The 72,089-nt window shown below is 44.8% G+C and overlaps 1 protein-coding gene and 1 long non-coding RNA gene across 4 annotated transcripts; one reads left to right on the top strand and one right to left on the bottom strand.

The window, feature by feature from the left end:
* The first annotated feature begins 18,268 nt into the window (after positions 1-18,268).
* LRATD2 (LRAT domain containing 2) lies at positions 18,269-23,659 on the top strand. Of its 3 annotated transcripts, none has more exons than XM_051844017.2 (2): positions 18,269-18,407; positions 18,981-23,659. In XM_051844017.2, the coding sequence occupies exon 2, from the start codon at positions 19,078-19,080 to the stop codon at positions 20,002-20,004; it is 927 nt and encodes a 308-aa protein (XP_051699977.2). In that variant the 5' UTR covers positions 18,269-18,407; positions 18,981-19,077; the 3' UTR covers positions 20,005-23,659. The 3 variants fall into 3 exon arrangements, with proteins under 3 accessions (XP_051699977.2, XP_051699978.2, XP_051699979.2); XM_051844018.2 differs by having other exon boundaries at positions 18,341-18,478; XM_051844019.2 differs by lacking the exon at positions 18,269-18,407 and adding an exon at positions 18,477-18,595 and having other exon boundaries at positions 18,981-20,142.
* A 10,437-nt stretch (positions 23,660-34,096) lies between these two features.
* Positions 34,097-67,400, bottom strand: LOC127490618 (uncharacterized). Its single transcript, XR_011389521.1, has 3 exons — positions 67,285-67,400; positions 65,499-65,693; positions 34,097-34,874 (listed from the first exon to the last, which is right to left on the bottom strand). It is a non-coding gene; the product is annotated as an uncharacterized lncRNA (long non-coding RNA).
* Between the last annotated feature and the right edge of the window lie 4,689 nt (positions 67,401-72,089).

Here is a 72,089-nt window from a genome sequence, read left to right as displayed (position 1 = left end):
CATTGGAAGAACAGCAAATGTAATACAAGCAGAACGTCGGAAGGCACTTGTGCATGGGAAGTCACCCCTGTCTTGCTGCCTTCAGAACTTTGTCATTACGTGAAGAATCATGGGTAATCTCCTGGAAATGGGTGGCCCAGTCGGTAGCCATAAGCAATCGCCAGATGTGGGAGTGAGATAGCCATAGATCATGTGACCCCAGTTAAGTCATATGAAGAACAAACACTAGAAAAGCCCAGAAGAACCATCAAGCGGCCCCCATCCCAAAATGCGAACAGCCAATGTCTAGTCACTGCCACTACCTCATTTTCAAATATAAAAACTAAGATCCCTAAGTCCAGTTCAAATCTCCCAATACTGCTACATATTGAGACTTCAGCCAGGTAGGAGACGGAAGAGCCCAGCTGAAATTATTGCCACTCAGCACTCTCCAGCCAGCGGCTGACTTGGCCTCTCTGTTGCAGCTGGAGCAACTGCCCTTCTCTGATGAATCCCCACCCCGTGCAGCCCCACAAATTTTTTCCTCAATCCTCTTCTTTCCTGTGGTCCATAAAATAGCCTTCAACCACATCAATGAATACCTTCCTGGTCCATCACATTCACAAATAGTCATTCGTTCAGACAAGTATAAGATGACATCTGATGCTGCTGATTCTTACATTTTATGTTTATCATTTTGAATATAGAATTAATACTCATGATAAAAGATTAAAAATATTGTAAAGGAAGACTGCTATAGTTTAGATATTAGTTTGGGTGTCCCCAAAGGCCCAGGTTTTGAAGGATTGGTCACTAATGTCTTTTTTAAAATTTCTTAAAATTTATGTAAGGTGAACAAATTTCATGTGTTTCATATATACAGCTCTAAGAACATAATGATATTTCCCACTCTACTCTCCCTCCTACTCATTATCCCATCTCCCTCCTCTTTCCTTTCTTATTTTTTCTTTATATTTACAATGACATACTTTCAGTTTATTTTACAATCACAAGCTTAACCCTCCACTAAACAAAGAATTCAATAAGCAATAAGTAGAAAAACCACTCTTCCCCAAGAGTACAGACAAAGGCTGTAAACAATAATCAGATCTCAAAATGTCACTTTTTATCATATGCATTACGTTTCTTGTACTCTGTATATTAGTTGCCACAGATCAGGGAAAACATATAATATTTGTATTTTGGGAACTGACTTATTTCACTAAGCATTATTGTGTCTAATTGCATGCATTTTGTTGTAAGTGATATAATTTCATTCTTTTTATGGCTGAGTAATACTCCATAGTGTATATATAATAATTTCTTTATGCAGTCATCAGCTGATGGACATTTGGGTTGATTCCATATCTTAGTTATCGTGAATTGAGCTGCAAAACACATGAGGGTACAGATTGCTTTTGTCTTTCATATGCTGATTTCACTTGATCTTAGCCAAAAGGCTGAGAAGTGATCATATGCTGATTTCATTTCATTTGGGTAAATTCACAGGAGTGGGATGGCTGTAGCATATGTTAGAGCTATTTCCAGATTTCTGAGGACTCTCCATGCTGGTCCCTAAGGTTTGATGACAATAGTGGACTAACGCTAATGATTAATGGATTAAGGCTAGAGACTTGATCCAACCAAAGTATCTAGGACTTGGGCCCAATGGGAGGTAATCTCAGAAGGCAGGTCTGAGTGCTGCTGTCCATATATATATCTGAGTCGGGCCCAGCTGCTCACACCACCTTCAAATGGCACACCAATGAGGCCACTCATGCTCAGACTGCGGACTTCCAAAACCATGACCCAAAATAAACTTTTCCTTTGTCAGTAGGCTAGGTCAGGCATTTTAGCCATAACAATGAGAAGGTGACTAACACAAGGAAAAGACACAAAGTTACTCTCTTTCCTTCCTCTGCCACTTAGATCACTATCCATAGGCAATCATACTTATCAGCTTTTTAGATAAACTTTCAGAAGTAGTCCTTCTATGGAAAAATCATGAAAATACATAATATTATATAATACATATATTAATCTTACTTTTTAAATTTTTTTTTCAAGTTCAGAGAAATAGAGTGATAGTTCATCCTCTGATTCACTCCCCAAGTGCCTGCATCAGCCAGGCCTGGACCAGAACAAAGCCAGGAGCCAAAAAATCAATCTGAGTCTCCCATGTGGGTGGCACGGAACTGAGTTTGAGCCATCACCTGCTGCCTCCCAGGGTGCATATTAGCAGCTAACTAGGCTCAGAAGTGGAGCTAGGACTCAAAACCAGGCACTCCAGTGCAAGAGCCCCAAGTGGCATTTTAACTTCCAGGTCAATCAACCACTCTTCTCCCACTCTCTGTTTCCACAAAATTTCATATATTACGTACACCAAAAATATGGAGGCAGGGAGGACAGAAACACATTAGCTATGAGAGTTTAATAACCTGCATCACCCCATATCAGAAGTCTGAGAGTTTCAATGATCTTATTTGCAGTACAAAATGATCTTATCCTGTATCTCTCTGACCACACATAGGTGTCACATGTGTGATGATATCTGTGTGTGTGCACAGGCACACATTATACACAAGTATGGTTGCTTTGCTCTGAACACGAACGTGGCCACACATAGCTTTTGGGATCCATCTGTTCTCTCTCCCATCAACCTGTTCCTAGATTGGACTTCTAGTCCCTGGGCTGAGTTCCTCAGCAAGGCTCTTGTATTTGTGACCAGCTCTCCATTTGCTATCCTCATACTGAAGTCTATAAAGCGACATCTAACTTATGGGCCATTCATATTTTGTTCAAGCCTTGAAAGTCCAGTCTTGATGGCTGTAGATATCTCCCTGCCTTTTGGACTTCCAGACTGTGGGAGCTCATTCCATCCCTCTCTAGTTTACAGACTGGGAAAATGGTGCCTAGGCATGGGTTCAGGGAGGTCCCCCAACATACAGACAATAATATATCCTGGAATCGGGACTCAAGCATTACTTGGCAACGTGGGGTTGGATGGATCTAATAGTCGTGAGTATGAATCCTCGTTCTGCTACATAAACAGCTGTATTTTCTTGTCTGAATTTCTTTCTTTTCCCCTTTTAAAAATAACAAATTGCTTTATCAGTTTATTTTTTAACTATTTATTTATTCTTGTGAAAGGCAGAGTGAGAGAGAGAGTGAGATCTTCTATTCCCTGGTTCACTCCCCCAGTGGCTGGGTCAGGATGTTGCAGCTGGGACCTGACCTGGTTCTCATCTGGGATGCCAGTGTCATAGGCTGCAAATTAGCCCACATGCCACAATACCAGCCTGTCTGAGCTTATTTCTAGAGCCTCAATTCCAATATCTGTAAAGTAAGGATAATAATACATTTTAAAATAGTTAGGGGTACAAAAATGTATGCAATGAATATATTTTATTGGAAAATGATAATTTTCCAAATTTAAATTGCATTTTTGTGTTTCTCAAAAAGGGCCACCCTCAGAGCTCAGGATTTCTTCCTTCTTTCTGTAAACACTATAGCACATATAGAATATGCCCATGCACAGAGGGTAGAGAGACGTTTGAGACAGAGCCTTTGTTCCCTAGAGGGAGGAACTATGGGTGTCAGCTGCAAGCCGGTGCCAATAGCAGCGTGTACTTCCTTCCATGCCGGTGTGATGAGAAACTGAGAGGAAAGAACATTTCACTTCCTGACACTGACAACGTAAGGAGCAGAGCCAGCCCAGGGTGGCTGTGATCGGAGGACCAAGTGAAATGTGTGCTGAGATCAGAACATACATTTCCTGGCTTATTTCTACAAGCACAGGCATCAAACAGAGATGCTGGACATTATCCCAGCATCTCTCCAGAGTTTTCCACATACTAGTGCCAGTTCTGTGGCCACTAGTTTCTGAGCTGCCACACACAGAGAAACACAAGATTCCCCCTCCTCTGCACCCAGGCCTGTCCCTCCACCTTTAACATTTCCGCCCCTGTGTGACCTTTCAATGGAATCTCCAGGACATAGCCCCTGAGAATACATCACCAAACCCACAATTCAGGAACAGGGCAGGGAATCTTTCCTGACTTCTGCAGATAGGGGCTTACATCACAGCATGAAATTTGTTTACCCTTATCTGAGCACACAAGAACAAATTATCCAGCCTTTGTTATAAATCCAGCCGCCGTGTCTGTGGGTAGGTTTCCGTGCAAATCTCCAGCAAACTCTACTTGGCTGACTGTTCCAGTTTTGTTTGATGTCTTTTCCTGGCTGCAAGCTCACAGTATGGTCGCTCTCACTGGAGGACATGCTGGCTTTTATGTGCAGAGACAACGCAAGAAAGGAAACAGCAGGCAGAGTCCCAGCTGCCCCAGCAACCCACCGTCCAGGTAAGTGTGTCCTGTCTCAGCTGGGCAGGGGGTGTTCTCCCTGCTAAAAAGAACCCAGCATGCCAGGTGAGGTCTGCTCTAGACAACCTGGGAAACTAGAAGTTATTGCCTTTCAGGACCTCTTGTAGACTCAGCCCTTTCAGAACAGTTAGTACCAAATAGACAATCCCAAGTTGGGTCCAGACCTGTCCTGGTGGGATCTGAACACCATCAGTAGTCCCAGTGCCAAATCTTGAGGTTCAGGCAAGAGAAAGGGTACCGTCCACAAAGCTAATAAGTAATTTCATCATTAACTAAATGATCAGGCACTTAGGCCTCAAAGACAACAAGCCTAGGAAAAATAAACATCTTTAAAAATGTTATCTATTTACTTGAGAGGCAGGATTACAGAGAGAGGTCTTCCATCTGCTGGTTCACTTCCCAGATGACCGCAATGGCTGGAATTAGGCCAAACCAAAGCCAAGAGCCAGGAACTTCTTCAAGGTCTCTTACATAGGTACAAGTGCCCAAGCACTTGGGCCATCTTCCATTGCTTTTCCAGGCCATCACCAAGGAGCTGGATCAGAAGTGGAGTGGAGCAGCCAGGACACAAATGGGTGCCCTTACGGGATGCTGGCAATGCAGGCAGAGGCTTAACCTACAACACCGCAACACCGGTCCTTAAACAAGGATCACTACAGAGCCCCTACTGTGTGCTAGGCATGTAGATTGCTCTCAATCAGCTTCACCGCTCCGGATGTATTACCCCCAAGATACATTGTCAGAGAGGGGAGTGCTGGAAAGCTGGAACTGAAGTGCAGAGAGAGAGCTCACACAGATATCAAAGAGCGAGCTGGATGGACTCTCACTGCTCTGGAGGCTGGGGAGTCTGAGATCAAGGTGCTGGCACGCTCAGTGTCCGGCGAGTTCATCACTGGTGTCTTCTCATGCAGTCTTCCCATGCCTATCTCACTCCATCATCACATGAAAACTGCCATTCACAAAACCCCTCAAGTCGGGAGACTGCTGATGATCACTGGTGGCTTTGGAACCTCTTGGCCCAGGCTCCCAACCTCTGCCGTGGTCCATTTCCTCATGTGGAGATGCAGCCCACCACGCACAAGAAATGTTGTAAATGTAAATGTCTGCATGTTACCAGAGAAGGCAGGGTTCTTGTCTTCACCCAAGAAGGAATTCAGGCGTGAGACAGAGAGTAGTGGAAAGCAACATAGCAAGGTTTATTAGGGTAGGGACATCCGTAAGAACGGGTGGACACCTCTCCAGACAGAACCTGAGAGAGAGTGCCCAGTCGCTCAGACTGGAGGAGAGCGAGGTTAAATGGTTGAGTGGAGAGAATACACCTGGGCAGGCCAGGTAGGGGCTCAGCAGAGAGGCAAAGGGCTAAGTGTGCAGTCTGGTTGAGGCCAGAGGTTTTTAAGGGGATGGGCCTTGCCTTCCTGCCTCTTCTCCTCCTGGAACAAAGGACTTTTTTGGATGTAAATATGAAAAATTCCTTTCTGAGTTTTCCCCCTGAAGTTATCAGACGGGGGAAGCCTGGCTGGCGTCGCCCCACCTTAGAGGAGCCTTAGAGGAAGGATGCTTATTGGGTAAGAAGGGGCAGGGTGTTTGGAGAGCAGATACTGCGCTGCACCTGGAAGGCTATTGGGATGACTTTGAGATGCGGATGCTGGACCTAGATGTCAACTCCTTAGGCCTCTGTCACATACACATAAGCTCATTTCTGACTTCCTACCTAACACGCAAACTGCTTAGCACAGCATCTGCAACAATCGGCAGCAAGCAATGAAGAGCAATTATGGTTGTAATTAGTGTTATGTGGGGAGGGGGAACTCCAAGAAAGAAATTCACACCAGGCATGCATTGGCCCTGGCAGCATTTTTGAGAACAAGTTCCTGATACTTGGCTGGATATGAGGAAGGCAAGAGGTGCCTCTCTCAACAAAATTAAATAAATGTCCTATTCAACGCAACAGTTGCAGCCCAATTTCTCATAAAAGTCCATAACCACAGTTAAATTTTAATCCTAACCGATAGGCAAAATAATGCCCCACGGCACCAGCAAGATGCCTGATCAAGAAACAAAAAATGTAATTATGTTCATTCTACTTCCTGAAACTGGAAACTCGGACAGATGAGTGAATCACCACAGTTTAGAAAGATTTCAGTAACAAGGGCTGCAACCAGGCAAGGTTACTGAACCTCCAGTTAAACAGAAATCCAGTTAACTGGAGACCTTCGGAGCGGAATATTCCTAGTTAATCACCCTCATGTCCTGTCATTTGCACAATGACTCAGGAAGCCAGAGTCCCTGGGGCCGATGGACAATGGAGGGAAAAGGCCTAGGGTGCTTTGGTAAACACTGATCTGGCCCCTGACAAACTGAGCAGGAATTCCTGAATCCCTGGCTGAGGGAAACTGGTCTGGAAGCACTGGGAATCTTTTTGACCTTGCCAAAGGGGCAGAGCTCTCCACACGAGGCTGGTGTTCAGCGCCTGCAGGGATACAGATGGAGTGATTCGGCACAGCACACTGAAATCCAATTTATTTATCTTTGTTGGCATGCCTCCAGAGCTCTAACGACTGGGACCCTCCCAGCATAATAAATTCATTTGTCAAATTAGTCAGGGTCCCCGGGTTAGCCTGCTGGATCCCCCCACCCCAGTTCTCACCCTGGACTGTCCTCGCAACAGACAGGTTCCTTTTCCCAGTGGGGAGGCTCCTATCAGTCTGGTGCTGTCCTCTGTAGGAGTGGGTTGACTTCTAGGCACCCTGGTGCAGACCCTTGGGTGAGGTGCTGTGGCTGAAGCAGGCCGCACTTAGAGGAGGCAGGAGCAGAAAAAAAAAAAAAAGACTTTGTTATTGGTTGCATTTTGCCTTATCAAGAAGCCTCTTCCTGCTGCTGTTTGTGTCATCAGTGGCGCAAAGTTGCTGGAGCAGGAAAGTACCGTGTGCAGGGGCTTGGAGTCAGGCTTGCCTGCGGCCTGTTGCCCTGCCAGCTCTGGGATGATGTGCTCCGGGTGCTCCAGAAAGAGCCAGTAGGAGATCAGAGACAGAGACAGCGGCAAAGGGAGTGGGAGAGAAGTGACTCACAAGACGATGGAGGATGAGGGTCCCAGGACAGGTTGTCTGTAAGCTGGAGGCCCTGGGGAGCCAATACAGTGGTTTAGTTAACTCCTGACATCTCAGGACCAGGAAGGCCCAGGACAGAATTCTCAGTCTGAGGCCAAAAGCCTGAACCCCCTGGGGTTTTCCAGACTGTTGTTAAGCCCTGGAGTCCCAGGCCTGAGGGCCTGAGGGCTTGGTGTCTGATTGGAGGAGAAGAGGAGCGTCCCAGCTTCCTCCTCCGGGGACAGAGGGAGAAGCGAAACCAGCTTTGCTCTTTTTGTTCTACGCAGGCCCTAGCCAATTGCATGGCCCCCACTGAGGGTAGATCTCTGCCTAGTCCACAGGCTCGAGGCCATCCTCCCCTGGAAGCACCCTCATACCTGCTTCTCTAGGTAGATCTTACTCAAGTCAGGTCCGCTCCAAGAATCAGCCGTCACCAATGGGAACGAGTGCCTCCCAGCTCTCACTGTGCCCAGCTGTGAAATATGTAAGCTTGCAGGGGGGGAGGTTAACCACGTCTCGCAGTGTCTGTCACAGAGTACGTACACTCCCAGAGACAGGTCCTTGTCTTCTGGCTCACAGCTACACACAGAATGGTTTGCAGCCACTGTGATTTGCAAGCGCGAAGTAAATATAGCTTTTAAACTTGCACTTTTGGCTCAGTCTCTAAATCCCTAGCCTGGCATCCCCGATTACTCCTCGTGCCTTTAGGACAAGAGCCCAATTCAATTCACTCATTAATCCACTATTCAAAAATGTTTACTGAACACCTACTAAGCGTCAGGGTGAGGAGATCGTGAACTCCTTCGGGGCAGGGATGGGGTTTTGGTTCCCTTTGATGTCAGCTGAGCAGGAGGCATGGCACAGTGTAGGTCACTCAATAAGGATTCCTGGAAGTATATCATTGGGCTCAGCTGAACTTTAGCATGCTGTGGACTGCATTCAACCTTGGCCACAAGGTAAATCCTCATCCTGAAAAGAACTCCTCCCCACCTTCACTGGGATCATTCATTCAACAGAGTGGCAACTGACCTCCACTGCAACCAACATAAGCAAAATTCTTTCTTAATATGTGTTCTTCTTCCTAGGCTCTTATTGTTTTCTTCTGTTTTTTTCCCCCCTATTTCTCCTCCTTGACCCCTACTTTGTCAGCTTCCTCCAGGCTTCACTTAACACCTTTGTTTTGCAAACCTGAGCTCATAATTGAAACTCAAAATTGGTTTTTGCAAGTATGCTTCTCTTAACTCCCCAAGAATAAGCATATCAGCCTCATCCAAAGCAGGACTCATTTTCTCCACAGGTGTTTAAGTCTCCACTGGTAGAGGACATGACATTGGACAATGAGGGTGCAAAGGTGACATTTGAAGGCCTGGGTCCCTAGAGCCACAGGCAAAGAGGCATCAGTGAGCAAACAATAGCACTATGGTGAGAAGTGTTATGTAGGAGAGAGATGAAGGCTGAATAAGACTGATTGGGTAGCCAGCTAGCTAGTGAAGGCTCTTCCAGACTTCATTAGAAGCATAAAGGATGTGGAATGTGAAGACAAAGGAATTCTGGTGGTTAGTGCCTGAACCAGGTGGGTGGCCTGAGGTTGCCCTTACTCCACACACTGGTGTCTGATTCATGCCAGTACAAATCACTAGCTGTGTGGCCATGGGCAATGTGCTTCCATTCCTTATGCTCCATTTTCTCGTTTGTAAAAGGAGGATAATGATAGCAAAACTTGCCTTCCAGGTGATGATTAGATGAGTGATTACATAGAAAGCTCTTAAGAGTGGAGCAGGCTACAGTAAGACCTCAAACACAGGAGCTGAAACTCTTCCTATCATCATGAGTCCTGTGTCATAGGCTGTATGATTCTCAGGCTCAAACCACAGAAACCCAACTCCATCAGTCTATCAGAAGTGGAGGTTTGCATGACCCCGCCCAGAGTTAGTCGCCAAAAACCATACCTCCAGCTTGCTGACGGGTAGGAAGAAGTTTCATTATGAGGTCAATCTGTATTCTCCACAGGCTTGTTCAAAAAGGCAGCTAAAGGCCACTCAGAAGGTTGCTCAGCTGGCGGAGAGCAGAGCACTTCCATAGTGTTAACAGTGGGTGTCCCAGCTCTGTGACTGTCAGCTTCATAACTCCAGGATACCATGAATCCCTTCTTTCCAGTTTTTTAAAGATTTATTTATTGGAAAGGCAGAGCTACAGAGAGGTAGAGGCAGAGAGAGAGGTCTTCCATCCTCTGGTTCACTCCCCAGATGTACACAATGGCTTGGGCTACACCAATCTGAAGCCAGGAGCCAGGAGCTTCTTCTAGGTCTCCCACGCAGGTGCAGGGGCTCAGGGGCTTGAGCCATCGTCTGCTGCATTCCCAGGCCATAGCAGAGAGCTGGATTGGAGTGGAGTAGCTGGAACTTTGAACCGGTGCCCACATATGGGATGCCGGCACTGCAGGCGGCAGCTTTACGCACTATTCCACAGTGCCAGCCCCTTTTAAATTTTTTAAAAATATTTATTTATTTTTTCTAGTCTCGACTGTCGAGGTTGTGCAGGGGGGTATCTGCTTCACATGGATGATGCTGAAGACAGAGCACCCCTCAAGGCTACTTCTACTCTGTTTCCTTCTCACTGAGGCTGTACTTGGAAGAGATATTCACTCTTTAGGCACAGTTACAGAGTGCAGGTCTGTGTCCCACCCCCAGCCCCCAAATTCACAGTTGAAATTCTACCCTTCAATTGGAGTGTCTCAGGAGCTTTTGGGAGGCAATTAGATCATGAGCATGGTGCCTGCCTGAGTGAAACTCTTGCCCTTCATATAAAAGAGCCAGAGAGCTCTCTCACCTTTCTGCCATGTGGGGATACAATCAGGTGACAGCAGAAAACTTCCAACCCAGAAAAGGGCCCTTGCCAGAACCCAGCCATGCTGGCTCCTGATCCCAGACTCCCAGTCTCCAGAACTGTGAGGAATAAATTTCTGTCCATCATACTTGGTTATAGCAACCTGCACCAAGACAGGTATGTTAATACGTTTGAGTCTTTTTGATGCATTCTGCATATCTTTGCTTTTATTCTTATAGGAAAGACAAGACCACTGCACTCTTGCCCTTGGGAGTCCAAGAGGTTATGTCCTACAAGACAGAGATGCCAGGTGGACTACAAATAACAGAAGAATGTTGTCCAATAGAAATCTAATGCAAACCCAAAATGCAAGCCTGAATGAAATTTATAGTGGGTACATTAGAAAAGTAAAAAGAAACAGGTGATATTAATGTAAATATTGCATTCCATGTAATCCAACAGTTTCCAAATATTGTCATTTCCACATGTGAATGATATAAAAATGCATTAAAATATGTAACTTTTTGGTACTATTTGGAATCTGCATTTATTTTGCATTGTCAGCACATTGCAGTTCAGACTAGTCACATTTCAGATGTTCAGGAACCCATGTGACTAGTGGCTACCTCGTTGGACAACACAGAGCTGTAATTTCTTGATGATCTTAACTGCATAATTTGGACCCAATTTCTTAACCCCTCTGAAAGATAACTATCTAGTCTACAGCCTGGCACATCAGAGGGATTTAACACGTTAGAATTAATTTTCTCATTTGTAAATTGAGAATCCTACACCATTAAGACGGTTGTGGGGATGAAGGGAGGTGACCTATAAAACACCCTTTCATTCCTTCACTGAACCATCCTTTAGGGAACAGAGCATGTGCCACGCAGTGTAGCTGGGACAGCTCAGCGACCAAAACAAAGGTCCCTGGCTTCACAGAGCTTGTAGTGTAACTGGGAGAGATGCCAAACCAAAATAAACTAGTGAATGACACACAGCACACAAAAGTGGTCAGTGTGCAAAGTCATAGGTGATAGAGTAGGAAAGGGGATAAAGAGTAGGTGTGGGTGGGTATGTGGAATTTTAACTAGGGTTGTCAAAGAAGGCTCATCAAAAAAATTTAACACCAGAATCAGGACTTGCAGGAGCACACCATGACGATACCTGAGGGAAATGTATTCCAGGCAGAAGGAACATAAGGGTTAAGGCTTTGCCAGAGAGGCCGGCCTGTCCTGGTGTAGGAACAAAGGGCTATTTCCTAGAGAAGTAAGTGAGGGGATATCAGAGAGGTGATGAGGGACGCAGGTAAGGTGGGGACTTTGTCCTATTGGAGGGAGTTTTGTCTTTCTCTAAGGGAGATGGGGAGCCATAGATTTTTGAGCAGAAGGGTAACCTGGCTCTGCTCATAGTCTCATAAGCTCCTTGGGGCTGCTGTTACAGACTGTAACAGGGTGAGTGATCCATGGGAATCTTCTTAAAAAAAAAAAAAACAATATTTTATTTATGTGAAAGGCAGTATGAGAGAAAAGAGAGAGAGAGAGAGAGAGAGAGAGAGAGAGAGAGAGAAGCATAGAGAAAGAGAGAAAGAGTTCTATTATCTGCTGGTTCATTCCCCCAAATGGCAGCAACTCCAGGTTGAAGCTGGAGCTAGGAACATCATCTGGGTCTCCTACAGAGGTGGCAGGTTTCCAAGGACTTGGACCATGTTTTGTTGCCTTCCCAGGCACATTAGCAAGGAGCTGGATTGGAAGAGGAGCAACTGGGACTTGAACTGGAGCTAATAGGGGATGCTGGCATCACAGATGGCAGTGGCTTGACCTGCTGAAACCACAACGCCAGCCCCCCCATGGGAATCCTTTGACCGTAGGTCTAGAGCTGGCATTGGGAAAGCCAACAGAAACTGACTAACCACACTTTTCTGAGCTACTTGCCCAAAGGCAGGTGGGTAGTGCCCCCCAACCTATCCTGCAGAAAGCCGTGCTGAATAAATGCTGGCGTGCTACGTTCCATCTCAGCTCTTCTTCCTGGAACATGAAGACTGCCCAAGGAAGTCAGGTCTGCTCTGTCAAAGCTTCTCTCACTACTGACAGCCTGGTCTCCTCTCTGCATATCTCATCCTTCTCTTCCCGGACAAGGAGTGTAAAATAAGGTTCTTAGAATTTAGATTAAAAAAAAAAAATCCTACATTTGGATTTGCAGATATGCCAATATTTGGATTTGTAGAGCTGTAATTTAAGCCGGTCTCTCCCTTGGAACCGCCTGGTGAAATGCATCTTTCATGAGGTTTCTGCAGGAGCCCAGCTACCAGCTCAGACTCCAGAGCATAAATCAAACTCTGGTTCAACATCAACAATTCCACGTCAGGGCCCTCCTAAAACAGCAGGCTCCAGGAGGAAAGAGCCCAGTGTCTTCCCACTTGGTGCACCCTCTTCCAGGAGAGGATGAGACGCTTCCTTGCAGATGATTCGGCTGCAGGATTAATGCAGAGAGCTGACAGCTTGAGGGGACTGTGGCTCCAGCCTCCTGCTCAGGGTTCCTCCTCATCATGCTGACCCCCAGGACAGACTAACTCTGGCAGAGGCTGCTTTGAAGAGCCTGTTCTGATGACCTCAGCAAATCAAATACAGAAGCCCAGGAAAAGGATGGCATTTAGTAGCCTCTGTGCTTCCTTCCTTCATGTTAAAGTTGAGGAATAATTCTGCCAAACTGTACAGCTTTTTAGGCAGGCTTCAAAGTCAAGGATGGGGGGAGGGGTAGTGCCGTGGCTCACTTGGTTAATCCTCCACCTGCGGCTTCTGCATCCCATTTGGGCACCGGGTTCTAGTCCCGGTTGCTCCTCTTCCAGTCCAGCTCTCTGCTGTGGCCTGGGAAGGCAGTGGAGGATGACCCTAGTACTTGGGCGCCTGCACCCGCATGGGAGACCAGGAGGAAGCGCCTGGCTCCTGGCTTCGGATTGGCACAATGCCGGCCATGGCGGCCATTTGGGGAGTGAACCATCGGAAGGAAGACCTTTCTCTCTGTCTCTCCCCTTCTCACTGTCTATAACTCTACCTGTCAAATTAAAAAAAAAAAAGTCAAGGAGGGGAGGTTGGGAGGGTTAAGGGGAGAAACTTTAGGCCAGCAGAGATGAGACAGGCCCACTCTTCGCCTGCTGTGGGTGCTCAAATTTTTCACTTTTTTATGCTTATGTTTATAAAGATTTATTTGAAAGAGTTGTAGAGGGAGACAGAGAGATAAAGATAGAGAGATCTTCCATCCACTGGTTCACTCCCCGGGTGGCTGCAATGGTTGTGTGCTAGACCAGGCCAAAGCCAGAAGCATCATCCAAGTTTCCCACATGGGTAGCAGGTGCCCAAACACTTGGACCATCTTTCACTGCTTTCCCAGGCTCATTAGCAGGGAGCTGGATTGGAAGTGGAGCAGCCAGGACTAGACAGCGCGCATATAGAATGCTGGTATCATGGGAGGCAGTTTTATCATCTACACTACAACGCTATCCCCTCCATGATTTTTTTTAAAGGAATAAAGCAGGCCATAACATTTACTGTGTCTTTTCAGCAATAACTCCATGTGGCTGCTGCTGTGGGTTTAACCTGGCCTGGAAATGGGGGTCTATTGGAGAATGATCCCTGGACTAAAATACTTGATGGTCCTTGCTCCCCTGACCCATCCCAGCCACATCTCCAGCTCTGCCTTCATGACAGCCTAGTGACCCAGCTATGGAAGCACCAGGTAGAGCTGCCTACCATTCCGGTTTGTTTAGGCCAGGGGCTTTCTGTGCTAAACCCAGAAAATCTCAGGCAACCCAAGTCAAGTCCATCACTCAGACCCGCTGGGTGCTCATTGTCCATTGGATTTCCCAAAACTCCTTATATGCATGGATTTAAAAAATTTTTGCCCTCAATTTCATTTTCCATGAACTTTTTGAAGTATCCCTGTATATGCTGGTACTACAGTGTGAGAAACAGTCTTCGAGTCAGCCAGATTTGGATTTGTATCCAATCTCTTCTCCTGCAATGGGCATGATCCACATTGACTGTACTGGGCCTTTGTATTCTCATCTGGGAAACAGACATAACAGGACTGGCATGCAGGTTTAATAAGATGATGCCTACAATACCAGTTTATCCTTGACTGTCCATATTAAAGCCATTATCTGGCTCTTACATATAAAACAAGTCTGGTACGCACAAAGCATTCGGGATTTCCAAGGCACTTCCCTGTGCAGTTCTTCCTCCTTCCCATGCTTTCCCCTCTAAATTAACCATGGTCCAATATTAAGTAGAAATTACATAAATGCATAATTCCTAAGTTTTCTATTACGTGCCATTCTGAATCACTTGATAAAATCTTCCCCTGTTCTTCTCAGTCCCAGCCAGGCCATGAGTCATGCTTTGTCCCATGTACCTAAGCTGTATATACCACCTAGCTGGGTTACCAGATCAACTATGTGCTTGGGTAGCTGTCTTGGTTATCAGATCAACTATGCACTTGGGTGCTATCTGAGGTTTCTCTGGGGGTCTTGGAAGAATCCCCTGCTGATCAAGGGGCAAGCCACTGTCCATGAACTCATATGATGACTGGCAAATGAAGAGACTAGTAGCATCAGCCCCTTTTAGAGATTGAGAACAGGGTCCTACATGGAGAAGAGACATCTTGAAGGTCATGCCATTAGCAGACCACCTCCTGAGGTCACAACACCCACAGTGACTAAAAAGTGCAGGCCAATCTAGGAGTTTCCCAACACAAGGGACGTGTGGAGAAACTTGTTTCCCAACAGAATTACTCAGGCTTCTGCTGCCGCAGCCATGAGCCTGGGGCCCAGCCTAGGGAACAGGTGAGTTCCAGATTGCTCGATTAGATAATTCTGCCTGCCTGCATGCCCCTCTTTGGTGTGTGCTTGGAGACAGCCATTCCATTTAAACCCAGATCTCTAAGACACCTGCAGAGTCAGGGCCGATGCCGTCAGGTAGAAAAGTCAATTCTCAATTATTTCCCACTGGTCTAGACAGGAACACTGTGAGAGTGACTAACTGGTATTCAACACCACTTGTTTTTATTGAGTGCCTCTTCCAAGGAGGTGTGTGGGATGTGACACTCGGGTCATTGCTGGGGAGATGCATCTATGACTGGCTGAGAATTCAAATCCAGCTAGCGACATTCTTTATCAAAGAGCTTCCCAGCTGGCGCCGCAGCTCAATAGGCTAATCCTCTGCCTGTGGCGCGGGCACCCCGGGTTCTAATCCCGGTTGCTCCTCTTCCAGTCCAGCTCTCTGCTGTGGCCTGGGAGTGCAGTGGAGGATGGCCCAAGTCCTTGGGCCCTGCACCCCATGAGAGACCAGGAGAAGCACCTGGCTCCTGGCTTCGGATCAGCGCGGTGCGCTGGCCACAGCGCGCCGGCTGCAGTGGCCATTGGAGGGTGAACCAACGGAAAAAGGAAGACATTTCTCTCTGTCTCTCTCTCCTCTCTCTCACTGTCCACTCTGCCTGTCCAAAAAAAAAAAAAAAAAAAAAAAGAGCTTCCCTTGGGAAAGATGTTTGCTCAGGCTTCCTCCTTGCCCATGTGACAGCTGGAACATGTGCCTGACTGCTTTTTTAACTTTCCAAGGTCAATTGAAAAATCTGAATTTTTATTTATGATTTCCCAACTTTTCAAACTGTTGACAACTAACTGAAACAATAATTTGAGATAAGCAAAGCACATCTGGAAACCACTGTGTAACCTCCAACCAAGTGCACTGGGTAATCAGATGGAGACGGAGCCCGACAGGCACTTGTGCAATTATCTACACTAGAGGTTATGGGAAGATAACATCCCTTCCCTGGCTCACTCCCTCACCCAGTCGCTCACTGCCCTATACAACTAGCAAGTAATTCTTGATTTTGGCCCAAGGCTTTCCCTAAGACATCCAATAAGCATGTATCGAGCACTAGCTGAGATATGAAGAGGCCTCAGCACTTGTTCCCTCTCACTCTTGAGAGTTGGTCAGTTCAAGGAATGTCGTTGAGCCACTACTGTGCACCTGAATGGAGCTCCAGACTGATAGAGACACTAGAAAATTGCTGGAGATACTAGATAACTAGGTGCACTTTACCCATTAGATCTCTGATACTGAGTGCTGGTAGCAAACTGTCTTCCTACTGTACCTGTCTGTGGATTCCCTCGGCCCTCACCAAGCTACTCAGTGCCACCTGGGAGCAGTGGGGCACCTGACATGGGCTGACCAGTCATTGTCCCTCTAAGCCTAACTGTTCTCCATGAAACAGGTGGCTACAGAAGCTCTCCTGGTAGTGGCAAGCACCCTGCAGGGAACGGCAGCCCCAGCCCCTGATCCAGGGCGGATCTCTCTGGTCAAATGTGCTGAAGGCCAGTCTGGAAGCTTTCAGTTGAATCTGTACAGCACCTGGAAATCCTGCTTTGGTCTAACCTTTTCTACTGAGGTCTTAGACTTGCTGAAGGGCTCCCTCCATCACAGTGCTGACAATATGGACTGTTTGGCTTAAAGACACATACGCAGATTTATGTCTACTTTCCTCTCCAAAGGAAAAAAAAAAAACATCACAGTAGTGTTAGTGTGTTCTTGTTTCCACTGGTCAGTATACACAATGAATAAATAATGGGGTTACTCGGAAAAACCTAGTCAAATGAAGCAGTGATGGAAAACCCGATGCAGGTCTTGGATTGCATCCTCAACTCCACCACTCACTAGCAAGGGTACTTCTAGTGAGCACTTGTGCTTGATTACTGAAAACGGAGGGCTCAGTCTTCCACCTGTGTCCTAACCCCTTGTTTTAAGAAATGAACAAAAACACTCTGGAGCCTACTTCTTAGGGACAAGAAAGGAAAGCAGGCGGCTTCTCCCCTGGTAGGGGAGATTAACCAGCAATCCTCCTGTCCCTTGTTCCCTGGTCAGCAGGAAGGAAACACATCCTGGGGCCTTCGCTCAATCGTTTAGAATTTAAGGACAATTAGGCAATTCCTCTATTCCCCCAACCCCAAGAAAAGCGGCCACAACTGCTTGCTTTCTCCACTACCTAACCGACTGGTAACTCTCTGGAAACCACGGAGGTTATGAAATTAACTTCGTACTGACTTCCAGCGACAGCCCACACAGACAGCAAAGCTGTAGTAGGGCTCCAGCCAGGCACCAAGTCTTCCTTCTGTTTTTTTTTTTTTTTTGACTGTTTTCTTTCTGCGAATTCTTACATGTTTTTTCGTCCTACACCAAAGTTCCCTGCTCTTTATTCCGCAAACATCTCGGCGCTGAAGCACCTTTCCTGCGACCTTTAGGGCAAGAAATACATCTTAGGAAACAAAAAAAAAGCAAAAGTCCCTAATGACTGTTGCTCCCTCTCCAGGTACTTTGAGAAGAAAAGAAAAGGAAAAGGCTCAAACACCAAACTTTCTTTCCCTCTCTCATCTCTGCACTGGCAGGTGGCGTCTGCCTTCCAACTCCTCGGAACCGCAGCTCGGGGTAAAAAAAAAAAAAAAAGAAAGAAAGAAAGAAAAGAAAAGAAAAAACAGGCTAGCGGGTGCCTTCCGGCGGGCACTCCAAGCTACCTCCGCCGCCAAACCGGTGATTATTTATTTACCAGCGGGATTTAAACGGGCTCCGGCGGGGGGCGTGGCCTGGGCGGGGCTCCAAGGCCCGGGTGGGCGGGGCAGGGGCGGGGATCCCGGCGGCTACGCGCCGAGTAGGAAAGACCGGAGCTGGGGGGAGCGAGCGCCTGTCTCTTTAAACGCCACGGGCTGCGCTCCCGCCCGGGAGCCCGGAGCCGGATCTACAATCCCGTCGGTCGGCGGCCGGAGCGCGAGCTGCCGCGGCTGCGAGAGGAGGCTGCCTTCCTCCTCTCCTCCTCCTCCTCCTCCTCCTCGCGCCACACCTCTCCTGGGAGCTGGGGGCCGCAGCCCCGGCAGGAGGGAGGCGGTGCGGGGCGAGCAGACATTTGCCCCTGCATCTTCGAGTCTCCGCGGGGTGAGACATGCGGCGCTGCCCCCTGCCCAGCCTCGCTGCGGCCCGCGCCGGGAGGAGGAGGAGGGCTGCAGAGCCCGCACCTGCGAACTCGCCCTAGAAGTCTGTGGGTGCGGCGGGGGCCCCTCCCCCCGCCCACGCCCGCCACCTCTCTGCGGGTGAGTGCGCTCAGGTAACCCGAACCTGCGCGGGGGAGGGGCCGGCGAGCCGCGAGGAGGACGCGCCGCAGGTGAGCCCGGGCGGGCGGGCGGCTCACCTGCCGGGCCCGCTCCACGGGGCCCTCGCTCGTTCCCCGTGGGCTTGGCGGCTTCGCGGAGACATCTCGTGGGCTACTCAGGGCCCAGGGGTAGGTGGGAGGGGGAGTTAGGGACGGGGGAATTGGAGCAAAGTTTCTCTTCCCGTCCCCCCTCCTGCTTGGCCTTGGCAGGTAGGGCGCGGGCGGAAGCGGTAGGAGCTGCTGATGCAACGGGCTCTTTGCGCGCGGGCCAGGTGAGGGCTGGGCATAGGGGGCAGCGCTGGCGTCGCCCTGCCACCTGTGACCGTGCCCCGACAGGTGGAGACGCGGGGGGCGCCTCTCTAACCCGAGTCACCCCTGCAATGGCTCCAGCTGCTCGCCTCCCCCCCCCCCGTTTTATTTTATTTATTTATTTTGTGTGTTTTTGTCCCCTCCGCTGTTCCGAACGAAAGCCCTTCCCACACCAGGGCTGCTACGTGGCTTCCTCTCCCAACAGGTGGCCTCATCCCCCTGTCCTGGGACCTGCGCCAATGACCCTGCTGGCGCTTTCGCTTTCTCCCCTCGCGGCGGTGTGAACGCACGTCCGCAGCGCGATGGGCAACCAGGTGGAGAAGCTGACCCACCTGAGTTACAAGGAAGTTCCCACGGCCGACCCCACCGGCGTGGACCGAGACGACGGGCCCCGCATCGGGGTCTCCTACATCTTCTCCAACGACGACGAGGACGTGGAGCCGCAGCCCCCGCCGCAGGGACCCGATGACGCCGGGGACCGGCAGCCGCTGCCCCCGCCGCAGCCCTACGACCCGCGGCTGCACGAGGTGGAGTGCTCCGTGTTCTACCGCGACGAGTGCATCTATGAGAAGAGCTTCGCGCCGGGCTCGACGGCGCTGAGCACCTACACGCCCGAGAATCTGCTCAACAAGTGCAGCCCGGGCGACCTGGTGGAGTTCGTGTCGCAGGCGCAGTACCCGCACTGGGCGGTGTACGTGGGCAACTTCCAGGTGGTGCACCTGCACCGCCTGGAGGTGAGCAACAGCTTCCTGACGGACGCCAGCCAGGGCCGTCGCGGCCGCGTGGTCAACGATCTGTACCGCTACAAGCCGCTGAGCCCCAGCGCTGTGGTGCGCAACGCGCTGGCGCACGTGGGCGCCAAGGAGCGCGAGCTGAGCTGGCGCAACTCGGAGAGCTTTGCCGCCTGGTGCCGCTATGGCAAGCGGGAGTTCAAGATCGGCGGCGAGCTGCGCATCGGCAAGCAGCCCTACCGCTTGCGGATCCAGCTCTCGGCGCAGCGCAGCCACACGCTGGAGTTCCAGAGCCTGGAGGACCTGATCATGGAGAAGCGGCGCAACGACCAGATCGGGCGCGCCGCTGTGCTGCAAGAACTCGCCATGCACCTGCACCCGACCGAGCCCGAGGAGGGCGACGGCGATGCCGCGCGGACTACGCCGCCTCCCGGACGCCCCCCTGCGCGGGGCCCCGAGGAGGAGGAGGAGGAGGACGGAGAGCCGGTGGCGCACTGACCCGCGGAGCTGAGCCAGAGCTGCGGAAGGGAGCTGTTTGCAGCCGCCGCTGTCCCCTTCCTCCTCTCCCTCCCTCCCCCAGTCACCTCTGGGTCCCATCTGGGATTCTGGCCCTTTAATAAACGGAAAGTTGGTGGAGTGCGCAGCCGACTGTGGACGGGGGAGGAGAGGAAGGGGACAGAGGGAGCAGGTAGGAGAATTTTGGCTGGGGCTGGGGGGGCGGGCGCTTCCTTCCTCCTAATCTGATTGTCTTCCTTTGCATCGTGGGGGCAAACTGGATTTGCCTGGCACTTAATCCCTGCTGGATCTGTTTCCAACACAACGCCCTTTTTATGCACGGGGCTGGGTGCGGGGTACCGACGCCTGCGTGCCTGCCTGTTCCTCCTGGCCGCCTGCCCCAGGCGCTCCCGCAGGCCCACTCTCTGAGTGCTGCTGCTCTGCCGCCTCCCGCTGAGCTGTGTGGTATCTGAGAGGCCAGCGCGATTTATTTGATTTATTTTACTTTATGAGATTCCTGGGGAGCAGGGCTGGCGAAACCACCCGCAGGGTCAGGGAGCAGCAAACGAAATCCAAGCAGCCCTCATGAACAGGGACAGAGTTGAACAAGCCGGGCTTGCAGAGACTTTGCTGCGTTCTCCAGCCCCGTGCCCCCAAGTAATTCCTCTTCCGGAGCTGACTCCTAGCTGAGTCGCCTGCTCCACCCGCCCCCTTCCCAGGTTACAAGTAAATCATTGTCAAGGGCCAGCCAGGGGAAGGATTCAATTAAGGTTCTGCTGTGCTGCCTTTGTTTTGCGCCTGCTGTTGTGGGCACTTATAGCTGTGTTATTTGTTATCAAAAGGAGGGAATCGCCCTTTGTGTGTCTGAGCTAATTAAACCTGCTCGGCTGTGTTCGTCTGCCTGCAGGTCACAGATGGGGATGGCTTGTGCCACCTCATAAAACATCCACTAGGGAATTGGCCAGACAGGGCTGCCCTGGCAGGAAGTAGTTAATCTCCCCTAGCCTCTCTGGATATTGAAGGCCAGCCTTTTAAAAACAAGGCTTTGATGCTGATCCTGTGACTTTTTTTTTTTGGCCCCTTCTCCCATACACTCACTTTTGTTCTGCTGGTGGTAAGATCTTTAAAACTGAGGCATGCTGCAGTGGTAAGATAGGCAGGTTGCTAGCCACACTGTGTGCAGCTTAATTCAAGATTGAAAGTCTTGTAGGCTCTGCAGTCTTGCTGCTTGGAGAACACCTCCTTTGGAGCCCATTCTTAATGAAAAGTGTGGCATCCTTCACAGAAGCCGCCTTGTGTAGACAGCAGTCCTGGAACAGGCTGGTGACCCGGGGATCCATTGGTGGCAGGCTTGGGTGTGCTGCAGAGCCACTGTATGCTTTAGTATGAGGCTTTCAAAATGTTTTTAAAATCGTGCCCTTTGGGGCCCTTTGACAGTCTGTGCCCTCCACTGCAGAATGCCTGTGTGCTGTACATGGCTAGTGCTGTCTCAGAACTTAAGGTGGAACATTTTGGGTTTTTTTTCCTCTTGGGAGTCATTCTGTTACCCAGTTCTTAACCACTGGAATAGAATCCTGAGTGGTTCACAACTGAGGCCACTGTGGGGCTGTAGCCTGGGATCGTTAAACCAAGGCAGCTCGACTTGGAGGATTTCCTAGTGTGGTTTTCTGAGACAGGGAAATGAAGGCCATGATTTTTAAAAGCCTAGATCAATGGTAGCGCCCCACCATGAAAACTTCTTACTGAAAAGGTATTCGTTGAGCTCCCCGTTTTCACAGTGACACCCCACCCCCCTCCCATCAGCTGTCGTCACTTTGTCCTTAAAGGTGAGCCGCATTCTAGCCCTGTGTGGGACACTGGAGGAAAGCCAGGGTGTTTTTGGAAATGTAGATCTGGTTTCCATGTTTAATACTCTAACAGCTTTACATTTACTGTCTCTCGGTCATGGAAGAGGAGAACAAGTTCATTGTGGGCGAAGACATTCGATTGAGCGGGTTTTCTTTTGTGCTTAACACAGTTGCGAGAGATGACCACTGTGCACAGTGGCACAGGCCGGCAGCTCTGGGCTTGTCAGCTTTTTGCTACTCCCCTCCCTGTCTCCTCCTGTCCAAATGGGAAGTCTGGTCACACCAGAGTGCAGCAGTGGCTGTGTTGTTAGTAACCAGCTGCTGTTTCTGAAGTTTCAACTTGAAAGAAGTGCTCCTGGAAAATCCACACCAATGATAGCATCTACCTCTGGAGGAGAGGTTTTTGATAACGAGGCTTGAAAAATGTACAGGAGATGGATCTATGGATCTACTCTAGATCCTGCTTTTCAGTGTAACCCTAACGTTTCTGCAGACTACCAGAGATAATGAACTGTCTGATACTTAGGAACAGTGATTCCATTGGAATGTTGGAAGTCTCCTTAGGGGTTCAAGGCCTAAGGGAAGGCCACAGCCAACCAGTAGAGGCTTCTAGGAAGGTAATCCAGTCCACTCTTGCTTCTTTTCCTTAGGATGGCAGTGTTATGGGTAAGTGGTTTTTTTTTTTTTCCTGCCCTGAAAACAGCTACATCTGGCACTTTAGGAAGAAATAAATATATTTAATAATTTTTGTTTCTCCTTAGGAATAAGGCTTTAGAACTATTTTGTACTGTGAATTACGGATGCTCTTTGAAGGAAGGAAATATCGATTCTCATGTTCTGCAGATGCCTGGCTGGGAGAAGCAGGGCATCGCCCGGCACGTATGCTAAGTGAAACCAGACAAATTCTATTTTCTTACCTGAGCAAATATTTTATTGAGACCGCTGATGTAGGTCAGAGGAGCCCACGACTTCAGCTACACGACTTTTGTATTGAAAGGACCCATACTTTTTGTAGCTTTTATTCCACATTTAATTTAAAAATGACTTTGTAGCACTAAAATGCCTAGCAGAAGACTTTAGACCTTGAAGGATATTTTTAGTTTTTATGAAAAATGACACTTCTGTGGTTAAACTTCTCCTGTCTTTGGTGTTTCTGGCCCTGGACACCACCCAACCACATGGAAACATATTTTTGGAAGCAAAACTTTAATTTTATATAACATATACTATGGAGAGCTAAGAAAACTAAATACTACTTATTTTCTATTTTTTGTTCTTAACAAAATGGAATCCACTGTGTTGCAGACTCTTGATACTATGTGCTTGTCTAACCATTTTTTATCGATTAGGATAAGATCTAGTTGTGATCACAGACATCGGATAGATTTCTTTGGAAAGTCACATTCTATTTGTGAACTTTTTTTTTTTAATCAGGATAATAATAAACTTGACTGGGTTATTCAACTTTTCATTATGTTTTGTTCTCGACTGTAATACTTGTGACACAAGGAGATTACATTGGCTAACAGGATAAATTCTGCAAGCATTTTATTTCCCAATGAATTGTATAAACGTTATTTTTATTGAAGGTTGTACGTGAAGTCAATGTTATGTTCTTATCCACTTCTTAAGACGGAAGTTCTGATTTGAAATTGTATCATTTCCTTCAAAATGAAGGGCAGTGCTTAAATAAAAGATGGATGATATCTTTTAAGCCATTTTCTCTTTGCTATGTCTTATTAAAATACAGTCTGTCAAGTCCTTTTGAAAAACACTATAAGGATTTCCAATAAACCATCTATTAGAATTCACTGAATTCTTGTATTTTTTTCCTCTTTTACCTTTCTTTCTGATGTTTTTGGTTCAAATTCAGTCTACTTGTTATGCTACAGTTTCTCTGAGAATAGCAGTGTGTAGCATCTTTGCATTGCTCAGTAAACATTTTGATGAATTTGTTTAGTGATTGAAACCCCAACAGTTACTATGAGAATGAATAGCTCATTGCTTCCAAGTTATGAGAAGTGCCTATGAACACAAATTTTCAGTACACTTTGATTTTCAGAATCAATGCAAAAATTGCTGGAAGCCACACTCATGTTCTGGAATGTTCACCAGGGAGTTTTGGTTTTTAGTAATCTGCAAGGAATCCTAGATTGTTTCAGAGTTGTAGATAAAGGGAGTGTGCTTGGCATGTGATTTTAATTGCTGCAAATGAATGTGGTCACGTGGCATTGTTTACATTATGGCAGTAAAGAAACAGGTAGCTCCTGGGTGGTCACCAGCACTCCCTAGGCGAGTGCCTCAAGCCACTATGGTAATCCCATGAAGTTTGAATACTTTGTCAACGGTCTGCTGTGAGAATTTCAGATAAGAAAGTAGAAGGTTATAGGAAACACAAGCAGCAATGAACCCTTTTCCTGTAGAGTGGAAGTCTCATTTTCATGGTTCTCATTGCACAAGAAAGCAGAAGGAGAAGGCCTGCTACCTAACGTTTATCCCTGGGTTGTTTTGAGTGGAGGCTGCCATTTCTCTCAAGTGGACTAAGCATGCTTAATGTAGGACAATGGCATGCTTGTCTGGAAATGCCTCAAAGGACCTCCAAAAGGAACAGCTCAGAATATGCGCAGAAGGGCTTTTACTTTCTTTTATGGAATTTGCTGGTGAAACTACTTATGAAACAAAATAGAGCAGTTTTATTTGCGGAGTAGATGCAAGAGCGGCTTCTACTCGGGGTGTACAATTAAGGTCTGGAAATAACATGTGAAAGCCTGAAAAGGCAGAGCCCCAGTCTAGCAACTCAAACAAAAGAGGTTAAAACACATAAATGTGACAAGTGGTCCTGCTCCTGAGCTTGTTTCTAAGGGAAAATTTGCTCAGACATACGGCAGATGATAATGAAAGGTGCCTGCAAAGGGATGATGGTTGGTAGGTACTCAAAGTAGACATGTGCAAGTTTAATAGGCATTTGAAAGTGTATCTGATAGGCATGTGGAGTGCAGGCCAGAAACATGAAGGTCTGAGTGATGGTGGAAAGGTTGTAACTAACATCACGGTGACTTAAGTTCTTACCTGGAGGGCGTCTCGGTTCCCAGTGGCTAGCATATACAGATCAAGCAGATCCACAGGTCCTCTGCTCCTGGGACATCTGTTCTAATAGGCAAGACACATGAGTACTTCCCAGAACGCGATGTACAAGCAGGTTTTTAATGGCAGTTGGATCGGTGCAATGAGATAGGTGAGGCAGAGAACGGTCTTTCTCAAGGAAGAGGTGGAGGGGGAGAGTCAGGTGCTTTGGAATGGGCGTTGATGACGTTCATTACGGGGAGGGGGGGAGTTTGGGAGGGGATGAATGAAGGGGGCATCCTCCAGTACCCTTGCTTCTTGGCTCCTGTTCTTCCCCAGTTCTTCCCAGGGCGTTTTCCCATCATTCATCCATCGCCAGTGCTTAACGCAGGACCAGGCAAGAGGCCCCCACTAAAAATAGGAGTGAACGGACTTTGGAGTTGGGTTTTACCAGACTAAAAAGCTGCCAGATTATTTCAAGGTGATCTTGTGACTGACTCCAAGTGCATGAACACAGTAGCTGCAGTGAGCAGCGAGAGCCAATGAGTGACTCTGCCCTCCTCCCTCCCAGAGCTAAAGGTTGTCCTAACACTGTTGATCCCTTAGATGGCCATGGGCAAGCAGCGTTGGCTCTTAAGCATAGGAGTGGCCCTAAAATAGTGGAAACTCTCACAGCCTGCCTGCCACAGCCTAGGAACCATGGTTGGGGAAGAGGCTATTTTGTTCAGTGGCCAGGCACGGCTAGCACAGGTAGGGTCTCTAAGTGGGACAGAGAACATCTGGCCTGTGGGTCACGTAAGGCCTGGGAAATCATTTAGTCTGGTTCTGCCAAGGCAGCCACTGGAGGCCCTGGAAATTCAATAAATCTATAGCATGCAAATTTTTAAGTTGAAAACTTTGTACAGCCTGTGAATGGTGTTAGTATCCTTAGCAAAAAATAAATAAATAAATAAATAAAGTTCCCCACCCGTGCTAATGGTGAGTGTGGCTATATATTACTCAAAACATAAATTCCTGGTTTGGGGAAACTTGTATGATATAGATAACTCCTGGAGTCTGGTTACCTTAATATTCAGTGCATTCTTTTTAGCTTCATGCTTCTCAGTTAAATGCTAACCTACAGGTCTGACCTAGGCGCACACATAGCATCAAAGGGGTTAAGTCTTTTTCTAGTCCACCTGCATTTCTGTTCCTGCCTCAGCTTTTTATTAGGTTGATAGCTTTGAGTGAAGTTATATTGGAAGCTTTTATTTCCTTGGGTAATTCAATTAATGCTCTAAACTTCAATTGTAGTTGTGAAGTTAACATTTATAAAACTGGACTCTACCTACCTTGAATTGTGGTTAAGGACAAATTAAAACCATGCCTGCAGAGGCCATAGCAGCATCTATTATGATTAGGTGAGGAAATTTGTAGCAGTGTATGTATTTAAAAGCTTCACTCAAAGTACTTAGTGTGTGGTGACTTAACCTTGGGACTTTCTCAGCTGCGTATAAGAACCTGGTGAGATTAGAAAACTCCAGGTAATGCTTGTTGTGTAGCAAGTGCTGTAGTGATTGATGTGTTTCTCGAGCTTTGATCTTTAGTGGATGAACTAGTTTGCACATTTTATCGTGTTTTCTCACTCATTCTGCACACATTTTCAGAGAAGGGTTCAGTCACTAGGCGTTGGATAGCCCAAGAGAGACAAGAAGGGATTTTGCAGTAATAACATTAATGATGAGGTCATTTTGCCCACACTGTCCTATTTTCATTAGCCACGGACTTCCTGGACACATAGTATCTTCGATGTGCAGTTGAGGAAACAGGCTTAGGGAAACAAAGTCACTAGTCTAAGATCTCATGGCCTTTAAATGACACACAGCTGTCCATGGCTCAGGCTCCGGTCTCCACTGAAAGGTCCTGACTACTCCCGTCCCTCCGTCCTCTTTATCCCAGGGAGGAAGCCTTGTATCCTCTTCTCAACGTCTGGCTCACCACCTTGTCTGCATAGTGCTTTCCTTTTCACTGGTACTGCAGCGACACTGAGGTCTGACTCCAGACGTATGAGAGGAGAGGACACTCGGTCATAAGGGGTTTTTACATTTTTAAAAAATACATTTCAAATATGTCATTTTTTAAAAAAGATTTAGTTATTTGAAAGAAAGAGAAATTTTCCAGTTGCTGGATAACACACCAGATGGTCTCAATAGCCAGGGCTGGGGCAGGCCAAGGAGCTTCTTCCAGGTCTCCCACATGGGTGACAGGGGCCCAAGCACCTGGGCCATTCTCCACTGCATTTCCCAGGCCATTAGCAAGGAGCTTGATGGAAAGAGGAGCAGCCAGGATATAAGCCTGCACCCCTGTGAGATGCCAGCATAGCAGGCAGTGGCTTTACCCACTACACCTTAATGCTGGTTCCCAATTATGTGTCATTTTATTTTTTATTTCTTTTTTAAAGATTTATTTATTTATTTGAAAGACAGTATTACAGAGAGAGGTCAAGAGACAGAGCGAGCTTCCTTCCACTGGTTCACTCCCCAAATGGCCACAACAGCCAGGACTGTTGACAAAATCTGCCAGTTCAAAAACAACAAAGTTTTGTATGTAGTGTTCATTTTTCACAACAAAGGTACTCCTTGATTACCAGTCAATTATTATTAATTTTATAAATATATACAATTATATAATTATCATACATTTTGTAGGCTTAGGTTACTGGAAACCAGCATTCATTGAAGCACATGTAAAGCAGCTAGTGACATCTATAACTAAGGGTTAAGTCCTGGAGTCTCGTCACAGGCTGCTGCTGTGGGTATTCCACACATGGGGGCCTGGCTTAGTGAAGGGACTGCTCAGGGTCACATCTCCGGTGGCAGCGGCGATGCCAGGCAGCACCCAAGTGCTCTATGAAGTGCTTTCCTCAGGTCACCTCCCCTACACCGAGCGGCAGCCCTGTGGAGCAGGCACTCCTGACAGAAATCACGATGGCTTAGTTACTGACTACCTAGTGGCTCTGCAGGTTGGAGTAAAGCAGGTGTGTGTGGCCTGATCTCTAACTATAGGGAGAAGGAAGTCTCAAAAATGCAATCGGGGTAATGGGAGGAAGCACTGCCACAGGGCTAGACCATATGGAAGATGGGGTGGTTATGAGGGGTCCCAGTCCCTGCTATGGGCTGTTATTCTTAGCATGAGAATGTAAAATATCTTAGCTGGTTAAGCTGTGGACCCTGATGCAGCATCCCATGTGGGTGCCAGTGGGTCGTGTCCTGGCTGCTCTGCTTCTGATACAGTTCCCGGCTAATGGTCTGGGAAAAGCAGCAGAAGATGGTGTGAGTACTTAGTTCCCGGCACCCACGTGCGAGACCCAGATGAAACTCCTAGCTTCTAGCTTCGGCTTGGCCTAGCCCTTGGCCGTTTGATTCCATTTCTTGTCATTTCAGAAAAAGTTTATCCATAAAGCCAAAAGGCATCATGTACTAGTCATTCTCTGTATTTTAGTACTTTAAAAAAAGTGGGCTTTGTTTCTTAGAGCAGTTTTGTGTTCATGGGGAGTTCCCATGTACCTCCCTCCTCCCCAGGGGTGGCCCACCATCTCTATCAGGATCCACTGAGGGACACGGGCTGTGGTCAGGGAGCTGACATCGCCTCTTCGTCAAGCAGGGCCCACAGCATACACTGAGGTTCGTGTGGTGCACTGCATGGGTCTCGACAAGGGTGTCCAACATAACCGCACCCTCAGAATAGTTTTACCCTCATCTTTTCCTCCTTCTTTGTTCCTTTTTCCTCCTAGGCTGACAATTGGGCTGTTTTCTGCTGCTCTTACCAATGCTTAAGATACGCTCCTGTTAGCCCTCTAGTTTCTTTGTCAACCTGCATGACCTTCCCGGCTGGAAGAGCATTCGTTCATTCCTTCCTTGTGTACCTTTTGACACCTCCTCAGGCTCTCAGGTACCTGCCCGCATTCCACTGAGAAGATAAACAGCAGATGCATATCTTGTGACAAAGTGTTGGTTCGTGATGACAGAGGACAGACAGACCCAGCACTCAGCACTCAGCGGGTACAGTAACTCCATGGGGTGGGGATGGGAGGTTCTTGGACAGCTTTCCTGGACAGGTTAAGCAGGTAGGGTGAGGTCTTATCTGAGAAAGATTTTATCATAATTGGGCTCTCCTCTCACCAAGCTCTAAGGTAAAACACAGCTCTGTCATGTGGCTGGTGGAATGGGGGTAGAGGGTGGGGCATTTGAGGAAATATACAACACATTGCTTAGTAATTCCTTTTTTATGGCTTTCAGGAGACTCATGCAGACTTCAGCTGACTGGTTTACATCATCATAAGAGCTGAAGCAATCTTCATTTTACTACTGAAGTGTTGGTGTTAGTACCACAGTCTGCCTGAACTTAGGACTGGCCCAGCAGTTCCAGTGTGGTGAGGACTGAGACCAGCTCTGTCTGTATTATGAAGGGCTGAGGGGCATGGTGGGAGGGCCAGCCCTGGGCTGGCACACCAGCACATCCCGTTGCTATGCCACCAGGGCAAATGATCTCTCCTGGCGCTGGAGATGCGCCGTGTTCGTTTTAAAGCAGGAATACACATGGCCTACAGTGTGGGGTTATAGAGAGAGTGGCAATATACATAAATCACTGGGAACTGGTCCTGGCGGGAGGCTATTACAGGGCTTGGTTGCTGTCATTATCCACTTTTCCCTCTCTTCGTTTTGTGCAGTGTTCTTGTCTCAATACCTAAATCTCATTGGTAAGTTTCAGTTTGGAGCAAAATTCAGCCATATCTTTTTTAAAAATCACATTAAAATTTGTTAATATATAAAGAACATATTTCTTGAGAATTTCATAGGTATGATTCCAAGAATATGATAGTTTCCCTCTTTCCTCTATCCCTACCTCTCTCATCCTCCCTTTCTTTCCTTTTTCTTTTTCTTCTTTTTTTTTTTTTTTTTTTTACTTACTTGACAGGGAGAGTTAGACAGTAAGAGAGAGAAACAGAGAGAAAGGTCTTCTCTCCATTGGTTCACCCCCCACAAATGGCTGCTACAGCCAGCGCTGCGCCAATCCAAAGCCAGGAGCCAGGTGATTCCTCCTGGTCTCCCACGCAGGTGCAGGGGCTCAATCACTTGGGCCATCCTCCACTGCCCTCCCTGGGCCACAGCAGAGAGCTGGACTGGAAGAGGAGCAACTGGGACTAGAACCCGGCACCCATATGGGATTCTGGCGCCGCAGGCAGAGGGTTAGCCAAGCGAGCCATGCACCGGCCCCTCTTTCCATTTTTTAAGAAAATTTGTGGTGATAGCATACTTTCAAATAACTTTCCAATTACAGGGTCAATGGCCTTTTTTTTTTTTTTAAAGATTTATTTATTTGAAAGACAGAGTTACAGAGAGAGGTAGAGACAGAGAGAGAGGTCTTCTATCCGCTGGTTCACTCCCCAGATGGCCGCAACGGCTAGAGCCATGCAGATCCGAAGCAAGGAGCCAGGAGCCAGGAGCCAGGAGCTTCTTCCGGGTCTCCCACATGGGTGCAGGGACCCAAGGACTTGGGCCATCTTCTACTGCCTTCCCAGGCCGTAGCAGAGAGCTGGATGGGAAGAGGAGCAGCCGAGACTAGAACTGGCGCCCATATGGAATGCCGGCGCCGCAGGCCAGGGCTTTCACCCACTGTGCCACAGCGCTGGCCCCATCAATGGCCTTCTTCTTCTTCTTCTTCTTTTTTTTTTTTTTATCAATGGCCTTCTAAGCAAAGAGTGCTGCAAGTGAAAAGTAGGAAGGCCACTGTTGCACAGGAATACAGACAAAGGTTCTAAACAATGATCAAACCACAAGGTGTCAATTTCATTCATACACAAGGTGTCAATTTCATTCATGCACATTGAGGATTTTTTTAATTCTCTCTATTAGCTACCACAAATCAGAGAAGACAGATGATTTTTGTCCTTTTTGGATCTGGCTTATTTAAGCATAATGGTCTCCACTTGCATCTGTTTTGTTGCAAAAGACAGGATTTCATTTTTTTTTAAATCATTGAGTAGTATTCCATAGTATGTATATACCACATTTTCTTTACCAAGTCAGCCAAATTGTTTTTAAGATTTATTTATTTGAGAGACAGAGTTACAGACAAAGAGAGGGAGAGACACAGAGAAAGATCTTCTATCTGTTGGTTCTCTCCCCATCTGGCCCCAAAGGCCAAAGCTGGGCCAATCTGAAGTCAGCATCCAAGAGTTTCTTCCAGGTGTCCCATGCAAGTGCAGGGGCCCAAGCACTTGGGCCATCTTCTACTGCTTTCCCAGGCCATAGCAGAGAGCTGGATTGGAAGTAGAACAGCAGGGACTTGTACTGGGCACCCATATGGGATGCCAATGCTGCAGGGGGTGGCTTACCCACTACTCCACAGTGGCGGCCCCAGCCAAATATTCTTAACCAGAATTAAAGTGGTCAGAGATGAAGCAACATCTGGGTCTGTAATGATTGAAACTATCTGGTTGAGGGTTTTTGAGAAAATATCATAAATACATGTGGACACACCCAAATGACAACCCACGAGGTAAACCTCTGCACTGGTTTCCCCATAAAGGTATGATGTGCCCTTACCTCCTTGGTTAGTACTTCCCTCTCTGCTTGCCCTGCCTATGACATAATTCCATTACTTGTTTGTGTGTCAAAAATAGTAAATGCTTAATGTAAAAGAGGTTCAACTGCCCAAGAGTATAGAGTAAGCATAAAGGGGCCCCTCAGCCGCCTTCTCTTACCTCAGCTTTTCTGTGTATCCATTCTAGACTTTTCTTCTGTGAACATTCCAATACGCTTACCTGGATGTATCTTTCTTTGTGTTTTTAATTGAAATTGTATCAAAGTACTTATAGATTTCTGCCATCTTTTTTTTTTCCTCATCAATAAATCAGTAATTTTATATTAGTATATAAAGTGTCTGAAATATTCTTTTTGAAGACAGTTGTCTATTATATCACAGTGAAGGCACTTTCATTTCTTATTTCTCTAGTCTGTTATTTATGCCCATTTAAGCTATCAGTTTTTCTAATTCCAAATGATACCACACATCATGCTGCACTTGTTCTAGGTGTATATGTAAGCTTTTATGAAGGATATGATAATTAAAGTGAAATTTCTGTTTAAGGACTTTATACCATTTAAATTTTGATAGGAAGAGCCATAAACCCTTGTGTAAAAAATCATGCCAATTTGCAGTCATGCTAATAACATCGTCAAATATTTGAAAATATTTGCCTACTCACTCATAGTTATAAAATAGTGCATTGTTGTCTAACTTTCTCTGTTCTTGTTTTATTTATTTTTTTGTTTTGTATCACCTTGGCTGCTGTCTTTCGTTTTGCCATGAATTTAAATCAGTGGTTCACTGGTTTTCTTCTGTTCCAAATATTTGAATTTTGTCTAATATACTTGAGTATTGGATCAGCCCAGTGATTTCTAGAGGTTCAGTGTTTGAAATTAAACAACTAGTGGAAAGGTAGTGGTTGAAGGTATGCAAGACTATCATTCTAAAAATGTAAATCAGAGTGTTCCAGTTCCTGTTGTATATCTTCTGTTGGCTTCCCATAGCTCAGAATGAAACGCACGCTCCTTTCTGTTGCCTGTTGGCCCCCAGTCTGGCCTCAGCTTACAGCGCGGATTTCACTTCCTACTACTCCCCTTGCAGTGTGCGTTTCTGCTTCACAGTTCTGTGATAATTTTCCTAAACACATTGAGGTCTTTTTGCCTTCGTGTAGGATTCTTCAGACTTCCTGACTCCTGACATATGTAAGAAATACAGACAACATTATGGCCCAACGCCCATGTGTATGTGTCTATAAGAGGGTCACTGCCCACACATATGTGAGAGGGTACTTCAACACATCTGTGGGAAATGTGTATTGTGAAGAAACTATGCATGGATTTCAAGATTTTTGCATCAAATAAACATCTTTGAATTCTATATTCCATGAACTTTTTGCAGTCCTCACGTATGTTATGCGTGTATCTGAAGCAAAAATTTCACCCAAAAATTTCTGAATCTACTGTTGCACTGTAATTCACCTCTTCTTATTTACTCCAGTCTGTCTCACTTGGGGGGGGGGGGCAAAGGAACTATGGGTATCCAAAGGAACTATGGGTATCCAAAGGAACTATGGGTATCTGTGAATTGATCTTACAAAGTTACTAACGTGAGACACAAGGTTTACAAAACAAGAGTCCTGAGGCGTGGCAGGCTCCTTCCCCAGTGGCAGAGGCCCTGGCCCTCCTTCATGCCTTTTCTGCCTCAGCATCAAGATCTCCCTCCCTCACTGTTCCACCCCACCTTCTTATGCTAAGAAACGGTTTTCCAAAATTATAGTTACCTACCCACATTTTTTAAATCCATTTTTTTCCCGACTAGAATAAGGGTAAAGACTTTGTTTACTTTGAGCACCACTGTATACCTAGCATGTAAGATAGTGCTTGGAAACAGTAAGTGCTCATAAATACTTATGAATGAATAAAGAGATGCCTATTTTTAAAAATTTTTTAATTTACCTGAAAGGCAGAGATAGAGGCGGGGGAGGGAGGGAGGGAGAGAGAGAATCAGAGAGATAGAGAAAGAGAGATATATCCTCCATCTGCTGGTTCACTCTTCAAATGGGTACAATGGCTAGGGCTGGACCAGACCAAAGCTCAGAGCCTGGAGCTTTTTCCAGGTCTCCGACATGGTTGCAAAGGGCCCAAGGATTTGAACCAACCTACACCACTTTCCCAGGCACATTAATAGGGAGCTAGATTGGAAGTGGAGCAGCAGGGACTTGAACCAGTGCCCATATGTGATGGCGTTGCAGGCAGCGGCTTTATCCACTCCGTCACAGTGCTAAGCCCAAGAGATGCCTGTTTTTCACACATTGAGATCATATTTCCCCTCTGTCCTACAGCCCAGCTCATTCCATATGCCCTGCTGCCTTTGATCATAGCAAATTTTCTCTATAAATGTTTTAATCAGGAGCTCCCTGGTTCTCTCCTTTTCAATAAGATATCAAAAGGTGACAGTGCAAGTTTTATATCCAGACACAGTACGTGTGGTGGTTAAAAGGAGAGACTGCAGGGCAGGTTGCTTGGCTAGTACTTCCCAGGTCTTTATCCCAGAATGACCTGGAATGCAGCACACAATAAAGAAACGTGCACGTTATTGTTTCAAAAGAAAATGGTATCTGATATTGGAGGGGAACTTTGCATTTAACCTAGATAATTTCCCTTATGTCTAAAATTTACAGTAACCCTATAGCAAAAGCTAAAGACTTGGGGTTGGCTGTTAACTGAGGTCCCTCTTGATGCCAGTTCCTCATGATTCATTCTCGTTTTTCTAATGGCCCTGAAAGACAGCTATTGTCACCATTTTCAGCCTGCTACTCTAGGAGGTGAAACCAATGGAGTGACACAACTACCAAGAAGTGAGATTGTGGTACCGAAGCCAGTTTTCCTGACTTCCAAACAGGTGGTAGAATGGTATGGCAGGCAGAATAAATGGTTCCCCGCAAAGATGTCTACATCCTCATCCCCAGAACCTGTGAATATATTATCTTTCATGGCAGAAGGGACTTTGCAGTTGTGACTGAGTGAAGGATCTTGAGATTGGGGATTATCCTGGTTTATCCTGGTGGGCCCAGTGTAATCTCAAATGTCCTTATAAGAGGAGGCCAGAGGATGAGAGTTCTGCCTTCTTTCACTCAGCATGTTTGCAAGGTTTATGCAAATTGCGGCAGGTTATCAGTACCTCCTTTCTATGGCTAGATAAAACATTTTGCTCATATACTCACCCACTGATGAAAATTTGGATTGTTTCACCTTTGTGCTGTTAGGAACACAATGCTGAGATTGGAAGTTGCTTGTACTGCTGGCTTTGAAGGAGGAGGGAGGAGCCATGAGCTAAGACATGGGGCAGCTTCTAGAAACTGGAAATCCAACGACACCCATTCTCTTCCAGAGCCTGCAGAAGGGAGGTGACACTATCCTTTAGTTCTAGAATTTTTTTTTATTGCCACAAAAGAAAAACCCATAGTCACTGAACAGTCATTTTCTCTCCCCTCTCCTACCTCTAGCCAATGCTAACCAATGTTCTGTCTCTATGGGTCTGGCTATTTTGTACATTTCATGTAAGTGGACTCATATCAAGTATGGAATTTTGTGTCTGAATGTTCTCACTAGTGGAATGTTTTCAAGATTTATCCATATTATAGCATTTCAGTAGTATTTCTTTAGAGTTATAGACAGTGAGAGAGAGAGACAGAGAGAAAGGTCTTCTGTTGTTTCACTCTCCAAATGGCCAACAGCTGGCACCGTGCCAATCCGAAGCCAGGAGTCAGGTGCTTCTTCCTGGTCTCCCATGTGGGTTCAGGAGCCCAAACACTTGGGACATCCTCCACTGCCCTTCCAGGCCACAGCAGGGAGCTGGACTGGAAGAGGAGCAACCAGGACTAGAACCTGGTACCCATATGGGATGCCGGCACCGCAAGGCAGAGGATTAACCAAGTGAGCCACAGCGCCGGCCCTCAGCAGTATTTCATTTCTGTCTTTGGCTTACATTGTACATACGTACTGCATTTTATTTATTCGTTCATCTATTGATGTATAGTTGAGTTATTTCTACCTTTTTGTTATTGGGCTTAATGATGCTATGAACATTAGCATGTAGTTGTCTATTTGAGTCCCGATTTCAGTTCTTTTGGGAATAAAACTATAAGTGAAATTGCTAGGCCATATGGTAATTCTAATGTTTAACTTTTTCTTTAAAGATTTATTTATGTACTTGAAAGGTGGGGCGGGGGGGGAGAGAGAGAGAGAGAGAGAGAGAGAGAAAGAAAGGAAGGAAGGAAGGAAGGAAGGAAGGAAGGAAGGAAGGAAGGAAGGAAGGAATCTTCCATTCTCTGGTTCACTCCTTAAATGGCCACAATAGCCAGGACTGGGCTAGGCCAAACCCAGGAGTCAGGAACTTCATTTGGATCTTTCTCATGGGTGGCAGCAATTCAAGTACCTGGGCCATCTACCCCTGCCTTCCGTGCACATTAGGAGAAAGCTGATCAGAAGCATGGAATGGTCCTGACTCAAACTGGCACTCTAATATGGTATGCAGGAGTCCCAGATGGCAGCTTAACCCACTGCACCACAATGCAGGCCCCTTATCCTGAACTTTTTGAAGAACTGCCAGAGTGTTTTCCAAAGAAGTTACACCATAATGTTTATCATTTTTGATTAAATATTTCTAATATGTAATGCTTGCCATTTTCTTAAACTGAAGACACTATAACATGATTTTAATGTTTTCCTAGCAACCATGAATTATTATTTATTAAGGTCAATGAAAGGAACAATTTTGTCAGTTCTTTTTACTTGGGGTCAGAGGGAATAATGACGACATTAGTGATAATAAGAAAAGTTCACCCTTATGTAACATATAAAAGTGTATAGCCTTGTAGCCGTATTGTGAGCGGTTTCTATAGGTAAACTCATGCAATCCTGCAGCAGACTAAGAAGTAGGTGGAGATATTTATTATTAACTTCCATCCTCCAATTACAGAAATATAAGCACCAAGAGGTCATACGATTTTCTTCACCTATTTCCTAAGATAATTTTTCTCAAAATATGGCTCCTGTACCAGTAATATCTTCCTTTCTGTTTCTTTTTTTGCTCTTCATTTGTTGTTGTTTTGTTTTATAACAACAATATCAACATCACCTGGGAATTTGTTGGAAAATAAACTTTCAGGCCCACCCCAGATCTTTTAAATCACTAGCTCTGAGGCTGCAACCCAGACACTGTTTTCCTAAGCCCTTCAGTGGATCCAGATGTGCTCAAGTTTGGGAGCACTCCCCTAAGAGACTCCCTTAGAGAGGGTAATAAACAGGACACTCAGGAATATTTGACTTTCAGATAAATAACAAATAATGTTTTTAGTGCAAATATGACCCAGATACTACAGCCTATATTTCTGTATGCTAAATCTACTAAACTTATATGGCAGAGTTTCATAATAAGGATTTGGCAGCTATTTAATGTATCTGATCCTTTCCAAATTACTTGAAAATGGTTGAAATAGTTAACCAAGGGTCATCAATGCATAAGGGTTTCTCAGTATAGAAGGAACATTCCTCAATACGATCAAGCAAATGCATAACACCCACAGCCAGCGTCATATGACTGAGGAAAAGTTGGAGGCATTTCCACTAAGATCCAGAACCAGACAAGGATGCCCACTTTCATCATTGCTATTCAATATAGTTCTGGAAGTTTTAGCCAGAACCATTAGGCAAGAAAGAGAAATCTAAGGATATAAATTGGGAAGGAGGAAGTCAAACTATCATTGTTTGCAAATGACATGATTCTGTATAGGAGAGTTTGGTACAGTTGGAGGATATAAATTCAACACACAAAATTGAATAGCCTTTTTTCCACACAGACAATGCTATGGCTGAGAAAGAACTTGTAAGATCAGTACCATTCACAATAGTTACAAAAAGTTTTCAATACTTCAGAGTAAACTTAACCAAGGATGTGAAAGAGCTCTACAATGAAAATTTTAAAACATTAAAGGAAGAGATAGAAAGGACACAAAAAAATGGAAGCATCTCCCATGTTTGTGGAATTAATATCATTAAAATGTCCATATTACCCAAAAGAATTATAGATTCAATGCATACCCAATCAACATACCAAGGACATTATTCTCAGATCTAGATAAAATGATGCTAAAATTCATGAGTAAACACAAGAGATCCCAAATAACTAAAGCAATTTTAAACAACAAAAACAAAACTGGAGGCATCACCATCACAGTTTTTCTATTTATTGTATTATTTCAAGACATACTACAGGGAAGTTATAATCAAAGCAGCCTGGTACTAGGACAAAAGCAGAAATGCAGACCAATGGAACAAAATAGAAACCCCAGAAATTGAATCATCCATCTACAACCAATTTTTGACATACTAACTAAAATCAATTCATGGAGAAAGAACAGTGTTTCCAACAAATGGTTTTGGGAAAATTGGATCTATGGATGCAGAAGTATGAACAAGACTCTTACCTTACACTTACAAAAATCAACTCACTATGAATCAAGGATCTAAATCTATGACTAGATACCCTCAGATTGCTAGAGGAAAACATTGAGAAAACTCATCAAAACATTGCCATAGGAAAAGATTTCTGGTCAAAGACCCCAGAAGCACAGGTAATAAAAACAAAAAAGACACATTGGATTATATCAAGCTAAGACACATTGGATTATATCAAGCTAAAACACACTGGGTTATATCAAGCTAAGACACATTGGATTATATGAAGCTAAGAAGCACTGTAAAGGTAATAAGTGAAGTGAAAAGCAACTACAGAATGGGACAAAGTATTTACAAACTTCGAAACTGATAAAGGGTTAATATCCAGGATCTATTAATGGTTCAAGAAACAACAACAACAAAACAAACAATCCAGTTAAGAAATGGGCAAACAACTTGAAAAGGCATTTTTCAAAGGAGGAAATACAAATGGCTAAAAGACATATAAAAAATGCTTAGGATCACTAACCATCAGGGAAATGAAAATAAATACCATAGGAGGTTTCACTTCACCCTAGTTAGAATGGCTATCATACAGAGATCAAAAAACAACAAATACTCATGAGGATGCAGGGAAAAAAGGTATCCTAATACACTGTTGATGGGAATGTAAACTAGCACAACCATTATGGAAGACAGTATGGAGATTCCTCAGAAAACTGGAAATAGATCTACCATATGAGCCAGCCATCCCACTCCTGGGAATTTACCCAAAGGAAATGAAATCAGAACATGAAAGAGTTATTCATAATCCGTATTCATTACAGCTCCAGTCACAATAACTAAGATATGGAATAAACTCAGATGTCCATTAACTGATGGCGGGGAGGAGGCAGAATGGTGAGAGTGCGGGTAGGAAGGTGGGCAGGGTGAGAAGAATTACTATGTTCCTAAAGTTGTATCATAAACTGCATGAGGTCTGTACACCTTAAACAAAAGCTTTCTGGGAATAAATTTTGAAAATTGTGGTTTTCAAAAAATAAAAAAGAAAATGTGGTATATATACATTATGGAATATTACTCAGCCATCAAAAAGAATGAAATCCTGTCTTTTGCAACTGGAGACCATTATGCTTAGTGAAATAAGCCAGTACCCACAAGACAAGTATTATGTTTTCTCTGATATGTAGTAGTTAATATATAATCCAAAAATGTATAGGAGTGAACAGATATCTTTTTTTTTTAAATGCCAATGATATTCTTTTTTTTTTTTTTTTTTTTTTTTTTGACAGGCAGAGTGGACAGTGAGAGAGAGAGAGACAGAGAGAAAGGTCTTCCTTTGCCGTTGGTTCACCCTCCAGTGGCTGCCACGGCCGGCGCACTGCACTGATCCGAAGCCAGGAGCCAGGTGCTTCTCCTGGTCTCCCATGGGGTGCAGGGCCCAAGGACTTGGGCCATCCTCCACTGCACTCCCTGGCCACAGCAGAGAGCTGGCCTGGAAGTGGGGCAACCGGGACAGAATCCAGCATCCCGACCGGGACTAGAACCCGGTGTGCCGGTGCCGCAGGCGGAGGATTAGCCTAGTGAGCCGCGGCTCCGGCCAGGAGTGAACAGATATCTTGTGATTTGATTTTTGCTTTCAGCCCTTGTTAATACTCCCGTTGAATTGTGTCCTTTATATTTTTTAATTGCTGAATATTATGGTTCATGGTGGAGTAAGCCTGTGATTGCAGAGTGGACTGGGATTGTGCATTTCCAGAATGGAAGAAGAGGAAGGGAAGAGAAGAGATGGAGGTTGGGGAGGGATAGAGGGAAGGAGGTCATTGTGGTTGTTTTCTGGGAGTTGCACCTGCAGAATGTTTGTGATCTGTTTCTTTATATTGGTAAAAATTTAAAAACAGAATTCTGTCACCACCACATACATTTATACACACAACACACATGGCACTATGGCAGGGACAAGGGACTGGTGGAAGTGATAGAGATGGGAGAGAAAGCCAAGAATGTGACGAGTGCTGTAAGTAAAGGTTTGTCTGAAGTGAGGCTGTGAATTGGTAAAAATACATTGTCAGGTGCTCTTCCTCTCTTTTGTAGGCACCTAAACCCACCAGTTGGCTCTGAAGCCAACCAGGATGAGTAGAAACCCTGAAAGGCTCAAACTGGGAGGAGAAAGAGGAGGTTATCTATGGCTGGGGACAGAGAGAACCCATGGGTATGGGAGGAGTCTGGGCCTGTAATAGGGCTTCCTTTTTAAAAGACATGCTGCAGGGGAAGTGGGGGCACATCTTCCATATGTTGATTCACGCTCCAAATGCCCACAACAGCAAGGCTAGTGCAGGCCAAAGTCAGGAACTCAGTCCAGGTCTCCCACCTGAGTTTCAGGAACCCAAATACTTGAACCATCATTGCTGCATGACAGTACATAATAGCATGAAACTAGAATCAGAATTGGGAGTGAAGGCAGGACTTGAACCCAGGCACTCTAGTATGAGATGCAGGCGCTCCAAGTAGGGACCTAATCGCTGCACCACTCACTCACTTCACTCTCACATCATTTCAACACAATGTAATATATCATCTTCTATACCAAGAATGTGGACAGTGGGACAGTGAGAGACTGATGATTAAGAGATCTTAATAACGTAAGGTCTGAGCCGGCACCATGGCTCAATAGGATAATCCTCCGCCTGCGGCGCCGGCACACCGGGTTCTAGTCCCGGTCAGGACGCCAGAATCTGTCCCGGTTGCCCCTCTTCCAGGCCAGCTCTCTGCTGTGCCCTGGGAGTGCAGTGGAGGATGGCCCAAGTCCTTGGGCCCTGCACCTGCATGGGAGACCAGGAGAAGCACCTGGTTCCTGGCTTCGGATCAGCACAATGCGCCGGCCGCAGTGTGCCGGCTGCAGCGGCCATTGGAGGGTGAACCAACGGCAAAGGAAGACCTTTCTCTCTGTCTCTCTCTCTCTCACTATCCACTCTGCCCGTCAAAAATAAAATAAAATAAAATAAAATAAAATAAAATAACGTAAGGTCTGATGTCAGAGAAGCCTAAACATTCTGATGACATTATCTGCAGATCCTTCCCTGGGTCTCTCTGACTGCACACAGATGGATAGATGGCATCTGGATGGCTATGTGTGTGCGCGCATACGCACACATTATACAAATGAGTGACTGCTTTATTCTGAACACAAACGTGACCACACACATCTTTTGAGATCAATATGTTCTGTGTCTCATTAAACTAGATCTAGACCCAGGTACCTGAAGCATTATCAGGTTACACATTAGTAGGAAGCTGGAATGAAGAACAGAGCCAGGACCAAATCCAGGCACTCCAACAAGGGACGCAGGTGCCCCAAGCAGCATCTTCCACTGCACTTAAGATCCTCTTGCATGCTTGGATTTATGGTTGTGTTTTGCACAAATTAACTGATGAGTGAAAAGACCCCATGTTATAAGAGGAAAATAGAGAGAGAGAGAGAGAGAGAGAGAGAGAGAGATCTGCCATCCACTGGTTCACTCCTCAACTGGCCAAAACAACAAGGGCTAAGCCAGGCCAAAGCCAGGAACCAGCGTCTTCCTTTTCTCCCATGTGGTGTACAGACCCAAGCACTTGGTCATCTTCCATTGCTTTTCCAGGCACATTAGCTGAAAGTCGGATTGGAAGAGGACGAGCTGGGATTCAAATCTGTGTCCATATGGGATACTGGCATCACAGGTAAGTGGCTTTACCCACCACACCAGAGCACTGGCAGTGGCTGGCTTTACCTGCTACACCAGAGCACTGGCTCCATCAAGTATTATTTTAAGTGCTGGGGTCAGAACTGTGGAAATAACCATCAAAAGGTGTCATTTTCATATGAACTATCTATTCTAGCAAGGAGATAGAAAATGAATTAGCAAGAAAATATCAGATAAATGTTACACCGTGAATTAGAATGTAGTCACTGGATGGTTATGCAGGTGGGATAAGCCTCTTCACAGGAATGACATTTAAGCCGAGATTTAAGTCATGAGAAGGGCAACAAGGTACAGGTCTGGGGGAAAAGGACCCCAGGAAGAGACAGTGCAGGGATCCAGAGATGATGTGTTTCAGGGTGTGGCAGAGTGGCAGGAAGCCAGAAGGGCATGGGTGAAGATACATCTGTGTGTTGGGTGCTGTCAGTGCACGTTCCAGTAAGACCACTCACCTGATACGATAGAAGACAAAACTTAGATGCTGGGTGACTCCATCATGACCACGAAGTCAGCACTATGAGACCTGGCTAGAACCAGTATTTTGCATATTGCAAATTGCTTTATGTGGTCAAAAAATCAATTTAGATCCTTGTAACCAGAGGGCTTTTTTTTTTTTTTTTCCATAATGAGATTGGATAAGAAAATACCAGCGGGTGTCATAGACATCTTTAGCAAGAATCACACTGGGTAAAATGAATGTCATTACTTTATTATAGATGGTATGGACTTTTGATGTTTGATTTCCTTGCAAATATCTGTGTATGCAGGGACAAGTTGCAAGATTTATCTTTGTGGGTTGAGTGGTAGGTTAAAGATTTAGGTAGAAAAGCACACACTGAATGATTGACTCTATGAAAACAAGGATTTCCCCTTTCTCCACTCCCTCCTCCCTCTCCTCCTCAGATCCAACACCTGTCACATACTGAATACATACTTGTTGGTGAATGAATATAGCTGGGGCCAAAACGTGTATGACTTTGGATTCCACAGAATTTTGAATTTTACTGCAAATGAAATAGGAAGCTGTTGAAAGGTTTTAGGTAGGATGCAACTTAATCTGATATGTGATGTTAAGAACTCACTCTAGCTTCTGTGTGTGTGATGTTTGAGATGAATTTGAAAGGCAGGTGGTTGAGAGAGAGTGAGAATGGAAATGGGATTTTTCAAATACTTCAAGAATAGTTGATAATACTTTGGACTAGAATAACAGCAGGGAAATACAGAAAACAAATTTGAGATACGTTGTCTAGGTGGACTTACAGATGGATTGTGGTACAGGGAGAGGGGCCCACAAGGAAATTACAGAATCCAGAATGAATCTTATCTTAAGAAATCAAGTGAGGTAGAATAAGTTAAGTTTGTGCAAAACAAGTTGATGTTAGGTGTCCAAGAATAAAAGAAATTGGTGATCTTAACCACAAATGTTCACCAAGTGTTTGGTGTGTTCACAGCCCTAGATTGGGTACATTAGGTTAATATCAAGAAATACAATTACTTCTTCAATAGCAGTATGTTTTTTTTTGAAAAAAAAAAATGGATTGAAGAGACAGAAGTTACTTGAAAATAATAAGACAACATGGCACTCAACTGTAGATTGTAGGAATGGCAAGAGCACCTCTGAGACAATACTAATTGAAAAATTATCTATTTACAAATCCCATTTCACACGTTTTTGCCTTTGATCTCTGCATCTTCTCCTTTAGATCTTTTTGCTGGTCTCCTTGAAGAGTTGTAGAAATTGAGCTTGAGGAAAATGAGTGGTTATTGAGCACACACATTACGCCAGACCCCATGCTCAGAACCTTCCGAGTGCTACTTTGTTCAGTCACCAGCATGTCCTGAGATGTCACCACTGGTTTCCCCCTTGTACAGGTGAAGTTATGACTTGCACAAGGACACTGAGCTGGGAAACATTCAACCAGAATTCAATCCCCAGTTATCTGACTGCTGGGCCACTTCTGCGGCTGCACTGCAGATACTTCTAGCAATTACTCTCTTCTCGTGTGCAGGCATTTCCCAAATCTCATAATCCCAAAGGCTTCTCTAGAGACTTTTGCAGAGCTGCTGAAAGTTCGGAAGATGGAAAATTAGGTTTTGGTCCTCTTCAGTAGCCCTTCTTATTCTGAAAGATGGGTTGATGGGAGCAAGAGGCTGAACCATGCCACTGAAGAATCACTGAGTTTGGATCCATCTTTACAAAGGGCATTATTATTTCTTAAGTTTTTATCTGAGCATAATTTCAAACTTACTTGGACAAGAATAGTGCAAAGAATATCTGTCAACCCTTTACCCTTTCATCTTTCGTTAACATTTTATCCCATTTGCAATGTGCAAGTAGATGTTTTAAGTATTATTCTCGCCCAAAGACTCGGCGTGTCTAGCATATTTTCTGTTCCTTTTTTTGGACTTCTCTGTACTACAGCACTGTTATTCATTCTTTCCCACCCATGTTCTCAACTTCAGTTTTGTATTATTTCCAGGATATCCTTCTCTCTCACACTGTAGTTAAGAATCTGACTCTCACAGCATGGGCTGGATTCAGATTACTGTTCCACCACTTACTAGCTATTTATTGCAATTTTAGAGCTGTAGTTTCCCCATCTAAATGATGGGCCTGAAATACTATCATCTAACTGAGTGTGAGGATTATGTGGAACCATGAGTGATAAAGAGTTTATTCACTGTAATGGGATGAGTGCTTGTGTTTGCTCCAAATTTATATGATGAAATCCTAACTCCCAATGGGACGGTGGTGGGACATGAGGACTCTGAGAGGTACTGAGAGTGGGGTCCTCATGCTTGGGGTTGATAGCTTTGTAAGAAACCTTGAAAATTCTTTCTACCATGAGAGCAAACAGCTAGTAGTCAGTAGTCTGTAACCCACAAGACAGTCCTCATTTGAATCTGACCAGGCTGGGACCTTGACTTTGGACCTCCAGCCTCTAGAATTGTGAAAAATAAACTTGTATTGTGTATAAACCACTAAGTTTATGATAATTTCCTATAGCAACCTGAATTGTCAAAGTACCAAAAACAGAGTAGATCCCCCTAACAATGCAAACTCACCTGCAGTGGATATTTAGCCTATCATCCTTTGTGAAATTACACTAGCTATCAAACTAGTGTTAGTAAATAGATGTGTCCTCCCAAACAGCCCTCATCACTATACCATGCTCATCTCTCCAGCCACCTGGGCTCTCCCCATGATCCCTATGGATACCTCACCATCCAACTGAGATGAGCACATGTGTGCAGACCGGGGCCTCCAGTACCCTGTGTACCTCTGTGTACCTCTGTGTAGAGCGTGTTGATTGGTTGATGACTGCTGGAAAATGTTAATATCGTTGCTGTGTGTTGGCTTAGTGCCTGCAAACATCACCTCCCTCATTTATAAATATACTAAGCTGATCTTCTGTATATTAAGATAATCGAAAATGAATCTTGATGTGAATGGAAGGGGAGAGGGAGTGGGAAAGGGGAGGGTTGTGGGTGGGAGGGACGGTATGGGGGGGAAGCCATAGTAATCCATTATTCGTACTTTGGAAACGTATATTCATTAAATAAAAGTTAAAATAAATAAATAAATAAATAAATACAGAAATCTTGTAAAAAAACAAAAAAATAAAATAAATTATGAACTAAGAAGAAGGTGGAAATGAGGTAATTTTGCTCAAGGTTGCATAGCCAATAATGTTTTAAATCAGAGACTATTCAATCTCCAAAATCACTTCGAAGCACTCGGCTCCAAGCCTTGTAACCTCTCGTATGAGACTTCACCCGTTAGAGGAGGAGGAGTTTAGAATGATTCTTTGGGTTTCCTGATCTTCTCAGGCATTGGCAAGTGGCAACACAGACATTTTCCTTGTCTTTTTGCTCAGGGTATATAATCAGGTTCAGTGGTCAACTTTAAGCCAGAAATCAAGCTTAAACTTGTTAATTATTCACCGAGTTGATAACTCTGCTCTTTTCTTGAAACTGTTAAGCCAGTTGAGACAAGCCAGAATTAAAAAGCTGATAAAACAAATTTTTTGAAAATTACTTTTTGGAGCACAGCATACACATATTTTAGGGGGTGGCGAACATAGGCCAATGAAAGCAGAGAGACACACAATCAAGAGATCCTGGCCCTGGGAACCAGACAGACTATGCTTATAAATGTTGCATTATTGGGCAAGTCATGTAATAAGTAACCTCTGCTTCATCATTTGGAAAATGAGAATAAGTGCTTTGAAGAACAGCTTAGAATCAGACACAAAGGGAGCGCAGCCCTGCCCTTCGCATCTGGCACCAGGACTAAGAGTCAAAATATTTACCGACCTGGACTATGGACAGGGAACAAATCAAACAGGGTCACCATGATTCAGCGTCTCAGAAGCTTCCAGTAAGCTGGGAGTTAACTCCTACCTTGCTGGATCACAAGGCAAGGATTTGGTGACTTACCAACCAGTTTGGAAGTCTTTTAGTAGCTGTATGCACAGTTCTAGCTGAAAGCAGCCATGTCTGGCAATAGTACACAGCTCTCTGCTACCATATGGTCTTCTCTTCATTATGTGAGAAAGAGGGGGGCAAGGACAAGTGCTAATTTGAAGATCGATTTGTTTCCAGTGGCACAAAGGGAATAAAGTGAAAGTAGAAGCCTTTCTTCTTCCCGCCTCCTATCTTTACTCCCCAACCATAACAATTCATAGCAGATGTGTTATATCTCTTTCCCCAAACTGCTATCGGAAGTGACCCCCTAAAGTCTATATGAAAATGTGGGCTCTTAAAGTTCCCCAGAAGTGCCATCTGGGATGCCACATATGCTACCGGAATTTGGGGTGCCATACAATATCACCATATGCTTATTAATAAATCCCCAATATTAATAAGCCCAAGAGGGTTCTTGCCTAATAGAGAAGAATTTTTTTTTTTTTTTTTTTTTTTTTTTTTTTTTTTTGGACAGACAGAGTGGACAGGGAGAGAGAGAAAGACAGAGAGAAAGGTCTTCCTTTTCTGTTGGTTCACCCCCCCAATGGCCGCTGCAGCAGGCACACCACGCTGATCCGAAGCCGGGAGCCAGGTGCTTCTCCTGGTCTCCCATGCAGGTGCAGGGCCCAAGGACTTGGGCCATCCTCCACTGCACTCCCAGGACACAGCAGAGAGCTGGCCTGGAAGAGGAGCAACTGGGACAGAATCCGGCACCCTGACCAGTACTAGAACCTGGTGTGCTGGTGCTGCAGGCGGAGGATTAGCCTATAGAGCCATGGCGCCGGCCATAGAGAAGAATTCTAAATACCGGCATAAATAAACAAGGCAGCATGGTACATTTTAGACTTTATTTAGTGTGAAAGGTGTATAGCAAAGTGAGAGCTTTATCTAAGAGAGAGGGGTCAATGTGGGTTCACACCATGTACCAGGAACCAGCCACGTGGAGGAGTCATCTAGGCCAGGAAGCCTAGGGCAGGTGGCCCAAAGGCCATGTGCCCTGGAGGCGCAGGGCTACAGCCAGCCCCCACCTGGCAAGAGGCCAGGAAACAAAAGAGAAGGGTGGGACACACCATGTCCCAGGCTTTTAACCCACTTCCAAAGAGGAGTGGTTAATTAACCTGATTGGCTGGTTGTGGGGAGCAATCCGGACTGGACTAAGTTACTGGAATTAAGACTTATTCTATGCACCTGCTCCCCCACAATATGGCGCTGGGAGAGAAGAAAACAGCTTCTACACAGCTGCCTCCAGTTCAGCTAATAAACTGTAGGACTTGCTCCTGATTGGAGGAGAGCAGTGTACTCGGCGTGTGGGCAGCCGAGTTAGGATTGGCGGAGGAGGACTATAAAGGAGGAGAGAGACGGCATGCACCAGGAACATCTAAGGGGAACATCTAAGGGGAACACCTGTGCAGCCCCCGAGAGAGCCGGCCGGCGGTGTGCCGCTCCCCTGCGGAAGTGGGGAATGTGGCCAGGGGGAACTGCCCTTCCACGGAGGTGGAAGGGATAGTAGCCAACCCGGGAAGAACCAGCAGCAAACCCGGGGAGGGCCGAGCAGACAGAAAGAACAGCGCAGGGTCCTGTGTCGTTCCTCCACGAAGAGGGGGAGCGACATAATGGTGCCGTGACTCGGATATGAAGCCTAGGCAGGGCTTGGTGTCGTTCCTCCACGAAGACGGGGAGCGACATAATGGTGCCGTGACTCGGATATGAAGCCTAGGCAGGGCTTGGTGTCGTTCCTCCACGAAGACGGGGAGCGACAGCTGGTGGGCACCCAGGTGTGGCCAGGTAGGGGCATGAGGTCACACAGGGGCGTGGTGAAGGTATTGGGTAGGGCATGAGGTGACACAGGGGCGTGGTGAAGTGTGGTCTTCCAGCTCACAAACCTAATCGATTTCAACCTATACGCCTGCCTACTTCAAAACCAAGCAGTTTTTTTTCCTTCTTTCCATACAAATGGAATCATAATGGAATAATGGCCAATGCTTATCATGTGTGTGATACATGAGTGGGGATATTTTAAGCTTCTTGTGTAGGATGGATGGATGGATGGATGGATAGATAGATGATACTGTTTTTATTTCCATGTTTTCTGCTGGAGCAACTGAGGTCCAGAGAGATTAAATCACTTGCCTACAATTATACCATTGTCAGGTCCAGGGAGAGACTTCAAGAAGACAGCATACAAGTATCTTACTCTGTTGGATGCTTGCATAGCATTTCTCAATATGAATGAGTCATCGCTTATTTAGTTAGTTTTCAGGTAATGAACTTGCCCAAATCTGTCCTAACAATCATGACTTGTACTGAACATCTTTGCATACTTAACTTTTAAGTTTTGACGTATATTTGCTGTTTGCTTTTGGTCAGGCACTCTTGGTCCCTCTCTGTGTACATTTTGTTATTTAATACAACTACTCCATGAGGTTAGGAATCATCTTTTATACAGTTAAGGATATTGAGACTCCAAGCAGTTAAGTAATTGCCCAAGGCCCTAGTGTTAGAGAGACGAAGAGGATTGAATTTCACTCATCCTACTCGATTCCAGATCTTATACACCATTGTCACCATGGAACATACTTGTGTGTGTGTGAAAATGCCCATGAGGAATTTATGTCTACATGAAGCTTCTCCTAATATTTAGTATTTTTTTAGTATTTTTTACTGTGTGTTAACTTCTCTGAGGCTCAACATTTTGAACAGTAAAATAGGGATAATAATATCTATAGTATGGGCTAGATTGTGTCCCACCAAATTCATATGAGCCCCCTCCTTATTGCGATGCTATCTGGATGTGGACCCTTAAGGAGGTAATTAGGTTTAGATAAGGCCATGAGGGTGGGGCCCTTGAGATCAATGGCTTTTCATGCAGAGACACCAGAGAGCTCCTTCTCTCACCATCCCCTTCTCTTTTCTCATCATTGATAATATAGTGAGAGACATCTGTCTGCAAATCAGAGTCCTCACCAGAACTTGACCTTCTGGCACCTTTATCTTAGATTTCAGAACTGTGAGAAGTAAATTCTTGAATCTTCTCAGGCTGTGATTTTTGTTATGGCACACTAGTACACCTACGTTATAAAATTATTATATGGATTAACAGAAATAGCAAGGTAAAGACATCTAGAATAATTTCTAACATTACTTATGGAGTTATCACATGTCAGGAGCTCCGTATGCATTAATTTCCTAGGACTGTCAGAATATCTCAACCTGGATGCTTCACAAATTTATTCTCTTACAGTTTTGGAAACTAGAAGTTCAAAATCAAGGTTTTGTAAGGGTCGTGCATTCTAGAATCCTTTGAGGAAAGACAGAAGATCTTCCCTTTTTCTTTCTAGATTTTGGGAGCCCAGGTATTCCATATATGGTGGCAGCTTCTCTCCAGTCTTTAATGCAATTGTCACATGGCATTCTCCTTCTGTGTCTGTGTTTTCACATGACCATATACTGGAGAAAAGGTCTAAATTACTCTAGTATGACCTCATCGTGACTAATTGCCTCTGCAATGACTCTATTTCCAAATAACAATGTATTTGGGGATATTAGGGATTACTTGTAGAGGAAATAATTCAACTCAACACAACACATATCCCCTCATTCAATCTCCATGGCAATCTAATGAAGCAGATATTATTCTTATTATTCCTATTCTTGAGATGGGGACAGTGAGGTTCAGACCATTTACATAGCTTGTTCAATGGTACACAGTAACTAAGTTTGCACTCCTCTATTTCTTGGCTTAGAAGAATTTGGGAACTATTTAAGTATGTTATTATTTTTGATTTTTTTGATTTTGAAATGTCTCAGAAATTACTGTAAACCCCAGAATAGAGGTTAGCAACCCCCCCCCCTTTTTTTAAACTAAGGAGAGAAAGTAACTATTTTAAACTTTATAGGTGATGTAGGCGATCTCTGTTGCAACTATTGAATCTAGCCACTATAGCATGGAATCAGCTGAAGAAAATACATGTGCAAATGATATAAGTGATTCTCTATTACTCTGTCCCTCTGCCCTGTAATCTTGCAGTACACTGGAGTGGACCAAGTATGAGTATATTTCTCTATGTCATTGTTGGCTCATCCAAATAATCTGTTTTGGCCACTAAATGTTAGCAAAGGTAAAATCAGGCTTAAATATGCTCTCACTGTTTGATTTGAATCTTCCTCTGCCATGACCTTCCATGACAGAACATCTTGGGTGTTGCTGGTCCCAGGAGAATCTAGAAGCATTAGCACAGATCTAAACTCAATCTACAGGCTGGAGTCTGCAGTCCTTCCAAGCCCAGCCCATTTCAGCTGACCATTTGCTCTGTGGGTGAGAAATACATGTTTAATATTTTAAGTCACTGAGTTATAGGGTGAATTGTTACCCAGCAATAACCAACCAATATCCAAGAAAATTGACCTTCTCAAAACTGGAAAATGCTCATGATTTGAGTATAACTGTCTTTTATTTTAGGCATTGAAATAACTATAAGAGAGCATGACATCAGTGGGCCATGCTTATCATTCTGTATTTCTCCCAAAAAGCAATAAGAACTGAAAATAGTGACAAGAAGCAGAGAGAGCAGAAGAGAAAGCATGTATGTCTTAGAGCTCTAAGATTTGGGTTGAAGTCTGGATGTTGCCTCTACAACCTTGGGCAAATGATTGATCTGTTTCTCCATCTGCAAAATGGGCATACAACTTCTACTCCTTCTAGATTCAGGAAGGAATTAAATGCCGAGGCACGTGTCTGGTACAAAAGAGGCACATTATTAGCCATATAAAGGCCAGAAAAGTCAATAAACAAGAAATTATACAATATTTTAAGTAAGCTATGTGGACCTCGGGAACTTAGGGATTTAAGAACTCTCCTGAAGTGAGATGATTAACCACATGCCTGTCACATTGTATTTCAATAAATATTTTTGAGTCCTCTTGGTTCAGTCCTCTTATAGAATGAGTAGTTTTCTCCTTCTGGGTGGGTTAGTCCTCTAGGAGAAGAAGTTATTTTTAGCTTCCTAAGGCAAGCATCAAGTTGACAATCTTATGTTTGTCTCCTCTAGGGCTCTCACTTTTCCCTTTTGGGCCTGCGCACAATATCCTCCTAATCCAAATGCCCCTTAACTCACACAGCTGATAATGATGGTAAGTAAACATTGGCAGGAACGGGATAAACCTGTTCCATGAACAGGCTTTGCGCTGGTTTTCTTTTCAGAGTTTTTAGATGTTTGTTTATTTATTAGTTAATTAGCTAGTTAATTTTAATCTGCTTGAAAGGCAGAGTGTTAAGCAAAGGGGGGGGGGGCAGAAAGAGAGAGAGAGAGGGAGAGGAGAGAGAGAGAGAGAGTGAAAGAGAGAGAGAGATTGTTTCCCATATTTCGTTCACTTCCTAAACGGCTGCAGTAGCCTGGGCAGGGCCAGGTCAGAACCACAAGCCCAGGGCTCAGTCCAGCTCTCCCATATGGGTGGCAGGGGTCCCAGCTCTTGAGCTGTTATCTGCTGCCCCAACCCATATATTGGATTTTATTGTGTTGTTGTTATAAACTGAACGTTTTACATCAATCATATAATGAGGCAACCCTGATAGTCAAACTTTCTCCCTTCTCCAGGCTGTATCCTGTTGCTGTTATTTGTTTGTTTAGTGATCTTCTCATTCATTAAAGTCTATTCTTTGTCATGTGGCCCCTGAAACCTCTATTCATTTAGTTTAGTGGGAAGCTAATGATACAATGGAGATTTTCTTAAAAATACTTTGAGCTAATAGTCTTCCAACTCATTTAGGGCTCCGTGTGTATGTGTGGAACAACATTTTCAGTGTTTTGACAAGCAGTTTATAATTCTACCTTGTGTTAACTTCCTGCTTATAAAGAAACTTAAAATAATCAGAAGTAACATATTAGGAACTTTGTGTGTCTTTTCTGAGCAAATGCACAGTCCTGAGAATGCACATGAGCATCTAGTTTCCCAGAAATAAGTTGGACATTTTAAAAATATTTGTGATATAGTTCTCATTCTCTGAGTTTGTTTTTTTTTTTTTTTTGAAAGATGTTTGGTTTATCTTTTAAAGCACCAACTGGTACCTATTCCTCACACAGCTGTGATATTGAATAATTGCCACTGATTGTATTCAACAAATACTCTGTGTGTAGGGCTCTCCAGAAAGCATGAACACTGGTTAGGACAGTAAAGACAGTCCTTGATATGGAGTTTTTATTGAGCTGCCAGCTAGGTCAAATAGTGAAAGCTCTATGGAGATGAGACTTTTAAGGAGCTCCAAATTCATTTTTCTTCCTCGAATGACCGCTAAGTTGTTCTTCATGGCTACAGTGATTATGATACTGATGAGCCAGAGAGAGCATGATGGGCATAGGTCAAGTTAAAATGCCATGGAGCGCACTGTCCTTACTGAGATACAGCAGTTTCTTTTTGAATAAATATACCTCAAATGGCAAACACTGGTGAATTTCCAGAGTTCTCAAAAAGCCGATTTTGATGATTTTCGGTAGTCCTCTTATTACTTTCACAGAGAAGTGGATCTCAGGGGTCTTTAATATGCTACTGCAGAACAATCAATTGGATGCTGGTTTTCTATAACTATGTAGCAAATTACCACAGACAGAGTAGCTAGAACAATACCCTCCTATTATTGCCTAACAGTTTTATGGGTCAAAGTCCTAGCATGGAGTAACTGAGTCTTTTATTCAGAATTTTACAAGGCTGAAATCAATAGGTCGGTTGGACTGTGTACTGTTTTGGAGTACAGGATCTTATTTCACACCCTCAAGTTGTTGGCAGCATTCAACTCCTTGCAGTTGTAGAACTAATGGCTGCAATCAATCTCGGTTCACAGAACACATTCTTTTTTTTTTTTGAGATTTAAAAGTATTTATTAGAATCAAGGACCTCCAGCCAGAGCAGCGTGGATGGGGGCTTCCAAGTGAGGAAAACCCAAAGGGGACTGGTGGTAGTTGTGTTTAAGTACAATTTCAAAGGAAAAAAAAAACAAAACTGGACAATCAGATTGTCATTCAGTTACCAGGTGGGGACAAAAACCATCAAAAGACCTCATTTACAATTCCCCATCCTGTCTGGCCTGCTAAGGGCGGGGAAGATAACTTGTTTTCACAATAAGCTGTGAGCTCTGGAGGAGCTGCCTCACTATTCTCATGGTAAATTTGGAGATTCCAAAGGAAGGAGGGCAGCTTGTTTGTTCTCGCTAAAGATAACATTTTTGGGAAAGGAAATAAATATTTTACACCCAAAATTCCATTGGGATCCCCTGACTATTTGTTAACCCGTCTGACTCCCCACATTCCCTCCTCTCAGAGATGAGCGCCCCAACATCTGTTAGTGGGAACTGGGTGATGATTCTTAGTCCTAAACTCGACCTGACAGTTTACTTCATCAAAGTAAGTAGGAAAACTCTCTCCCCAGTCTGTTAAGATGTCATATATAAGATGAATCCTAATCTATAATATAAACTAATCATGATAGTTACTGTCCTATTACATGAAGAGGATTTGCTTAAGTTCAAGTGGAGGAGCTTAGAGTATATGTAACAATGGCTTAGGTTCTTAGGAACCTTCTTAGAATTCTGCTTACCAGGGGTCCGCATTGTGGCATAATGAGTTAAGTTATAACAGCTATAAAGGAGTCCTGGCTACTCTAGTTTTGATTCAGCTCACTGCTAATGCCCCTAGGGATGCAATGGAAGATGGCAGAAATCCTTGGACCCCTGCGCCCACAGGGAAGATATAGATGAAGCTCCAGGGTCCTGACCTTTGGCATGGCCCAGCTCTGGTCCTTATGGCCATTTGAGGAGTGAACCAGTGGATGGAATATCTCTCTCTGTGTCTCCCTCTCTTTGTAACTTTGCCTTTCAAATAAGTAAAATATCTTTAAAAAAAATTATTCTTAACATAGTCTTACTCATAAGTTTTCAGACATTTAGCTATGTAATTAAAAATAAAATGATTTCCAGATATGTTCAGTTTATGTTGCACTATTTTATATAGCAATTACACATAAATTAATCTGATGTAATCCTTACAACAGCTCTCCAAAATGCACAAGGAAAGTGTGTTAAAGCCTGTTTTAGAGATTTGAACCAAAAACCTTATAGAGAAATCATGTCACTTGCCTATAAGCACACAACCAGTGAATGGAAATTCACTTCTTTGACTCCAAGTAGAGCAGCCTCTGTCCTGCCCTATGTGTGTCTGCCAAGTTAAAGGTCAGGCCTTTTCAGTTTTGTTTGTTAACACTGCAGACGTTAAGTATTCGTATTGAGGCCTCATTAAGGGACTGTGTTTCTAGAACATTCTTCCCCTGGGCTCCTACTTCTTGTGCCTGTGCATTTAAGGAGAATACCTGAGCATAGAAAATGGCATTAATCAGGAGTTTTGATGAAATGGAGTTTTCTGGGGTGAATTGCAATTTAAGAAGCTGAAAAATTCAATTTACTTGCAGCAATGCATTCTGAATGTTCCCTCTGGCCCAGCTCAAAGAGGGCAGAAAGTAAATGGAATTTTTATGTTGCCTTCAAAGTGCCTTGAAACCAGCCACCGTGAGGCTAGCAATGGGGCCTCAGTGAAGACATCATCAGAAAGAATAGCAGAAGGTTGTGAAGGTGGTGGGCCTTTGCAAACTCACTTGAATTCAATGACTTTGCAAGTAGTAGAAGTTTTCCATTTAAGACCAGCTTTCCTCCTGCCACATACTCAGTCTCCTGGTTCAGCGTGCTCAATCGTCTAAAAGATGGTCAATTTTTCTGAATTTCAGTTCAAATCCTTTACTTATTCTTCCGTGTCTTTCATGGTGATGCACTTGGCCTGTGTGTGGCCCACATCAGTCGTTCAAATATTTGAGGAAGTGGAGCTGGGATGCTGATTTCCTCTAAGGTTCCCCTTTCCCAGCTCCGGTCTAAGGGACCCTGCTGTGAGGAGGTGGTTCTTGGCCCCTCAAAGGCCTTCTCCCTGGTCTCAGAGCCAGACTGACTGTGGGGTGTATTTCATTTTCCAGCACTTCCTGTGTAATGAAGGCTGATGCTGCCTCCAGCAGGGACCACATCCCATCTAGCTTCCTCTCACTCTCACTCTCGTCCTGTTTCCTGCATTTCATCTCCCATGAGAACCCTACCCAGCAAGTCACACCACCCGTGTCACTGTCTCGGGAGCTGCTTTGCAGGTGCTGGCCTATGTCAGGATGGAAGTTCTGTTGTGCCCTTCCTCTAAGTCAAAAACAATCACATCCAGGAACCGAAGGCCTTGCTGCACGAAATGTCCATGTAAGTGCGGCAGGCCCACGTTTCTCCACTGACTTGGGTCATTTACCTCTCAGTCTCAGTTATATGGAACATGGCCAGGAATCCCTGAAAAAGGCCTATGGGCAATGAATTGAGATAATGTAAACGGCAGTCAATACCTTCACTGTTGAAAAATCGCAGGTTAGGGAGTGAGACAGATACACACATGAGTGACTCATCTCCCAGGAGCTGAGCAAGCCACCTGAGTAAGCCCAGAAGTTCCTGGCCAGTCAGCTTTGTAACAGGGCTCACCCTCCACATCACAGTGTTGCTGGGAAGATAATAAAGTTATGACAGGACATAAAAAAAAAACTCATGGATGAAATAAAAGTTCAATATGAAATTAAAAGATAACTATTTTGGTGCAAATTTTTTTATATGATATGCATTTCCATGTACTTCTAAAAGATTCCTAGGATGAATAGATCCAAACATATTTTGCACAAAATAAACTTCTTCCCTCCATTTTCCATGAACATTTTGGATTATCTTTGTTCATTTGGATTAGTTATATTTTTTTAAGTGGAGCTTTTAGGAGCTGATGTTGTGGTGTAGAAGTTTAACCCTACTTGGGCTGCCAGCATCTCCTATCAGGATGCCTAGGTACAAGTCTGGTGTCTGCTTCTGATCCAGCTTCCTGCTAGTGTGCATCCTGGGAGATAGCCAGTGATGGATGGAGTATCTGGGTCCCTGCCACCCACATGGGAGACCAGATGGAACTCTAGATTCTTGGCTTCAGGCTGGCCCAGCCCCAGCCATTGTGAGTGTTTGGGAAATAGACCAGCAGGTAGAAGATCTCTGTCTCTGTCACTCGGCCCTTCACAATACAAAAATAAATAAACTTTAAAAAGAACCAAAACTTTAATTATTAAGGCCTTTGCATGACTGAGTGTACACTGTTTTAGTCTAGTTACAGGCCAATTTCTGTTTCAAACCTGAGGCTTTTTCCAGAACCTTTTTCCTACACACACACACACACACACACACGTGCTCATCAGCTCTAATGAAACAAAGCCTTTGATGTTATTTCCCACCACACTGAGTTCCATTTGGAGGGGATGGGCATGGGCTGCTGTAACAGAGAGAGCGTGGGTTACAGTTCTCCAGGCATGGTGATATGAGCATAGATAGCCAAGATGGGGTGACTATTGTCCTGGGTCCCTGAAAGTCTACTGAGCCCCAAGTTGCTGGGCCTGCCCCATCCAAGTATGTTAGCATTTCTTAAATCTTTGTGCTCTATAGATATTTTTATGTAATTGAAATATTTAAAAATAAAAAGTGTAATAAAAATCAAGGTAACAGAGGACTAAAAGAGAATGATTGAGCTCACATTGTGTAATCAACTCAGCATGGTGTAATTTAATTACCTTTAAGTCAAATGACTGCATACACACTCTGGATGTGTGAATTTCTTTACTTCTATGTGTCTGTATATCTAAGAATTCACATAATGTGTAATCATAATCCATGCAATATATAACACATATGCGTATGATTTCAAAATTTTTTGCACCTTAATTCAATTTTACATGAAACTCTGAGGCAGTTATATATATTTAAATATATTTCATGCACATGTGATTTCAAATGAGTCTTCTTAGCAGCTTACACAGTGTCTACAACTGGTTAGCAAATGAGCAAGTGCATGGGTCTTATCACCCTGTGAATGACTGCTTCTCGCCGTATTTCAGGTTAACAACATGGAGCTCTCTGGTGTGTTTAAGAGTTGCTAATTTGATTCTTGTCCAGCTTTTTTCTTGTTATAAAGGTAGAAGCAATATTCTTTCTAGTGCTCCATTATTTCTAAGCTGAAACCAGAAGTCTGGACATTAAAATCCCATCTATCCCATCTACCCATGTATCTGGTTTAGAAAGTGTTCCTCTTTTGTTTAAAGCACTACTGCTCTTTCACTTCCTTTCCTAAGGTTTTTAGTGAAGTTGCACACTTGATGTGCTCTTCATCAGTCACCTGCAGCCCCCAGAGCCAGTGGAGTCCCAGATCTGCTCTGAAGAGTCCCGGATAGGGGAATCTGGGCATGTTGGATGGGGAGGCAGATGTGGCGGGGGAATTTTGGCAGGTGAGAGAATTGATGGAGGTGGTTCCTAGCTACCATTCTCAGCTCTTTCTGCTGAGTTTGTTCTTCATTGAGGTTAAATTTACCCTGCAGACTTTTCTTTCTACAGGGGCCTCTCTGTCCTCCCGAGAGTAAAGCAAGAGGAAAGGGGCGTGTAGAATTGGACTCCGGCCCTCTCTGTAGGGAGAGAGGGAAGCAACATCCAAGGCAGAGTGAAGAGGTGAGATCAACCAGTCAGGGTTCCGGGTCACCTTCAGGTTTGTATTACTCAAGCAGAGTTCAATGGAGACTACAAGGTAGTGAGTAGGTGGAGCAAGTCCCAGGGAAGGAGTGTCTTGAGTAAGAATGGATTCCTTTATGAACCCCAGTACAAGTGAAAGAGGAAGTTTGTGACCTGCGGAGCCCGAGAAAGCTGCCTGACCTTAATGAGACTCAAGGAGGTTGGTAACCAATTTCAGGTGTGACTCTGAGAATAAACACCCACCTCCTTCTGCTCCCTCCCTCTTTCTCCTGCTGGTCCTGTATTCATAATCGGCCAAAGCTAACTAGAAGCCAAATGGCAAGGAGCCATTTGACGTATGCATACAGGTCAACTTTCCCTGGGTGCCGGACAAAGGGTGGAATAGCAAACTAAGAACATTCAGCACTCATGTCTTCCTAGGCCCAGCAAGATTTAGTGAATTCAATGCTAAGATACTATAACAATGATTATTCTGCTCTGATAATTCACTTTGAGTCACCCTGTAAGATGTTTACTATTACAGTACTCCCTCTAATCAGCAGTTTAGCTTTCTGGGGTTTCCCATAAGGCCATTCAACTCTTGTCTCAAAATATTAAATGGAAAATTCCAGGAATGAACAATTCATGAGTTTGAAACTGCATGCCATTCTAAGTAACATGATGAAATCTCACCCTGACTGACTCCATCCTACCTGGGACATGAATCTTTCCTTTTGCCGGTTATCCACACTACATATGCAGTTCAGTGCATCTGCTGGGGTTCTTGGGGGACTACTGCATTGCATTCTTTAAAAACAAGGCAGAGAGTGTTCACTATTAGCCCAAAGTCACATGGCTTTGGAAAATAGTGAGTTTAGGATTGAGTCGAGATCAATGAGACTTCAAAATGCTTCCTCACAACCATTGTGCTTTCAAAGCATGTCCTGTACTCTCCATTGGTTATCCCCAGAGCCAGGGCTCTTCTCCTTCCGTGCTCTGAGGAATCTTTCTGACCTGCTTCTTTATCTTTCTTTCCTGTCTTCCTGTGGAGTGACTCACACATCAGGATGTTGGACCAAGCACTGCCAAGGCTGAAGCAGATAGGAAGGTGAGGAGCTGGAATGCTGGCTGGCTGGCAGGGCAGGAGGCAGAGGTAGAGCTGCAGAACCATTAGTGGGAGCCATAGGAAGGAATGCAGAGACTACATGCAGACATTTCACCTGTAGCCTGGAGGTCAGCTCAGGGGGAAAAGGGATGCCCAGGTGATAAGACAAGATTGCAACAGCTCCTTAATAAACAGATGAAAAATGAGAATGATTTTGCATTAGTTCAGTGAAAGCAGCTGGTGGTTGCATAGATCTTTGGTTTTTCCCATTTGCCTCTCATAAAATCCAGGGAACAAGCAGCTTCTTGTATCAGATAGTTTTCAACATGAGAAGGTAGACTCTTCGTGACCAAAAATAAATTTGTACAACTCTAGAAACGTGGTATACTTTATCAGATGGTGGGGGTCCTGAAAGTGGTATCTTTTAATTTTGGTACCTCTTACCACTTAGCAAGGAATCTAGTACTTACTGATCAATATCAACAAATATACTTTATTTTTTTTTTTTAATTTTTTTTTTTGACAGGCAGAGTGGACAGTGAGAGAGAGAGACAGAAAGGTCTTCCTTTTCTGTTGGTTCACCCCCCAATGGCTGCTCCGGCTGGTGTGCTGCAGCTGGCGCACCGTGCTGATCCGAAGGCAGGAGTCAGGTGCTTCTCCTGGTCTCCCATGGGGTGCATTGGGCCATCCTCCACTGCACTCCCGGGCCACAGCAGAGAGCTAGACTGGAAGAGGAACAACCAGGACAGAATCCGGTGCCCTGACCGGGACTAGAACCCAGTGTGCCAGTGCCACAGGTGGAGGATTAGCCTATTGAGCCATGGTGCTGGCCTCAACAAATATACTTTAAATGAATAAATTCAAAATAGAGTAAATAATGGAAACATAAGGGGTTTGAGTCCCATTGATACCTGGAACATAATTCTGAATGAGACGCTTATTGAGAAAGAGTTTTGGGTAACTCATCTAGTCTTTCTGAGCTTTAGTCTTCTCATCTACAAAAAGAGGATTAAAAAATAAAATTTTCCATGATTGCATGTCTTTTGGGAAGGGAGACCCACACAAATACGCACAAACATATCTACATGCACTCAACACCACTTTTGCATCCAGCAAGATAAAGATAATGACTTGATGACAGTGACCATGATGAGGGAAGAAGTAACTTAAGGCAACCCATACATTTTTACCATCTCTATTTGAATGCATTTACTTCCAGTCAGCTCTTCTCACTTGAGGAAAGAGCAGATGAGAAAGCTGTCCAGGTAGCAAGGTGACCTCTGTTATTAAATCAGTACAATAGGGCATGCTGACTCTCCCTTGCCTGTAACTGTTGTAAGGGAAAGCTTAAAAGCTGTCCCACCATGGTCTCTCAGAGGTGAAAGCTCTCCCGGCAGGGGTTTGCTGAGCCTTCCTGAGCTGGGTCGACAAGAGGCTGTGATCTGGGTGCTTAAATAGTTCCTCTGTAGGTTAATTGGACTTTGTTCTTCTTTTACCTTTGTCCCTTTGGCCAGTCAACTTTTCTCAATCTGTGAAAGTTGCGCTCTTTTTTTTTTTTGCTTCCATTCCTTGCCACCAGAGAACCACGCTTTCACTCACATGTTCATGCTTCCCACCACTCAGTTCTCTCAAATCTCTATGCTTGGTGGTAAAATCAGTAAGGGTGGTATTCCATTGAGAATCTGACACACAGCACCTTTCAATAAGACATTCACTCCAGTGTTCTCGTTCTCTCTGTTGACCTTCTTTAATAAAAGACAGCTTTGGGTTCATGGAGCCGTTGGTTCTTACAGACACGTTGTTGCTGTGGAAGGCAGTGATCTTATCACTCCAATCAGGACAGAAATCTTAGTGTGGCAATCACTGATCCTTGGGAACCTTTCATGGATAGTGTTCATGAATGTTCTCATATGGATACACAACTTGTGCATCTTCTGTGGGCTTCTTTTCCTGAGAAGTTTTTCCACACCTTTGAGCAGATTCCCATCCTTTGACACGTCCTTCAAAATGTTGAGAACCAATAACCAGAAGGGTTTATTGAAACATTCTGTAAACCAGCCACAGTGTATTTTAAACGAAAATTAGAGGAACAATGAAAACAAAACTCCCTTTCTTCTTGGCTTCTGTGATTTTTCAATCCTTGCCAAGAGTCAGAGAAAGGACTTCTTTCAAAGACGCAGGGCATAGCAAAGGTGTGGCAATAGATGAGGCTGTGATGTAGCCAAGATTCAGATATCACTTTGCTTTCTGAACAGTGTCCACAATGCAGCCATGAAGTCCCTATAGAAGAACACTCCCCCACCATTACCGTTCCGTGTGCCAACCCCAACTCTAGTGTAGCCAGGAAGAAATATGATGACACAGAGAATGTGGTAAGGTAGGTGTTGTGGTCCAATGGGTTAAACCCATATTGGATTATCTCATATTGGAACCATGGTTTGAGTCTTGGGTATTCTGTGCTTCCAAACCAGTTTCCTGTTAGTGTGCGTGGGAAGCCGCTGGTAATGGCTCAAGTATGTGTGCTCCTTCCACGCACGTAGCAGACCTGATGGAGCTCCTGGCTTCCTGGCTCACAGCTTTGGAGTGTTCTAGCCCTAGCTCTTGAGCATCTGCGGAGTGCACCAGCACTGGAAGATCTCTCTTCATCTCTACTTCTCTCTCCCTGTCAATTTCTCTTTCAAATAAATAAATAAATAATTCTTCAGAAAGAAAGAGGAGCCAGTGTTGTGGCATAGCAGGTTAAGCCTGGTGCAATGCCGGCTTGAATCCTGGCTACTTTGCTTGCCACCCATCTTCTTGCTAATGTGCCAGGCATGACAGAAGATGACCCAAGTACTTTTATTCCTGCCAAAACATAGGAGAACTGAATGAAGTTCCAAGTTCCTGGCTTTGGCCTAGCTCAGCCCTGGATATTGCGGCCATTTGGCTAATGAATAGAAGAGCTCTCTCACTCTCTCTCCCTCTTTCTCTCTCTGTTGCTCTGCTTTTCAAATAAATAAAGAAATAATTATTAAAAAATTTTAAGAAGTGTACTGCTTCTATATCTTCCTATACATGTATAGTCACAAGTGAATCCAAAAATATTTACCCAGTATATGCAAAAACTGAGAACAAGTCTTAAAGAACTTCCTGCTAATAAAACACTATATGAATGCCCTACTTGTTAATTTTGACAAGTCCTTTAATACTCTGGCCTGCATTCCATCATCCGGTTAATCTGTGTGAGTCTCACTCACCCAGCCTGCTTTTTAGGGATATAATAGTTAAATAATAGAGTTAGTGAAAGGCATTAAGGAAAAAACAAAGTTTAAGAGAACATAGAAAGGCCGGGGCCGCAGCTCACTAGGCTAATCCTCCGCCTTGCAGCGCCGGCACACCGGGTTCTAGTCCCGGTCGGGGCGCCAGATTCTGTCCCGGTTGCCCCTCTTCCAGGTCAGCTCTCTGCTGTGGCCAGGGAGTGCAGTGGAGGATGGCCCAAGTGCTTGGGCCCTGCACCCCATGGGAGACCAGGAGAAGCACCTGGCTCCTGGCTTCGGATCAGAGGAAGACCTTTCTCTCTCTCTCTGTCTCTCTCTCTCACTGTCCACTCTGCCTGTAAAAAAAAAAAGAGAACATAGAAGCCTAGATGTTCTGGTTTTGATGGAAAGAATGATTATTCTGAAAAGGCAACTATGGTTGAGCTAGCAGGGTAGAGAGTTTCCAGGAAGGCGAAGCTAACAGGGAAGTTGACCTGTTAAAGGTGAATTTGGTGGCCAGAGCACAAATGTGTTCTCTACTGGTTAAGTGCATGAAGGTTGTTGTGTGGATCTGATATGTCAGGGACCAACTGTGCTGTGTGTTTGGACAGAACTGGTTCAATGACTGCTGTCAGTGACCTATGGACCTTCTGTATGCGGCTCTTAGTCTTCTGGTCACATGAGGCCTGTGGACTCCGACAAAAAAATCCCCAGCATTCACGCCCTCTGTGGGCAACCACACCCACCCTTCTATGTTAACCCTTTCCAAATGGGACTACTTCTTGTAGTGCTAACTTGCCTGTGAATCACAGAGTGAAATCTTTTTTTTTTTTTTTTTTTTTTTTTTTTTGACAGGCAGAGTTAGACAGTGAGAGAGAGGCAGAGAGAAAGGTCTTTCTTCTGTTGGTTCACCCCCCAAATAGCCGCTACGGCCAGTGTGCTACGCCGATCTGAAGCCAGGAGCCAGGTGCTTCCTCCTGGTATCCCACGTGGGTGCAGGGCCCAAGCACTTGGGCCATCCTCCACTGCCTTCCCAGGCCACAGCAGAGAGCTGGACTGGAAGAGGAGCAACTGGGACAGAATCCGGCACCCCAACCGGGACTAGAACCCGGGGTACTGGCGCCGCAGGCAGAGGATTAGCCAAGTGAGCCGCGGCGCCAGCCAAAGAGTGACATCTTTAACAATAATAAGGATGTACTACCATCCTGGGCTGTCATTACTTCATGTTATTTCTTCTTTTTTCTTTTTTTTTTTTTTTTAAAGGTTTTATTTATTTATCTGACAGGTAGAGTTACAGACAGTGAGAGAGAGACAGAAAGGTCTTCCTTCCATTGATTCATTCCCCAAATGGCCACAATGACTGGAGCTACGCCGATCTGAAGCCAGGAGCCAGGTGCTTCTTCTGGTCTCCCATGTGGGTGCAGAGGCCCAAGCACTTGGGCCATCCTCCACTGCCCTCCCAGGCCACAGCAGAGAGCTGGACCAGAAGAGGAGCAACTGGAACTACAACTGGCGCCCACATGGGATGCCGGCTCTGTAGGCAGAGGATTAATCTAGCGCACCACGGTGCCAGCCCCTTCATGTTATTTCAATTATTCTTCATAATTCTCTGCAAAGTAGATTTGTTAGGAGTGGTTTGGTCTTGATTGGTACTGTCAAGGAATGGCTTTACTTTTCTCCCTTCTGCCTTCAAACTTATCACCCCTTTTCCTGATGGCAGTGTGGGGAGACTCTGTAGTTTCCTGGTGACCTTCAAGTATTAAAAAGTCCAGTTCAATCTAAATCAAAATTTAATCTCATATCTGGTTTAAAGCTTCCTCCTCTACACTGCTGAGAGTTTTCCAGATGCCCAGGTTCCAGGAAAGGTCTAGGGGTGCTTGGTCCACTCTCTGGTTCCTCCTGTTCCACCTCCCATCCTACTCAGTCCACTGCTGATGGATCATAAGGAGGCATGAGAGATCAGGGGAAGATGTGGGCTGTGGTGTTCTCAAGGCTGTTGGAGCGCTTCAGAGTGGTGAGATGCTCATCTTGGTTCTTCCAGCTACCATCTTTCATTCAGGCACTTCAGAAATCCTGATTTGGCAATGTTTTAGGCTCCCCTGTGATCTTTCTCAAGCAGGTGAGTTAAGCTGGCTGCCTTTAACATAGCCCTGAGAAAATGCACGTGCTTCTTTGCTTAGCTGTCATGGGCAGCCTTGCCCAGCACCCAGCTTCAGTGTTCTCCAGGCAAACACTAGGCACTAGTCTCTCTGCTCCTATTGTCAGGGGAACACATTTTAAGATCTCCCGAGAGCTCCATTATGCTACATCCTCGAGCAGCCTAGGACTGGCTCTCCTCTCTTCCTCTCCCAGCAAGCACCCAGCCTGCAACGAGATTTGAGTCCATGTCCTGGCAACAAATCCTCCCTCCACAAGTTATTATCCATATCCCAATAGTGGTATCTCCGCCTCATTTTGCTCATGGGTGAGTGGACACAAATCCATCCCCAGTGTTATAAGCCTCTTTGGATGGATTTCTTCTCTCCAAGGAAGGCTCTACCACTCCCCTGAAGAAGCTGTTGGGAGCACCAGATTTGGACACAGATGAGTGTTTCTTACGTGAAGTGGCTTAGCTCTTTTATTTAGAGGACATGGATATTTAGCTCTGCTCCTATCTTTGGAGTCTCAGCCAAAATTGCAGCTGTATTGAACATGTGTTAATATTCTTTTACACACAAGGAACAGAATTGCAAAGAGATTTGTTGCAAAATACCCTGTGTTGCTCAGCTTGTAAAGGCAAAAGTCAGATTCAAACCTGGATCTGTCCTTTCATGCGCATTGTGTTTCTCAGATTCCACAATGTTCTTAACTCAAGTTGCCTAGGTCCCGGAGGGAGGAATCACATTCAATCCCATTTTACAGATGGTTAAACAAAGGCTCAAAAAGATCAAGAAACTTGCCCAGAGTAACCCTCTCCATTAGTCAGGTTCTCAATGGGAATCAGACAGCGCTCACAGAGGAAGCTAGTTCAAAAGCAGTTTCATAAAGGCTTAATGTAAAAGATATGGTCAGCATTAGGAAGCCACAGGGATGGTGTTGTAGTCCAGGAGTTGTTAACAGCAGTGCTGCTTCTCGTCCAACTAGAGGGAATGGGGAGGGAGAGCTGACCACCTGGAGAGGAGCAGAAACCTCTGGCTGTAGGACAAAACCAGCCCTAAGTCCCAGGTCAAGGAGGAAGCTACCTGCTTCTCCTCTCTGCTTGCAATGTTCTCTGGGGGCCGAATCCAGTAAGGACCCAGAGGGAAGCAGAACATGTTGAGGTTGTCCCCACAGGTCAGTCTTCCAGAACAGAGAGCACGAGAGTCAAGGATGGAAAGGAGCTAGTGATGGTAGAGGGCCAGGCTATGAAACTGAACTGCCTGTGGCACATTTTGTTCCCTCTGTCTCTTACCTTGTCATGTGGCTGGGACACAGGCAATGCACTGTGAATGTTCTCTGGCAGGAACTTTTTCTGTCTTTGTAAATGCTTCCCTCCTAAGCACGCACAGAACTCCGCAAAGGTTTGTTGACGGAATGAATTCATGGGTGAGGAGGGACAGGCTACAGGTCAGCTGGAAACAGAGATGATGTGCACTGAGATCACTTCCTGCATTGATATTTGAGAGAGACAATGAATGCAAAATGTTGTTTACATAATTTGTTACATTATCTCACTTAAACCTCACATCAACACTTCAATTATCATCCCCTGATGAATCCTCCAAGTTCGTGTAGAGACAGTAAGTGAAGCAGGACAGGAGACAGATCATCTAGCTCTAAATCCATGGTCTTTTTAGTATCCCTCAAGTATAATAAGGCGAGATCATAGAATAGGCACAACTGATTCTTTGCCCACCTCCCACTCACTGATTTTCTCCCTTCTCCCTTTTTATCACATTGAAGAATCAAGCAATTTGTCCTCTACTATGTCCCATATTCTGGATGTGTTTCTTGTCTCCTTTGTAGTAAAGTAAGCGCAGCCCCGTGTCTCTTGTCACATGATCTCTGCTCCACAGGCACCCACGTCCCCGGTGGCTTTTCTGCTGTGTATGTAGCAGCACGTCGTCCTCACCAGAATCTGAGCAGAGCCAGAACCATGCTCTTGGACCTGTTAGCTAAATAAACCTCTTTTCCTTTTCAATTGTCCAGCTTCAGAAATTTCCAATTGTCTCAGCCACAGGAAACAGACTAACAGAGCAATCTTTTGAAATCTTTTTAATCATAATTTATAACAGCATAACACCAGAGATGGGTGGGGTGTTGTGGTATATCAGGTTAAGCTACCACTTGGGTCCACTACATCCCGTATTTGTGTGTGTGTGTGTGTGTGGGTGTGGGTGGCAGGGTTTCAAGCTCTTTAGTCATCTTCTGTTGCTTTCTCAGGTGCACTATCAGGGAGCTGTACCGGAAATGCAGCATCAGGGACTTGAAGCTGCCCTCAGGTGGGATACAGCAGGCTCCAGTTGCTGTATCACAATGCTGATTCCCCACATCCCACAATAGTGCTGGCTCACAACCTGACTATTCTGTTTCCAATCCAGCTTCCTGCTAATGCACTTGATAGTTTTTTTTTTTTTTTAATTTATCTGACAGGTAGAGTTACAAACAGTGAGAGAGAGAGACAAAGAGAAAGGTCCTCCTTCTGTTGGTTCACTCCCCAAATGGCCACCATCTGAAGCCAGGAGCCAGGTGCTTCTTCCTGGTCTCCCATGCGGGTGCAGGGCCCAAGCACTTGGGCCATCCTCCACTGCCTTCCCGGGCCACAGCAAAGAACTTGACTGGAAGAGGAGCAGCCGGAACTAGAACCCGGCACCCACATGGAATGCTGGCACCACAAGGCGGAGGATTAACCAAGTGAGTCACGGCACCGGCCCCCTGCCAATTCACTTGGAAAGAAGCGTCTGATGACTCTAATACTTGAATTTCTGCCAATCATATAGGAGATCAGAATGGAGTTCCTGGCTCCTGGCTTCAGCCTGGGTCAGTATGGGCTGTTGAGGTATTTGGGGGAATGAACCAGTGGTAGATCTTTCTCTCTTTTCCTATTTCTCCCTCTCTCTGTCACTCTGCTTTTCAAATAAATGAATAAACAAGTTTTTAAACACACACACACAACCCAACATCCACCCACACACACACACCAAACTCGCTTGAGGAAAAAAGTTCTTAAACAGCAGAAAGAACAAAGACGGGCTGACCTCAGGGATCACTTGACCCAAGTATTGGAATTTCAGTGGAGCTCTGCTTCTTCATGATGGTTTCCTGTCCTCAAGCTGACTGCTTCTCCATGACAGGAAGCATGACTACAAGTAGCTATCTTTATAACAGAATAAATGGAAGAGAAATAATGTTTGCTTGTCAAATCCAGTGGGGGAAATCCCAGACAATGACTCTGATTGGCTTGATTAGGACCAGTCCTTAGGGCCAGGGAAAGGGATGCTATCATTGGCCCACATGGGTCATGTATTTTTCCTGTGACCAGGAAGATGGACCTGTAACCATTAAAAAAAGGGGGGGGGAATGAATCATGTAGACAAGGATACCAGGGAGACTGTTAGCTGGGTAGTCACCCCATCTGTGTTTTCCACATTTCCTTGTTACGAACAAACAGCAACAGACGATGTTCAGGAGTGGGGTCTGGAGTGACCAGAAAGAATAAATGTAGGAGAAAAAACTGATGTTCACTAAACACTACCTGTGATACATAATATCCTGAATGCTGCATGTGTGACTGACTCATTTAGTCTTCACAATTGTACCATGAACTCAGCACCTTATTCTCTATTTTTTTTTAAAGATTTTATTTATTTATTTGAGAGGTAAAGTTACAGACAGAGAGAGGGAGAGACAGAGAGAAAGGTCTTTCATCTGCTGGTTCACTCTCGAGATGGCTATAATGGCTGGAGTTGAGCTGATCTGAAGTCAGGAGCCAGGAGCTTCTTCTGGGTCTCCCATGTGGGTGCAGGGGCCCAAGCACTTCAGCCATCTTCCACCACTTTCCCAAGCAAGAGCAGAGAGCTGGATCAGAAGAGGAACAGCTAGGACACGAACTGGCACCCATGTGGGATTCTGGCACAGCAGGCAGAGACTTAGCCCACTATGCCACAGTGCCAGCCATATTCTGTATATTTTAAAGAATAAATTGAGGGTCCAGCTTCCCCAGAAATGAAGTGGACCCTGTTAATGCTATGGGTCATGTAACCAGAATAGAATGAATCTTCAGGTTGATGTATTGCTGGGTAACAACAGTATTTTTCAAAACAGAAACACAAATTGAGGAATATTTTACAAAATACTTGACCTACAGTCCTCAAAGTTGTCAAAGTGAGTAGAAATAAAGAAAGGCTGAGACATTTCCAAAGACCAGAGGAGACTTCAGTGTCACGGCAACTAAAACAATGTAGGCTCTTGGATTGGATCTTGGAATAGAAAAGGGGTGTGAGTGGAAAAACTAATGAAATCCAAATAAAGTCTGGAATTTAATTAAAAATAATATGCTAATGTTGGTTTCTTAGCTTTGACAAGTGCACCATGATAGTGTAATATGATAGCAACATGAGACACTGGGTAAAGGATAAATGTCTACTCTTTGTAATAGCTTTATAATTATTCTATAAATTTAAATTTATTCCAAAATAAAATCTTTATTGAAATGGAACTTTTCCTACCCCCATCCCAGTAAAACTGCTATCACATCAGAGCCTGGGAAAACCCTGCAGGTGGGGGCTTATTCTTGACCATGGTAAAGGGGTCTCTGGAATACTTGAGAGTATGTCATAGACTGCATTGTATATAAATTCACATACTGAGTGTCTAACCCTTAGTGTGATAGTATTTGGAGGGGGCCTTTGGAAGGTAACTGGACTTAGATGAGGTCATATGGGTGTGACCATTATGGGAATGCTGTTTTTAGGAGACACAGAAACACTAGAGCTCTTTCTGTCCCTCTCCAACATGGAAAGACACAATGAGAAGATGCCTTTCTAAAGGCCAACAGGAAAGACTTCACAAGCAATGGAATCAGCCAGCATCTTGGCTTTGGATTTCCTACTCCCCAGAACTGTGAGAAATGAAGGTCTGTTGTTTAAGTCCCCCAGTCTATTGCGATTTGTTACAGCAGCCTGCACTAAGATGCAGGGAATTACAGATTTTATGTTAGATTTGAGCAAAGAAATGCAACTCTAAAACAAAATCTCAAGAGCATAAGGCAGTTGGTATTAGTTATGTCTGCTAAAATTTCAGGTTTCCCCCAGGCAAATATTTCCTCTGTGGATGCTCCGCTAATATGTTCTCCTTTCGGACTACGACATCGCTAAAGCTAACCTACCTCTGTGCCACATTCAAGTGAACAATCTACTGGTAAACCCAAACAGTGTTCAAAGTTGTTCAGTCCTTGAATAAGTTGTATGAGCTCCCACTAGGTGCTTCTTACTCACTGTCTATCCATTACTGCTCTTAATTCTCTTGATTTGGAAACATCAGAGGCTAGAGAGAGACTTACTAATTTCTTTTTTTTTAATTTTTTTAATTTAATAAATATAAATTTCCAAAGTACAACTTTTGGGTTATAGTGGCTTTTTCCCCCATAACCTCCCTCCCACCTGCAACCATCCCATCTCCAACTCCCTCTCCCATCCCATTCACATTAAGATTCATTTTCAATTATCTTTATATACAGGAGATCAATTTAGTATATAGTAAGTAAAGATTTCAACAGTTTGCACCCACACAGAAACACAAAGTATAAAGTACTGTTTGAGTACTACTTATACTGTTAATTCACATAGTACAACACATTAAGAACAGAGATCCTACATGGGGAGTAAGTGCATAGTGACTCCTGTTGTTGATTTAACAATTGACACTCTTATTTATGATGTCAGTAATCACCGGAGGCTCTTGTCATGAGCTGCCAAGGCTATGGAAGCCTCTTGAGTTCGCCAACTCTGATCTTATTTAGACAAGGCCATAGTCAAAGTGGAAGTTCTCTCCTCCCTTCAGAGAAAGGTACCTCCTTCTTTGATGGCCCGTTCTTTCCGTTGGGATCTCACTCACAGATATCTTTCATTTAGGGTTTTTTTTTTTTTTTCTACAGTGAGACTTACTAATTTCTAATGATGACTCTTCTCAATGTGCCACTGGATAGTTCACTAAAAATGTAGACTAACCACCCATTATAGCCTCACAGATGATACAAACTACACAACTCATTGGCTGTCTTTTGGTTCTTCATTTCTACAAAGGGCTTCATATTTCTCACATATGTTTATTAGTCTGCTACAGGATGTAGGATCAAAAGAGAAAATAGTGTGAAGATTTAGTCCTGACTAATTGAGAGGAGAAGTAAAATTTTCTGGATGTATATAACTAGTCCTCCTCTTCCCAGAGTGAAATGGAGGGTCTCACATAAGGTTGAAAAACACACAGGTTTCAGAACTAGAAATAGACAATTAGTCTTGGTTTTCCAGGGATTGAGGAGTTTCCTATTTGAAAAACCCTAAGAGCTAAAATTTGGATATTTCCAGGAAAACTGTGATAATTGGTCATCTGGATGGAAGGGATCTTAAAGTTATGTTCTGAGACAAAGACAAAGAAATATATTCTCTCCTCTATGAGAATGTGTATGGCAAGTGTGTTTTCAGGAAGCCAAGGGATATAATTTTCAGAGATGAACTTGAACAGGACAGTGGGGGAGAGATGAGGCTGATCCTACAGCTTGAAGTTAGAATACCTGTGTGTAAATACCACCCATGCTGCATCACAGCTAAGAAAAGCCGGATAAATGATCCACCTTTTCGACTTCATCTGCAAAATATGACTACTGCTCTTGTATTTCCCTCGTAGCTTTGTCCTGAGTGTTAAAATAAATAACAGAGGTGAGGCTGGCACTGTGGTGCACTGGGTTAAGGTCCCAGTCTGCAGCGGCAGCATCCCATATGGGAGCCAGTTTGAGTCCCGGCTGCTCCTCTTCTGATCCTGCTCTCAGCAGAAGATGGCCCAAGTACTTGGGCTCCTGCACCCACGTGGGAGACCCAGAAGCGCCTCCTGGCTCTTGGCTTAGGATCACCTCAGCTCTGGCCGTTACAGTCATTTGGGGAGAGAGCCAGAGGAATGGAAGACCTCTCTCTCTCTCTACCTCTGACTCTACCTTTCTCTGTAATTATGTCTTTCAAATAAATAAAATAAATCTTAAAAAAATAACAGAAATAAAGTTCTTAGTTTTCTGTTTAGTGTATAAAAATGCTAAATAACGTTACCTGTTATGAGTGCTGTGATGCTTTTTATTCCTAGTTCTGCCACTTACATGGCCCAGATAGTTGCAACTTCCTCATCTGTAAATGAGTTAACTGCACCTACCTTGTTAATGGCTTTGGGGGATTTGCTGAGATAAAGCAAGTGTAAATTAGACATGCAGTAACTGCAGGCTGCTTTCTCATTTTTTGAGTGGTTCAGGGCTGTCATTTTTCTTATCTCATATCTAATCCCCTTAGTGAAGAGACAACAGGATTCATAAGGTCACTTCACAAAATTGGTGGACAAAAAAAAAAAAAAAAAAGATAAGTTTATTTTGGTGCAATTTTTGAAATCCATGCATAGTTTTTTCATAATGCACCTTGTTGATGAAATTATGTTTAAGATTTTATTATTTATTTAGAAGAGTGACAGAGATGTGGGGAAAGACAGAGAGACAGATCTTCTGTCTACTGGTTTACTCCCCAAATGGCTGCAACAACCAGGTCTGGGCCAGGCCAAAGCCAAAGCCTGGGACTCAATCCAGGACTCCCACATTAGTGGCAGGGGCTTCCTTGCTGCCTTCTCAGGCACATCAGCAGGGAGCTGGACAGGAAACAGAGCAGTGAGGACTTGAATCGGCACTCGCATAATGAATGCTGGAGTCACAAACAGGCTGAAAATGCCGAGCAATAACACTGGCCCCTTCCATGAACTTTTTGAAGCACCTTCTCACAAACTGTTTCTTAATCTTTGCTATGCCATTATTAGA

The sequence above is a fragment of the Oryctolagus cuniculus genome, chromosome 6, assembly GCF_964237555.1.
Source record: "Oryctolagus cuniculus chromosome 6, mOryCun1.1, whole genome shotgun sequence".
NCBI classification, from domain to species: domain Eukaryota; kingdom Metazoa; phylum Chordata; class Mammalia; order Lagomorpha; family Leporidae; genus Oryctolagus; species Oryctolagus cuniculus.
The sequence above is the reverse complement of the archived record's forward strand: the minus strand, read 5'-3'. Positions and strand labels throughout refer to the sequence as shown.

Coding starts and splice junctions, on each gene's coding strand:
- LRATD2 (XM_051844017.2), top strand. CDS start 19,078: ATGGGCAACCAGGTGGAGAAGCTGACCCACCTGAGTTACAAGGAAGTT.